Source organism: Ochotona princeps, chromosome 16 (genome assembly GCF_030435755.1).
Source record: "Ochotona princeps isolate mOchPri1 chromosome 16, mOchPri1.hap1, whole genome shotgun sequence".
NCBI classification, from domain to species: domain Eukaryota; kingdom Metazoa; phylum Chordata; class Mammalia; order Lagomorpha; family Ochotonidae; genus Ochotona; species Ochotona princeps.
In genome coordinates, this window is record NC_080847.1 from 56,331,282 (window position 1) to 56,394,502 (window position 63,221).

The 63,221-nt window shown below is 64.2% G+C and overlaps 8 protein-coding genes across 16 annotated transcripts in view; 3 read left to right on the forward strand and 5 right to left on the reverse strand.

Moving 5' to 3' along the window:
* The first annotated feature begins 973 nt into the window (after nucleotides 1-973).
* CNOT3 (CCR4-NOT transcription complex subunit 3) lies at nucleotides 974-8,388 on the forward strand. 5 transcript variants are annotated; one of them, XM_058674503.1, is made up of 18 exons: nucleotides 974-1,254; nucleotides 3,005-3,120; nucleotides 3,200-3,267; nucleotides 3,345-3,419; nucleotides 3,556-3,645; nucleotides 3,725-3,853; nucleotides 3,964-4,032; nucleotides 4,410-4,632; nucleotides 4,716-4,849; nucleotides 5,033-5,089; nucleotides 5,630-5,978; nucleotides 6,057-6,180; nucleotides 6,448-6,646; nucleotides 6,966-7,065; nucleotides 7,147-7,345; nucleotides 7,422-7,554; nucleotides 7,769-7,894; nucleotides 8,077-8,388. In XM_058674503.1, exons 2-18 carry the CDS (start codon nucleotides 3,096-3,098, stop codon nucleotides 8,173-8,175), a joined length of 2,199 nt encoding a protein of 732 aa, XP_058530486.1. In that variant the 5' UTR covers nucleotides 974-1,254; nucleotides 3,005-3,095; the 3' UTR covers nucleotides 8,176-8,388. The 5 variants fall into 5 exon arrangements, with proteins under 5 accessions (XP_058530486.1, XP_058530487.1, XP_058530485.1 ...); XM_058674504.1 differs by having other exon boundaries at nucleotides 4,413-4,632; XM_058674502.1 differs by having other exon boundaries at nucleotides 975-1,254; nucleotides 3,937-4,032.
* On the reverse strand, nucleotides 8,382-11,303 carry LENG1 (leukocyte receptor cluster member 1). The gene is made up of 4 exons (XM_004597114.2): nucleotides 10,972-11,303; nucleotides 9,794-9,952; nucleotides 8,883-9,148; nucleotides 8,382-8,638 (listed from the first exon to the last, which is right to left on the reverse strand). Exons 1-4 carry the CDS (start codon nucleotides 11,101-11,103, stop codon nucleotides 8,416-8,418), a joined length of 780 nt encoding a protein of 259 aa, XP_004597171.2. The 5' UTR covers nucleotides 11,104-11,303; the 3' UTR covers nucleotides 8,382-8,415.
* A 234-nt stretch (nucleotides 11,304-11,537) lies between these two features.
* TMC4 (transmembrane channel like 4) lies at nucleotides 11,538-16,896 on the reverse strand. The gene is made up of 15 exons (XM_004597113.2): nucleotides 16,744-16,896; nucleotides 16,305-16,509; nucleotides 15,614-15,759; nucleotides 15,281-15,513; nucleotides 15,040-15,161; nucleotides 14,135-14,282; nucleotides 13,763-13,930; nucleotides 13,515-13,678; nucleotides 13,311-13,434; nucleotides 13,005-13,102; nucleotides 12,389-12,572; nucleotides 12,173-12,303; nucleotides 11,939-12,094; nucleotides 11,755-11,833; nucleotides 11,538-11,657 (listed from the first exon to the last, which is right to left on the reverse strand). Exons 1-15 carry the CDS (start codon nucleotides 16,820-16,822, stop codon nucleotides 11,595-11,597), a joined length of 2,100 nt encoding a protein of 699 aa, XP_004597170.2. The 5' UTR covers nucleotides 16,823-16,896; the 3' UTR covers nucleotides 11,538-11,594.
* Nucleotides 16,897-17,336: 440 nt separating this feature from the next.
* On the reverse strand, nucleotides 17,337-24,385 carry MBOAT7 (membrane bound O-acyltransferase domain containing 7). 3 transcript variants are annotated; one of them, XM_058674344.1, is made up of 8 exons: nucleotides 24,163-24,385; nucleotides 23,641-23,719; nucleotides 23,409-23,538; nucleotides 22,908-23,034; nucleotides 21,726-21,885; nucleotides 20,859-21,219; nucleotides 19,454-19,630; nucleotides 17,337-17,716 (listed from the first exon to the last, which is right to left on the reverse strand). In XM_058674344.1, exons 2-8 carry the CDS (start codon nucleotides 23,714-23,716, stop codon nucleotides 17,338-17,340), a joined length of 1,410 nt encoding a protein of 469 aa, XP_058530327.1. In that variant the 5' UTR covers nucleotides 23,717-23,719; nucleotides 24,163-24,385; the 3' UTR covers nucleotide 17,337. The 3 variants fall into 3 exon arrangements, with proteins under 3 accessions (XP_058530327.1, XP_004596993.2, XP_058530328.1); XM_004596936.2 differs by lacking the exon at nucleotides 24,163-24,385 and having other exon boundaries at nucleotides 23,641-23,724; XM_058674345.1 differs by lacking the exons at nucleotides 22,908-23,034; nucleotides 23,641-23,719; nucleotides 24,163-24,385 and having other exon boundaries at nucleotides 23,409-23,522.
* Nucleotides 24,386-25,078: 693 nt separating this feature from the next.
* On the forward strand, nucleotides 25,079-29,812 carry TSEN34 (tRNA splicing endonuclease subunit 34). The gene is made up of 4 exons (XM_058674433.1): nucleotides 25,079-25,669; nucleotides 26,162-26,402; nucleotides 26,517-26,768; nucleotides 29,441-29,812. Exons 1-4 carry the CDS (start codon nucleotides 25,427-25,429, stop codon nucleotides 29,626-29,628), a joined length of 924 nt encoding a protein of 307 aa, XP_058530416.1. The 5' UTR covers nucleotides 25,079-25,426; the 3' UTR covers nucleotides 29,629-29,812.
* A 1,881-nt stretch (nucleotides 29,813-31,693) lies between these two features.
* Nucleotides 31,694-34,219, forward strand: RPS9 (ribosomal protein S9). Of its 2 annotated transcripts, XM_058674434.1 has the most exons (5): nucleotides 31,694-31,801; nucleotides 32,076-32,197; nucleotides 32,579-32,701; nucleotides 33,325-33,511; nucleotides 34,016-34,219. In XM_058674434.1, exons 2-5 carry the CDS (start codon nucleotides 32,101-32,103, stop codon nucleotides 34,191-34,193), a joined length of 585 nt encoding a protein of 194 aa, XP_058530417.1. In that variant the 5' UTR covers nucleotides 31,694-31,801; nucleotides 32,076-32,100; the 3' UTR covers nucleotides 34,194-34,219. The 2 variants fall into 2 exon arrangements, with proteins under 2 accessions (XP_058530417.1, XP_004596995.1); XM_004596938.2 differs by lacking the exon at nucleotides 31,694-31,801 and having other exon boundaries at nucleotides 32,074-32,197.
* A 916-nt stretch (nucleotides 34,220-35,135) lies between these two features.
* On the reverse strand, nucleotides 35,136-53,162 carry LOC101535408 (leukocyte immunoglobulin-like receptor subfamily B member 2). The gene is made up of 18 exons (XM_058673959.1): nucleotides 53,054-53,162; nucleotides 52,872-52,913; nucleotides 52,436-52,717; nucleotides 51,990-52,295; nucleotides 51,548-51,832; nucleotides 51,039-51,338; nucleotides 48,158-48,310; nucleotides 43,621-43,670; nucleotides 39,320-39,425; nucleotides 38,702-38,866; nucleotides 38,256-38,561; nucleotides 37,815-38,099; nucleotides 37,308-37,607; nucleotides 36,260-36,382; nucleotides 35,917-35,950; nucleotides 35,807-35,841; nucleotides 35,624-35,673; nucleotides 35,136-35,318 (listed from the first exon to the last, which is right to left on the reverse strand). Exons 1-18 carry the CDS (start codon nucleotides 53,100-53,102, stop codon nucleotides 35,136-35,138), a joined length of 3,054 nt encoding a protein of 1,017 aa, XP_058529942.1. The 5' UTR covers nucleotides 53,103-53,162.
* Nucleotides 53,163-59,576: 6,414 nt separating this feature from the next.
* The window catches only part of LOC118757685 (leukocyte immunoglobulin-like receptor subfamily A member 6), a 4,043-nt gene continuing 398 nt past the window's right edge, over nucleotides 59,577-63,221 (reverse strand). The window contains exons 1-3 of one of the 2 annotated variants that reach the window (XM_058674731.1): nucleotides 62,907-63,221; nucleotides 62,465-62,794; nucleotides 59,577-59,974 (exon numbers count right to left, since the gene is read on the reverse strand). The exon at nucleotides 62,907-63,221 is cut by the window's right edge and continues 203 nt beyond it. In XM_058674731.1, the coding sequence (XP_058530714.1) occupies nucleotides 59,853-59,974; nucleotides 62,465-62,732 (390 nt within the window). In that variant the 5' untranslated portion in view covers nucleotides 62,733-62,794; nucleotides 62,907-63,221 and the 3' untranslated portion in view covers nucleotides 59,577-59,852. The remainder of the gene's footprint in view (nucleotides 59,975-62,464; nucleotides 62,795-62,906) is intronic. The other variant, XM_036492580.2, reaches the window with a different exon arrangement.

Consider the following 63,221-nt stretch of genomic DNA (forward strand, 5'->3'; position numbering starts at 1 on the left):
TGTCTCTCCTCTCTGTAAATCTGCCTTTGCAATAAAATCTTAAAAAAAAAAAGCGGTGTCTGGGCCTCCAGAACACCTCGCCACCCTGCAGCGGGTTGGGGGCGCCCCACGAGGCTGGAGCAGCTGCGGGCATCTCAGCCCGAGCCTCCTCTGGACCAAGGCGCCCAGCTCAGCGGCAGCTGCCTGCGCTTCCCTTCCTGGCTTCCGTCGGCGGATGCGGAGCTGCACAGGTGTGCCACAAGGCCTACCTGGCCGGGACACCATGAGGGACGGGGCACCTGCCAGGACACCCTCTGTCACACGCTCCCCGAGCAGGCACCTCCTCCTCGCCGCGCTATTGGCCAGGCTGAGGTGAGTGATCACAAACAAGACCAACGGCGCAAGGAGGGAGAGGTCCCTCACCTGGTTCCGCCCCCCGGCCCAGCGGCTGTTCCGATTGGCGCTTGGCTCCGTTCGGCCCCACCCCTTGCTTTGAAGGCACCTGTCCGTCTCTCGTTAGGTACGCGGCCTTTAACGCCCCCTTCTCCATGCCTTCCTCCGGTTTCCCCGCCCACTTCCGAAGCCAGCCAATGGCTTCAGGGCAGAGAGGCCTCCCGCAGCCAATGAAAACTTGACGGACGACTTCCCGCCCCTCATCAGCCTAGCTCCACCCCCCGACCAATTGGCTTAGAAGAGGGGGGTGGGTACAGCCAATCAGCACGACCCAGGCATCCTGATGGACGCGCGGGTCCTCGCGCTGGCGTGTTGTGCCTTGAGGCGGGAGGAGGAGGCGGGGCGGCGGAGAGAACCTGAGCCAATCCTGACCGGCCGCACGGGAGGCCAATCGAACGCCGCGCCCCGGACCGGCTGCCCAATCGGCGAGAGGGGACTGGCCGCATCCCTGCCAGCAACCAATCAGGAGCGGTCTTGGGCCAAGAGCGATTTGCCGCAGGAGCAATGATGGCCCTATATTCGGGGCACGGGGGCGGGCCGGCGCCAGAGACGAGAAGAGAGGAGGGGAGGCCTCCTCCGCCGCCGCCATCTTGGACCGGGCCCGGTCAGCTTCCGCGGAGCCATCGGCCAGACGCCGCGGCCTCCCTTGAGCCCCGACCCCCGTCGTCAGAACAGCCCCGGGCCCTCTGCCCCCACGCCCCGCTCCCGCTTCGCGCCGCTAGCGCCATAGCGCCCGGGCCCGGGGCGCGAGGAAGAGGCGGCGGGCGCTCGCCTCCCCCGCCTGTCGCGATACGCTCCTCGGCGGCGGTGCCAGCTCCCGTGGTGAGCGCGTCAGGCTCGGCTGGGCCGGACCCCTTCCCTCCCCGCCCCGGGCTCCGGGCGGGCGGGGGCGGCCCCTCGCGCGTCCGGAACGCCTGGCCGGGCGCCCTCCCGGAGGGGTGCGCGGCGCCCGCCCCTCCGGCTGCAAGGATGGAGGCGCCCTGGCTCAGGTGCCCGCGCTCTCGGTGCCGGCGGAGCGGGGAGCGGGGTGGGGGGCCGGCCCTGCGGGACCCCAAGGTGTGTGCACCCGCAGCGCCCCGGGAGCAGGGTCTTGGGGTACCCCCGGTGCGTGCCCGGAGCTCCCCTGGGGCCAGTGTGCAGGCCGGGGTCGCAGGGACCCGGGGCCTTTCTTGGGGCAAACTTCCCGCGCGCTCCTCTCGCGGACACCCCGTGTTCCTCGCAGCTCGCTCCGTCCGGCTTTTGTTTTTTGAAGGAAAGGTCTGGGGACGGAGTGGCCGTGGACAGCCGCCAGGTGCGGCTCCGGGCCACGGGATCCTGGACGCCCCGGAGAGTCTTGGCATGGGGGGGTCCCTGCCTGCACCTCGGGGGTGCCCCCACCCGCAAGCTCTGCGACCGGACACCCCAGGGTGCTCGCTGTCCCCGGGGAGCAGCCTGTCCAGGGTGGGAGCTTGTGGGGAGAGGGCTGTGTACCTCTGCCCTGCACAGCTCACCCCACTGCTCCCTCCATTGAGTGCCGTACGGAGGGGGTGTGTGTGTGGGCGTGTGGCTAGGAGTGCTGGGTGACTGGTTTGGGGGTGCTCGTGGGCAGGGTCCTGTGGGCTGCTGCGGGGGGGCGTGAGGTGCAGGCAGCCCCTTGAGTGGGTGCTGCTGCAGAGACCCACCCCTGTGCCTCTGGTCGGGCACTGCTGCCCCCGGGCCATCACTGCCCCTGCCAGTGCTGGCTTTGGGCTCCTGACTGCCAGTCCTGCTGGCCCGGCATGGGGCTGCACCCCATCCTCCATGGGCCTCCCCTGCTGGTCTGTGCCCCTCCTAGCCCTGCGGGGGCACACTGGGTCTTGAAGGGCATGCACCCCTGCCCCTCCAGCCTGGGCCCCTATGGGGTAGCTGAGGACTGGCTGGGGCTGCCTGGTGTGAGTGCTGTGCGCGTCTCTGGGCAGGCCTGGTCTGGGGCTCCCTAGGCCCCTCCTGGCCCCTCCTGTTGGCGTGAGGCTGTTGGTCCTTGGGGTGCAGCCATGCCCTCCCTGAGCTGGGGTGCTGCCTGGCACTTCATGTGCTCAGTCGCTTAGTGCGTGCTGCCCGTTGCTGGGGCCGAGGTGCTTTCCGCTGTCCTGACCAGGCGAGCCTTCTCTTTGCTCCCACGCGTGTCTTGGGCCCTCCTGTCTGACCCCAGAGCAAACCATTCCACAAGTTCTCAGGGGTGTCACCTGGCTTCCAGGTGGGGGGCTGACCTGTGTCCTCAGGTCTCAAAAGGGCCCGTGGGAGAAGATGGTGAGGTCCCCGAGGTGTGTACTCTGCCCTGGATTTAGGCCTGAAGCCCACCTGGGCTTGGTGTGTGCAGGCTGCAGGCGAGGGGCCGCGTCCCTGTGTCCTCTGTCGCCTGCCTGGTCTCTGCAGGAGGTGGCCTCGGGCAGCCCCTGCGCGCGGCACTGCCTGTGCCCTGGGGAGAGGGGAGTGCCCACCTGCTGCCCCTTCCTGGCCCCCGCACTGGGCAGCAGGGGAGTTGAGGGGGGACTGGCTGTGTGTCCAGGCAGTGAGCACGTCCCCCTCTGCCCTCCTGTGCCCGCCGCAGCAGCGCCCCGCGGGGACAGTGCCGACGCCCGCCCGTCTGCCGCAGTGGCCGTCTCCGGGGGAGCATGAAGAGAGCGCGTCCGTAGGCAGGGACCATGGCGGACAAGCGCAAGCTCCAAGGTACGGGCCGACCTGGGCCGGCTGCGGCAGCTGCCCCCTGGCCCGGGCCCCGGCTCCTGACGCCTGCTTCCCCCGGCAGGTGAGATTGACCGCTGCCTCAAGAAGGTGTCCGAGGGCGTGGAGCAGTTTGAGGATATTTGGCAGAAGGTACGGCTGTGGCCCTAGAAGCCCGGCTCCCGGGGCAGTGCGGGTCCTGCCCTGACCCCACACTGTCCATCCCTCAGCTCCACAACGCGGCCAACGCGAACCAGAAAGAAAAGTATGAGGCTGACCTAAAGAAGGAGATTAAGAAGCTGCAAGTGAGGGGGCCGGGGGCCGGACTCTCGTGTCCTGCGGGGGGGGGACCGGGAGAGCGGACTGCTGGGTCCCAGGGAGCAGAGGGAGCCGGGCCCCCCCTGCCGGGCCCCGGGCCAACGCGTGCTGCTCCCCGTGCAGCGGCTGAGGGACCAGATCAAGACATGGGTTGCGTCCAACGAGATCAAGGACAAGAGGCAGCTCATAGACAACCGCAAGCTCATCGAGACGGTAGGTGCCCAGGGCGGGCAGGTGGGCAGAGGCCACGGCTGGCCCTCGGCACCCCCTCCACCAACCGCGCTCTCCACAGCAAATGGAACGGTTCAAAGTTGTGGAGCGAGAGACCAAAACCAAAGCTTACAGCAAGGAGGGCCTGGGCCTGGCCCAGAAGGTGGACCCTGCCCAGAAGGAGAAGGAGGAGGTCGGCCAGTGGCTCACGGTGAGCGGGGTGGAGGAGAGGTGAGCGCGGGGCCCGGCTCCGCCCCGCACGAGCGCTGCCTCACGGCCTTCCTCTCTCCCCAGAATACCATTGACACCCTAAACATGCAGGTGGACCAGTTTGAGAGCGAAGTGGAGTCACTGTCCGTGCAGACGCGCAAGAAGAAAGGCGACAAGGATGTGAGTGGCCCTGCGGCCCACAGGTGGCGACCGGGTGTGGGAGTACGGCTGAGGCCCCGGGCCCTGGGGAGCAGGGATGCTGCCCAGAGAATTGCAGAAAGTGACTTGGTGTGTTCTGGTGGCACAGGAGCTGCGGGGGTCGTGGGGGCGTGGGGCGGGAACCAGAGGCGGGTCACGGGTCCTTGGAGAGGGGAGTCGGGGCAGGCGAAGGAGGCAGGCACCCTACAAAAATGGGGCAGCAGCATGTGTGCACCCCACCAGGGCCAGGGCTGCTGGCAGGCTTAGAGGGCTGCAGGAGGCCCCTGTGGGCCCGGGGCGGGAGCGGGGGCGGCGCCTGGCCCTGAGCCTGGCCCTGAGCCTGGCCCTGGGCTCGTCAGCAGAAGCAGGACCGCATCGAGGGCCTAAAGCGGCACATCGAGAAGCACCGTTACCACGTGCGCATGCTCGAGACCATCCTGCGCATGCTGGACAACGACTCCATCCTCGTGGACGCCATCCGCAAGATCAAGGACGACGTGGAGTACTACGTCGACTCCTCCCAGGATCCCGACTTCGAGGAGAACGAGTTCCTCTACGACGACCTGGACCTCGAGGACATTCGTGAGGCCCCGGGGCGGACCCGTGGGCAGCAGTGGGGCCGGGGGGCGGCACGGCCGGCTGAGCCCCCTGCCCTGCTCCCACAGCACAGGCGCTGGTCGCCACCTCCCCCCCGAGCCACAGCCACATGGAGGACGAGATCTTCAATCAGTCCAGCAGCACGCCCACCTCCACCACCTCCAGCTCCCCCATCCCCCCCAGCCCGGCCAACTGCACCACGGTGAGGCCCCCGAGGGCCTGGGTCGGGTGGCTGAGGGGCCTGCTGCTGCTGGGGGTCCGTGGGAGAGGTGAGGGGCAGGTGGGGGCGCTCAGAGCAGGGCTCTCGGGGGGCTGAGGAAGGCATTTGGGTGCTGGAGCAGAGGCCCTGGAGGTCACAGCCTCCTGCCTCGCCGTGTCCTCTCAGGAGAACTCGGAAGACGATAAGAAGAGGGGGCGCTCGACGGACAGTGAGGTCAGCCAGGTGGGTCTGGGCAGGGCTGGGTTCCAGCAGGCTTCCCGAGCTGCTGAGCGGGCAGGGGGAGGCGAGGCCAGCCATGACCTCACAGCCTGGGCAGTGACGTGAGAGCCACATGGGCTGGGTTCTGCGCCCTGCAGAGGGGGTCCTTGTGCCCGCAGCACTTGGCAGGGCCGGCACCCAGGCTGGTGCAGACAGGGCAGGCAGCCCCAGAGGCTGCTGTAGGGGAGCAGCGGAGGCGGGCAAGAGCAGCAGCCAGGCTCTCATCGGAGTTTCACGTGCCATGGGGGGCACCTCCCACTACCTCTGGGCTCCTCTGGGGCTCCCCATGGCCTTGTGGAGCTCAGGCTGTGTGCCACGCCACTTGTGGGAGTTAGGCTACAGAGGTCCCTCGCTGTCCCCGTGGTGGTGACAGCTGGGTCGTTGGCATATCCCAACATGGCCCAGAGGAGATGGGTAGGCTGGGTGCCATTGTGGGTGTCTGAGGCCTGGGGCTGGCCTGGGCCCCGCTGCCTGCCGGGCCTTCACCCTGGGCTCTCCCTGCAGTCTCCAGCCAAGAATGGCTCCAAGCCTGTGCACAGCGCCCAGCAGCCGCAGCCCCCCGCCGTGCCGCCCGCCTACTCTGGCCCCCCGCCTGCTGCCCCTGGCAACAACGGGGTCCCTACGCCAGCAGCACCAGCCAGCACCCTGGGGCCCAAGGCCAGTCCCGCCCCCAGCCACAACGCCGGTACTCCTGCCCCCTATGCCCAGGCCGTGGCCCCCTCGGCGCCCAGCGGGCCCAGCTCCTCCCAGCCCCGGCCCCCCAGTGTGCAGCCGAGTGGGGGCGCTGGCGCAGGCAGCGCTGGCAGCGGTGGCAGTACAGGGGGCGGTGCTGGCAAGCAGAACGGTGCCACCAGTAAGTGCAGCCGTGGCAGGGGGGATTGGGAGAGGGTGGGCAGTGGCCCGCAGCCCCTGACTGTCCCTCTTCCCGCAGGTTACAGCTCAGTTGTGGCGGACAGCCCCGCAGAGGCAGCTCTGGGCAGCAGTGGGGGCAGCAGCGCCAGCAGCCAGGCCCTGGGGGCCCCTTCAGGCCCCCACAACCCCCCGCCCAGCGCCTCGTGAGTGTCCTGGCCAGCGCAGGGAGCAGGGCAGGGTGGAAGGCTTCAGGCACGGTGGCCCCGAGTGCAGCGGCCAGCCCTGCCCTCTGGCTGGGTGTCGGGTACCTGTGCGCCCTCAGCCGGGACATGTGGGTAGCTTGTTCTCTGGCTGAGGTGGGCCAGGCCCACAGGCCTTCCTCTCTGGCCCTGGAGGGGCAGCCCCTGCGGAGCCCCCCATGCATGTCCTGCCTCTCCAGCCTGAGCTGCTCTCCTGTCCACCTCCCCCAGGAAGGAGCCCAGTGCAGCAGCCCCAGCAGGGGCAGGGGGCGTGGCCCCAGGTTCAGGGAACACCTCAGGGGGGCCCAGCCTGCTGGTGCCACTGTCCGTGAACCCGCCCAGCTCCCCGACGCCCAGCTTCAGCGAGGCCAAGGCTCCCGGTGCTCTCCTCAACGGGCCCCCCCAGTTTACTGCCGCCCCAGAGATCAAGGTGAGTTGGCGGCCCTGCCCCTGCCAGCTCACTCTCTGGACCTGTCTGCCCACTCCTCGCCCTCAGTGGGCCCTGTGGCGCTGGGTGCCTGCTCACCTCGCCGCCAGACCTCAGTCTCGGCCCTGGTCCATTCATGAGCCACACTGCTGTCAGCTTGGTGTGAGCTGGCACCTGCCTCACTGTCCCCTTCTGGGCGGGGTGCCGACCTCCCTGCATCCCAGTGAACTCCCCAGGAGTGTGTGTGTGGCACGCACGCCCTCCCAGCGGGGCCTGTCGGGTGGCTGCATCAGTTTCAGGCCAGGCCCCTTGCCTTCCCCAGGCCCCCGAGCCACTGAGCTCCCTCAAGTCCATGGCGGAGCGAGCAGCCCTCAGCTCTGGCATCGAGGACCCTGTGCCAACGCTGCACCTCACGGAGCGAGGTGAGGGTGGGGGGTGGCGCGGGGCAGGCCCCGAGTGCAGCCGGTCCGTGCGCGGCCACTGAGGCCACCTGCCCCCCGCAGACATCCTCCTGGGCAGTACCTCTGCGCCCCCGGCCTCGGCGCAGCCGCCGCTGCAGCTCTCGGAGGTGAACATCCCGCTGTCGCTGGGCGTGTGTCCCCTGGGGCCCGTGCCCCTCAGCAAGGAGCAGCTGTACCAGCAGGCCATGGAGGAGGCCGCCTGGCACCACATGCCACACCCCTCCGACTCAGAGCGCATCCGGTGAGCGTCTGCGGGAAGACGCCCACAGTGGGGGACCGGCCTGCATGCCCCGCACTGACCCTGTGTGCTCCCACAGGCAGTACCTTCCCAGGAACCCCTGCCCCACGCCCCCCTACCACCACCAGATGCCCCCCCCGCACTCGGACACGGTGGAGTTCTACCAGCGCCTGTCCACCGAGACGTTGTTTTTCATCTTCTACTACCTGGAGGTACAGCAGGGACCCTGAGGCTGGAGGATCCGCACCCGAGGGCAGGCTGGCACCCTACTGGCTCCGCGCTGGGCAGGCCTGGAGCTTGGGGCCGCCCCCTCTGCTGGCCAGGGGCCACGTGGGGCCGCCACCTGCTCTCCCCCCACTGGCTTCTCTGTCGCCAGTTCCACTTCTGGCCTCACCAGTGGGTGTGCCTCCACCCTGTCTCCCCCAGGGCACCAAGGCACAGTACCTGGCAGCCAAGGCCCTGAAGAAGCAGTCATGGCGGTTCCACACCAAGTACATGATGTGGTTCCAGAGGCACGAGGAGCCCAAGACCATCACCGACGAGTTTGAGCAGGTGAGGCCCACGCGGCCCCTCCTCCCGTCCTCCCCCAGTGCCCGTGGGCAGCTGTGCAGGTGGTCCCCTGGGGTGAGCGCCCCTCCTTGCTGCGGGGGTGGGGGTGGTGTGAGGGTCAGCCAGCCTCCTGTGCCAGCGGCCTTTGCCAGCCTGCTCTCTGACCGCCTTCGCCCCCCTGCCAGGGCACCTACATCTACTTCGACTACGAGAAGTGGGGCCAGCGCAAGAAGGAAGGCTTCACCTTCGAGTACCGCTACCTGGAGGACCGGGACCTCCAGTGACGCGGGCCCTCCCCGCATGCTCCCGCCCGGCCCAGCGAGGGCGCCACCCTGGACTGGGGCACCCCTCCCCGGCAGCAGGAGGGGGCTGGGGACCCGCCGCCTCCGCCCCGCCCTGGGGCCCAGGGCTGCTCCCTCCCCTCCCCAGTGAGGGACATTTTTTGGTAAACCTATTTTCATTTTGGAAAATATTTATGAATAAATAGTTTTATATGACGGCTGGCCGCAGCCTCCCTGCGCCCCTCAGGAGGGGGTGGGCTGGGGGGCCTGGCCGCGGGCACGCCGCGCCAGCTGCGGATGGTACTGGGAGTTATACCGTCGCCGCCGCTCGTCGAGCTCCTCCTGGTCCTCGGCCGGCCCCTGCAGGTCCTGGCCCCGCACCCGCGCCAGCAGGGCCTCCGCCCGCGCCCGCTCCGCCGCCTCCCGCCGCAAACGCTCCGCCCGCAGCTGGGCCAGGGATGGGGGTCTGGGGAGAAGAGGACGGTCAGAAAGCGGGGGCCCCTCAGTCCTGCTGCCCCACTGCAAGCAGCCACCTGGTGTCGGGGTGCAGGGGCCCTCCCACGTCCTGGTTCAACTGCCGCAGCTGGCACCCAGCTGGCCCTCTGCTCAGCCAGCCCCTATGCCGGGCACAGCCCTGCTCTGTCAGCCAGGTGGGCCAAGCCCCCAACGCCACCACCCCCAGAGCCGCCCTGGGCTGGTGCCCTCCTTACCCAGGGGGCCGCTGGCTGCTGGGCCCCTCCTTCCTGTCCTTGGCACGGGCGGCGTCCTGGCCACCGCTGTGTCGCCGCTTCCTGCCCAGCTGCTGCTGCATCTCGCGCAGGGGGTCCAGGTGGCTCTTGACCTTCTCGTCGGGGGCCGGGCCGGCAGGGGGGGCCCTGCGCCCCGGGGGCAGCTGGTACCAGGGCGGCTGCGTCTGGGCCTCGGCCGCGCTCTGGCCCAGGTACGTCAGGATGCCCAGCGCCTTCTCCTGCCGCTCCTGCGGCCAGAACCGGGCTGAAGATCCCAGCGGGCCTCCCGACACATGCCCCTCACCTCCGGGCGGGGCCTCCCCGCGCCCACAGCTCCTCACCTCCTCCCCGCGCCCACAGCCCCTCACCTCCTCCCCGCGCCCACAACCCTCACCTCCTCCCCGCGCCCACAGCCTCTCACCCACCTCCTCCCCGCGCCCACAGCCTCTCACCCACCTCCTCCCCGCGCCCACAACCCTCACCTCCTCCCCGCGCCCACAGCCCCTCACCCACCTCCTCCCCGCGCCCACAGCCCCTCACCCACCTCCTCCCCGCGCCCACAGCCTCTCACCCACCTCCTCCCCGCGCCCACAGCCTCTCACCCACCTCCTCCCCGCGCCCACAGCCCCTCACCCACCTCCTCCCCGCGCCCACAGCCCCTCACCCACCTCCTCCCCGCGCCCACAGCCCCTCACCCACCTCCTCCCCGCGCCCACAGCCTCTCACCCACCTCCTCCCCGCGCCCACAGCCTCTCACCCACCTCCTCCCCGCGCCCACAGCCTCTCACCTCCTCCCCGCGCCCACAGCCTCTCACCTCCTCCCCGCGCCCACAGCCCCTCACCCACCTCCTCCCCGCGCCCACAACCCTCCCCTCCTCCCCGCGCCCACTCACCTTCTCCTGTCGCTGCTCCTCCTCGTGCTCCTTGTTGCCACTGCTCACCCCGCCTTTGCCCTCCAGCAGCTCCCGGAACAGGTCCACCGGCCTGGCCGCCTCGGGCTCGGGCAGCGCCTGCTGCCGCCTGGCCCTGCTGCGCAGCAGCTCGGTGCGTGCCTGGGGGACAGGGACGGTCACATGTCACCCCTGGACACGGGCAGACGCAGTGACCACATCCGGGTGGGCCACAGACCCTGGCACATTCCCACTCGCTGCTGACACCTGGGGCCTGAGCTACCACGCAGGGTCTGTTTCTGCAGCTTTCAGTCTTTTGAAGTGAGGGACCGGCGCGGTAGCCTAGTGGCTAAAGTCCTGGCCTCGCACACATCGGGATCCAATATGGGCGCCAGTTTCAATCCTGGCTGCTCCACTTCCCATCCAGCTCCCTGCTTGTGGCCTGGGGAAGGAGTCAAGGACGGCCCAAAGCCTTGGGACCCTGCACCCGCGTGGGAGACCCAGAGGCTCCTGGCTCTGGACTGCCTCAGCTCCAGCCATCAGGCCACTTGAGGAATGAATCAACGGACGGAAGATCTTTCTCTCTGTATATCTGATTTTCCAATAAAAAAATCTTTTTTAAAAATAAGAGTTCTTGGGCCGGGCGGCGTGGCCTAGCGGCTAAAGTCCTCGCCTTGAACGCCCTGGGATCCCATGTGGGCGCCAGTTCTAATCCCGGCAGCTCCACTTCCCATCCAGCTCCCTGCTTGTGGCCTGGGAAAGCAGTCGAGGACGGCCCAATGCATTGGGACCCTGCACCCGTGTGGGAGACCCGGAAGAGGTTCCAGGTTCCCGGCATCGGATCGGCGCGCCTCGGCCCGTTGCGGCTCACTTGGGGAGTGAATCATCGGACGGAGGATCTTCCTCTCTGTCTCTCCTCCTCTCTGTATATCTGGCTGTAATAAAATGAGTAAATTTTTTTTTAAAATACGAGTTCTTTTGCAAGGCACAGTTGAAAGACGGACAGACCCTGCACCGACTGCCCACAGGGCACGGGCAGTGTGGCCCAGGCACCCTGGCCGCTAGCAGGCAGCGGGTCTCGAACCTGCACCCGCACGGGGAGCTGTCAGCCTCCCGGGCCCCGAACCCGCGCCGCGCAGGGCCGCCGCTCCCTCCCGGCCCCGGTGGCGCCCGGCCCGCACCTCCGTCTCGGCCAGCAGCGCCCTCCGCTCCCGCTCCCGCTCCTCCTCCCGGGCCCGCGCCTCGTCGCGCCGCACGCGGGCCACATTGTCCTTGTTGCGGACGTGCCAACTCTTCTTCGGCAAGATGTTCATGGCGCCGCCGCCGCCGCGCACTGACGGGCGCGCCCGCTTCCCCGCGCTTCCGCTCGGCCTAGGGGCGGGCTCGCTTCCTGTTGTGCCTGCCTCGCCCGCCGATTGGTCCCCAGTGAATTAGCCCGCCCCCGTCCTGCAGCGACAGGCGATTGGCTAAGGCGTCTCCTTAGCCACGGCGACGTTGCCTAGCGACCGCGTTCCGCCTTGCGAGTCAATCACGGGCGGCCCCGCCCCCGACGCGGCGGGAACGGCCTCCGATTGGCCGGATACGTCACGCTCGCTCGCCCGCACGTGGACCGACCCGCTGGAAGGACGCGGCTTTGCATGCGAGCTGAGTGTTTTTATTGATGCGGGGAAGAGGGGCGCTGGGGGACCATGGGTGCTGGGGGATCGGTAAGCTGGGGGGCCGAGGGGTCGGGGCGCTGGGGAACCTAGGGGTCGGGAAGCTGGGGGGTCGGGGCAGGACCAAGGCACCCTCCGGCCCCCGGCGCTCACCCCTGGGCCGCGCTCAGCGCCACGGCGCGCTGCGCCAGGAAGACTTTGTTCTGCGCCTCCTGCGGGCAGAGGGCGAGGGGTGAGGCGGGCAGAGGGCGAGGGGCGAGGCGGCCGCCCGCCAGCCCCGGGCCGCCCGGGGAGCCGAGCCTCGCTCACCGTCTGGATCTGCCGTTGCAGCTCCGAGATGAGGCGCCCGTACGAGTTGGCCACGGCCACGGTGTAGGCCAGCAGGATGCTGCGGGGAAGGGCGGCCCGTGAGCGGCCGAGCAGGGGGTCCGCACCCCTCGCACCTGCACACCAGCAGCAGGGGCTCCGCACCCCGCGCCCCTCGCCCCCGCACCTGCACACCAGCAGCAGGGGGACTGCGAACGCCTGCGTGCCCAGGAAGAAGAGGAAGTCCTGGGTGGCCTGCGGGAGGCCCTCGATGGCCCGCGGGATCTGCGCCCACATGGACGGGAGGCCGCGGAAGGGCCCGCACGGCCTGGACGGCGGGATGCTGCGGGCAGAGGGGGCGTGATGCGGGAGCTGCGGGCGGCAGGGAGGCTGGCTCGCCGCGGGGCGCGCCCTCACGCACAGGAAGATGCTGTAGAGCACCGGCACCGCCGACACGGCCAGGCCCAGCAGCAGCACCAGCGGGAAGAAGAAGTTGGCGGTGGAGGCGCGGAAGGTGCGCGAGGCCGGCGAGCAGGTGGCGAAGAGCGTCACCTGCGGGCGGAAGGGGCGGGGTCTTCGGCCTGGCCCGGAAGTCGGGTTGCCCCGAGCGTTCCCGCTACGCACGGCCCGTCCGTACCTTCTTCTGGTAGAAGAGCAGTAGGAACTTGGCCGTGTTGAGCAGCGGCAGCAAAGGGCAGAAGAAAGTGCCCACCCAGACCACCGTCTGCGCGTAGATGAGCCCCAGCACCTCGTCGGGCACCTCGAACTCCAGGGTCCCCGCCAGGCGGCCCAGGGCTCCGGGGCAGTGGGCGCACAGCAGCCTGCGGGGCGGGGCCGGTGAGGGGCGGGGCCGGGCTGTCCCACCAGCCAATGGGAGAGCAGCGCGTCAGGGGCGGACAGCGTGAGGGCGCGGGCGCCGCGCCTTCTGCGTCCCGCCAGCCAATCGGAGGGGAGTGCGTCGGAGGCGGGGACAGACTGAGGGCGTGGCCGCTAGTCCTCCCCCGCCAGCCAATCGGAGAGGAGTGCGTCGGAGGCGGGACTTCAAGGTTCGAGGGGGTGTGTCGTGAGGGCGTGGCCGCCTGGCCTTCCCGCCCCCGGCATCCCACCAGCCAATCGGAGGGGAGTGCGTTGGGGGCGGGTTTGAGAGGGTGTGTTGAGGGCGGGGCCAGCATCGTTGCGGGGTGTGGCCTGTGATTCGGCCCCCACCGGGGCGGGGCCATGGCGGGGGGCGGGGCTTGTGGGGCGGGGCTCACTTGCGAGGGAACTGGACCAGCAGCGTGATGGCCAGGCCGGTCAGCAGGTCGAAGAGCAGCAGCTTGTACATCTCCTGGCCCACCCGGGTCTCCCAGCACTGCGGGAGCGAGCACGTTGGAAGGGCCTCCTCCAGGCCCACCGACCCCACACTCCCTCCCTGCCTGGACCCCCAGGCCCACCGACCCCACACTCCCACTCTCTCCTGGACCTCCAGGCCCACCGACCCCACACTCCCTCCCACGCCTGGACTCCCAGGCCCACCGACCCCACACTCGGCCCCTGCCCTGCCCGCCCGGGGTCCCCACCGGGAGCTCCTTGTTGTAGCCGCAGCCCTGGCAGCCCTCGGCCTCGGCGTTGCCGCCGCAGGTGATCTGCGCCCAGAGGGAGAAGAGCAGGACGACCAGCGAGGCGAGGCGCAGGAACACGGTCCTGGGGGAGAGGGGGCGGTGGACGGCGGCACCCCGACACCCCTGGCCCCGCTGGGCGCGCCCACCCGTCCCGGCGGGAACCTCAGCAGGATGAACACGATCTGGCGGCCCCGCGTGTAGCCCTCCAGGGGGGCGATGAGCTTGAACACGGGGGGCAGCACGAAGTTGACGGCCGAGATGAACACGGACGGCAGGTAGTTGACCAGGAGCTGCAGCAGCGGCGTCTGCTGCACCAGGGGCGTCTCCTACGGGAGCAGGGCGCGCAGGAGGACAGGCCTCGGGGTCCCTCCATACCCCGCACCGCTCCCCGGGGAACGTGCGCCCCGCACCTGCAGCTGCACGGTGTACCCCGTGGCCCAGTAGACGCCGTAGAAGGCCGCGCCCAGGAGCGCCAGCACCAGCAGGTTGAGCAGCGCGCGCACCGCCCACAGGCGCACCGTCTGGCCCAGCGTGCGCCCCGCGGCCTGGCGCCGCACCACGGCTTCCTCCAGCTCCACCTGGGCCAGGGCAGACACGCGCTTCCGTCGCCCAGTCCCGCCCAGCCCCGCCCAGAGCCCCCTCCCCCAAGGGAGCCGTCAGCGCCCATCGTGGGGCCGCGCCTGGAACCGGGGCGCCTGACTGCTCCCTGCTTGAGGCTGCGCCCTTCGACCCGGGGCGTCCCGCCGGCCTCCCCGCAGTCCCGCCCACTCGCCCCGGCGCACCTGCAGCTCGTACAGGATCTTGCGTTGGCGCAGCCGCACGTGCACGTCCCCGCGGAGGCCGAAGTCCCAGGCGGTGAACACCCGGTGGCTGTAGCTGGTCAGAGTCCCCGACTCGGCCAGCAGCATCTGCTTCATCCCGGACACGGAGCTGCAAGAGGGACACGGGCGTGCCAGGGTGGGAGCGGGGCCGGCTCGACTTGGCCCCACCCCTTGCTGGTGTGGACCCCCCCACACCGTATTGGCTGGAGCTGAGCCAATCAGGAGCCTCTCCCAGCTCTCCCACGCGGGTGCAGGGTCCCGTCCTCGACTGCTTTCCCAGGCCACAGGCAGGGAGCTGGATGGGAAGTGGGGCTGCCGGGACGTGAACTGGCACCCATGTCTGATGCCGGTGCCTCAGGCAGAGGACTAGCCTGTTGAACCACAGCGCTGGTTCCAGAGCTGTCTTCTTTAAAAGCCAGTACCAGACCAGCAAGTCTGCGGGCTCTGGAAGCTGCAGCGAGCCCAAGGCAACATCTTCACCCACCTAGCCCACCTTGCCCCCTCTGCCTGCAACACGAGGCACAAAACCCTCTCCCACTCAAAGACTTCGCTTGAACGCCCCGTGCTCGGTGGGCCTGTGGCAAACAGCCAGCCAGATGCCGCCTGGGATAGCTACGTCCTCACACCACAGGCCCTGTTTGCGTCCGGGCTCTGCTCCTGAGCCGGCAGGTGCTGGCTCAAGTGCTCGGACCCCTGGCACCCACATGGGAGGCCCACCTCTGGCCTGGCCCAGCCCTGGCCGTGGCAGGGAGTGAGCCAGCGGAGGGAAGGCCTCTCTGTCTCAACTCTGCTTTTCAAATAAATTCATCTTTAAAAAGTCTCATTTTGGCTCAAACACAAAAGGCCCCACCCTGGGGTGTGCTCACCGTTGCAAGATGAGCACCAGGCTGAGGAGGCTGATGGCAAAGGCAGAGCACAGGTAGGGCACGGCCAGGCGCGGGCGGGCCGGGAAGTAGCCGTAGAAGAGAGGGGACCATTCCAGGTAACCCTGCGGGGAGACGGGCAGGACGGGGGTACGGGGGCTGGACAGGGAGGCCTGCGGGGAGAGACAGGCAGGTCGGGGCTGCAGGAGCTGGGCAGGCAACTCCCCTGGACCCTGGCACTCACCTCTCCCGAGAGCAAGTTGAAGAGCTGGGAGAGGAAGGTGACCAGGCCTGGGGAGTGGGGGTTGTAGGTCCCACAGGGTGAGGAGGGGTCAGGGGCTGGGGACCCTGGGGGAGCCCCGTCCAGCCAGGTGGGCAGCAGCACCATGCAGACCACCAGCAGCACGGCCAGTAAGTTGAGAAAGAGCAGGAAACGCAGCAGCGAGAAGTAGGACTCGGTGCCGGCGCCGAACTGTCCTGCAGGGGGCGGCCGAGAGACGGTGGGGAGCGCCCCATTGCTGCAGAATCCACACCCACCACCCCACATCAGCGCTCGGGCCCAGGACGCGCCTCGCACCCCCGATCCTCTTCAGGGTCCATGCCCAGGGCTTCAGCCTGTGGATGCGCTTCCTCGTCCTCTCCCGGGACCCGCGGAGCAGCCTGGCCCAGCGGGTCCTGCGGGATTCCGAGCCGTAGGCTGTCCGGTCCCAGGCCTGGTTCTGCCTGAGAGGGAAATCAAGTCAGAGGCAGCCCCCAGCGGGGATCGGGCAGGGAAGGGGCAGCTGCCTATCCATGGCACCTAGCCACAAGGACACAGCTCAGCTAGGTGGCCGCCCAGGACTCCATGTCCAAGGGCAGGAGCTCCTGGAGGCTCCAGTCAGAGGTAGAGCTGCGAGGCAAAGTCCCAGGTAAGACCCAAGTGAGAGGGTCCCCTGGGGGGCCAGGGGCGTCCACTAGCCCCGGAGGCTGCACGCGGGGTTCCATGCACTTGTCTGGCCACGGTCCAGCCAGACAGGGACGCAGGGTGCACAGGAGGAGGAAAACAGAAACCCAGGAAGGATAGGGGAGGCGGGCTGGTGCAACTCTGGCACCAGGGACAGGGTGTGGCACCTGCAGTTCCGACTGAGTGGAGACAGAGAAAGGGGACCCGCAGTGATGGGGGGTGGGATATAGAAGAGGAAGGAAGAGCCGCCCTGGAGGCCAGCGCCCTGGAGGCCAGCGGGAGCAGCTGGGGAGAGGACAGGACAGGGACGGGGCTGGGCCCTCACCTGTGCGCCCGGCGGGCCGCCATGGGCCAGGGCAGCGCCCGCGGGGCCTGCGGCTCCTCCAGCTCTGGCGGGGCCTCTGCAGGGGTCTGGCTGCCGCTTCTCTCCTCCTCCCCCTCCAGGGCCCCCCAGGGCGGCACCCCGGGGCCACGGTAGCGCAGGGTGGCAGCACTGGGGAGTTCACTCAGCACAGAGGCCAGGGACTTCCCTGGGCAGGAGGGCAGGGGGCAAGTAAAGCCATGGGGGGACACAGCTGTCCCCTGCAGAGTCCAGCCCAGCCCTCCTCCCTCACACCCAGGGGTCCAGCCCAGACCCTCCTCCCTCACACCCAGGGGTCCAGCCCAGACCTTCCTCCCTCACACCCAGGGGTCCAGCCCCAGCTCTTTCCCTCCCTCTCCAACTTCCCCCTAGCCTGAAAGTTGGCTGGCTCTGAGCCGCCCACCTCCTGCGGGGCCTCGCAGGGCCGGCCATTCCCCGGAGGGGCTCCAGGCTCCGGACTCCCAGGCCAGGTTTCCTGCCATGGCCCCGGGGCTCGCTCGCCGCCGCTTCCCGGTTTCCGTCTGCTGGCCAGGGCGGCCGGGGCGGGGACTGGGCCCAGGTGAGGGCGGCGCCCGAGGCGGGCGTGCCTGCCTCCCCGCGGCCGGAGGGAGGACGGCGGCGCTCAGGTCCCAGACCCCACACGCGCACGAGGCTCCTGGCGCAAGGTTTTATTGGGAAAGATTCACGGTTCCGACAGAGGGCTGAGGGCAGTCGGTGGTCCCCTGCAGGCGTGACCCTGTGCCCGCCATGAGGCGACGGAGAGGTGGTCCCTCCACGGCCGAAACACTGATTTGAGGGCGTCAGGGGAGGTCGCCCGCTCCCGGACCCCTGCGGGCTGGGCATCCGCGGGGGCATGGGCCCGGGAAGTCCTCCACGCGGGACGGCGTGGCTCTCGGAGGGCCTGGACGGCGGCCCCCGGCTGGGCTGCGGTGGCAGGCAGGGTGGTTGGATGGGAAAGGACCTCCTCTCCAGGCTCCCGGCCAGCGAGGCCTCCCCCTCACTCCTCCCGGAGCTTCTCTGCGGCCTGGGGCTGCGCTGCCTTCCTCCGGCCGGGGCCGCCTCCGCCCAGCGCCAGGCCCAGCGCCAGGCAGGCCAGCGCCAGCAGGTGGATGCAGAAGTAGACGGAGGCCCAGTAGCGCAGCGTGTCGCCCATGGACAGCAGCACGAAGCCCATGCACATGTAGTCGTAGGCGCGCATCTTGAGGAACCAGTGCACCCAGTCCCAGGCCTGCTGGCCGCCCGGGCCCAGCCGCCTGCGCAGCGCCGACTCCAGCCGGCTCTCGGCCGCCAGGCACAGCGGCACCGTCAGGAAGCTCAGGTAGTACCCGGGGTGCAGGCCGTGCCAGTAGGCGCTCAGCAGCATGGTCCAGGCGCTCCTGCAGGGCGGGCCGGGGTGAGCTCAGCTCCGGGGGACCCAGCCTGCCCCCACTCTGATCCAGGCCCACCCGGCCTTGCTTCAAGCAACAGAGCCTGCCTGGAACCAGGTCGCCCGCTACCTCCCGTTCCCCCGACCCCAGCCCCAGGAAGCTGAACTCCCGGCCTTGGGGGTCTCTGGTGGAGATGGGTGTCAGGGGAGAGACTCGGCCAGCTGCCGCCGGAGACCTGGCCTCAGCCGGGAGTGGACAGCACCCCCAGCCCCCCTAGGTGCTGCGAGCGCCCTGCAGGGCGCCCCTGGCGGCAGCAGCAGGTTGCACCGCTGATTCTGGTCAGCTGTTCCTGCCGACACCCAGGTGTCCACACCAGCCCCGCTCCTGGCTGCCGGAGGAGTCAGGTAACCGACAGTGCGTGTCAGCCTGGCCCCCGCACTTCCCGCTGCAGGCGACCCCTTCCGTGAAGGTGCCCCCATGCGTCCTGTCCTCACTGCTCCCCCACAGGTCACCCCAAGCCCCTCGGTGCTGGGCCACAGCCCCCTTCCCAGGACGCCACTGCCGCCTGCTCCCTCCCCACCTGAGGCCCCCAGCGGCTCCCCAGGGCTCCCCGGTGCTGTGGAGGAGTGTGTAAAGCCACTGCCTGTGATGCCAGCGTCCCGCACAGGCACTGGCTCTGGCCCTGGCTGCTGTTTCTGACCCTGGTCCATCCCTGCTTACTAACTACGAGGGCAGCAGCACATGGCCCAGGTCCCTCGGTCCTGCATCCACATGACAGAGCCAGATGAAGCTCCTGGCTTCAGACCAGCCCGGCTGGGTTCCGGGGAAATGACCCAGCAGACGGAAGAATCTCTGTGTATGTGCGTAACTCTTTTTCAAATAATTCTTTTTAAATAAAGAGCCCGGTACAGTAGCCTAATGGCTAAAGTCCTCGCCTTGAATGTGCCGGGATCCCATAATGGACGCTGGTTCTAATCCCGGCAGCCCTGCTTCCCATCCAGCTCCCTGCTTGTAGCCTGGGAAAGCAGTCGAGGACGGCCCAAAGCCTTGGGACCCTGCACCTGCGTGGGAGACCCGGAAGAGGTTCCTGGCTCCTGGCTTCGGATCGGCGCAACACCGGCCGTTGTGGTCACTTGAGATTAAATCATTGGATGGAAGATCTTCCTCTCTATCTCTCCTCCTCTCTGTATATCTGACTTCCTAATAAAAATAAGTCTTTAAAAATTTTTTAAAAATCACAAGAGGGGCTGCTGCTGTGGTTAGCAAGTTAAGCCTCTAGCATCCCACTTACGCCCCGGTTCTAATCCCTGCGGCTACACTTCTGATTCCGCTGTTAAGTGCCTGGGACCCTGCACCCACGACAGAGACCTGGAGGAAGCTCCTGACCAGCCCAGCTCTGGTCACTGCAGCCATCTGAGGAGTGACCCTTCCAATCAGCAGACAGACTGATCGTATCTGATATGTGACTCACCTGCCAGGCCCCTGTTTCTATCTGACCCGAAGCCTGCACGCCGCACGAGGCCGGCAGAAGTATTATCCCCACTTAGCAGTGGAGACCAAGCCTTCTCTCCGTCAATACCCAGCTCCTGGGCCCACCTCACACAAGTAGCTACCGCGCAAGCTCAGGAAACTACAACTCCCATGAGGCCCGGGAGCACGGCTCTCCATTAGGGAGCCTGCAGGCCGCCGGGGGATGCCGGGAATTGTAGTTCTTGTCTGCTCCCCGCCAGGGCGGGGCTGACGCACCTCAGCACGTAGGAGCGGGTAGGTGCGCTCTTGTAGATGTACTGCGCCAGCCACCACTGCACCGTCATGTTCCAGTACCGCATGCCGTCCCGCACCCGCACGCAGAAGTCCGTGTTGTAGCAGTCGATGTTGCGGATGGTCTCATAGTCATACTCCAGGGAGGCCGCCTTCTCCGGACTGGGGGTGGGGTGAGGGTGGGGACAGACACGCAGCTCAGCCGGGCCCTCTGCCGCCTGCTGCTGTCCCAGCCCGGAGCTCTAAGGGGCCTGCCCGTTGCAGTCCTGGCAGGCTCTGGCCAGGGCCACGGCTCACAATCCTGGGGGCTAGCAGGGACTGGCCACGGCCCCCTGGCGATCCAGGGAGGACTCCGGGAGGGTCCTGGGTCGCCGGGGGCACGGCGGTTGCTAGGGAAGCAGCATCTGGGAACAAGGTGGCTCTTGGTTGCTAAGGAGATGGTCCAGGCCCTGGGAAGGTGGCCAGGGAGCTCTGTTGCTAAGGAAGAAGCATTCCTTAGCAACAAGGAATGGCTGGGATGCTCAGGAAAGCGTTCGGGGTCCTTGGTAAAGCCACCACCAGGAACATGGCAGTTCCCGGGGAAGTGGCACCCCAGTGCCCCTGGCTGACCTTGGGCGAGGAGCCACCCTGGGTGGGCATGGGGCAGACTGAGAGGAGACTTCAACCCCTGCCTGATTTAGGGGAGCAGGACAGACGGACAATGGCGCCCAGGGTTGTACCCTAGCCCCTGTCCCTGGGGCCAGGTGGACAGTGGAGTCCCAGGGGCAGAGATGAGGTGACATCTGGGTGCCAGGGGCCAGAGTGCCAGCCGCCAGCTCTGCAGCCTCCCCCACCCGGAAGGCACCGGGCAGGGGGCGTGGCAGCAGGGGTCAAGGTCCCCCTGGCTGGAGGGCAGCACAGCCTGGACGCCATTTGCTCAGAAGCAGCAGGCAGCTCACAAGTGCCCTTTCAGGAGCCACAAACAGTGACACTTGCAGCAAAGAAGGGAGGCAAGCCCTGTTGCTAGGGATGCCATGTCCCTAGCAACAGGGTGGCTGGGTGACAGAAGCCGCTCCAGCCACTGGGAGCCACCGGCTTTGGGGGTGACACTTCCACGGCAACAGAGGGGTGATGCTGGTTGCTAAGATTCCACCCTGGGCCTCCTGGCAGGGGCGGCTGACCAAAGGTGGGGCTGGGAGCTAGCAGCAGGGGGTGACGCCAGGTCCCAGGGGTAGCTGCCCTGCAGGGGATGGGGGGACGGGGCCAAGCCAGCCTGCCAGGAGACGCTCGCTACCGCTAAGTGTGGCTGGGGGCCCTGCCTGCTCCCCGCTCTCCTCCCTGCTAGGGGCAGAGCCAGCCCTTGCTGCCGGGGCCTGCCGGGTCGTGGGAAGCCTCCCTCCCGCCGCCTGACCTGCTGGGGGGTGGGCATTGGAGGGTGGGGCCGCCCCCGGCCCGGGCTTTGGCGGCCACGGGGTAGGCCCCGAAGCCGGCAGCAATGCAGCCGCACTCGGCGGCAATCCAGGCCACGTAGAAGCGCATGCGGAAGGCGAAGAAGACCGGGATCATGTAGAAGAGGCGGGCGGGCAGCGGGCGGGCGTAGAAGGCGTCCTCGCGCACGGCCTCCAGCGGGAAGAGGTGCGAGGACAGCAGGAAGAGCAGGCCGAAGAGCGGCGCCGGCCAGGCGCGCCGCAGCAGGGGCCGCAGGCTGGGCACGGCGCCCGGGAAGGGCTGCTCCAGCCAGTCCAGGTAGGTGCGGTAGCGGAAGAAGGGGCCTGCGGAGGGGCGGGGGCGGTCAGCCACGGGCGGGCAGGGGGGCAGGGAGGGCGAGTGCGCCCGGCCACTTGGTACCCGCAGCTCCTGGCTGGGTGACCAGCGGGCAATGGGAGACAGGAGTGAAGACAGGCAAGCCCTGGCCCTTCGGGGCGTCGGGGGTCCCCACCACGGCCACCTGTGTGTTCACACCAGACCACCAGACCGGACTCCGGTGACAGGCAGTGTCTGTCCAGGAGGGCCTGGGGGCGGGTCCCCGCGCCCTCCAGTGAACACCCCGCACAAGCATCTACACACGGGGGAGGCCTGGGATGGAGCCCTGGGCTCAGCCAGCCTGGCCTTCAGGGAGTGGACACCGTGTGCCCAGAGGCCTTGGGGGCTGAGGAGACAACAGGAGGAGATGCTGCCTCCGCCCGCTCCTGGAAGAGGCCGGCACTGCCCAGGAGGTGCAGGCCAGGGCACAGGCTGGGCAGGGCTGGCCGGGGCGCGTGGAGGGCAGCCCACTCACCAGTCATGATTCCCACGTAGCAGTAGCTGTAGCTGAAGGTCTCCATGAGGGACGGCACTTCGGGCAGCAGCCCCAGCGTGGGCCCCTTGCTGAAGCCAGAGGCCATCTCTTTCCTCTGGGCCAGGTGCAGCTCCTGGACCTCACTGGCCAGGCTCACCAGCTGCGCGAGGAGCAGGCAGAGCCCTCAGGCCTGTGCCCGCTCCCCACCCGCCCAGCAGCCGGAGGGATGCGGGGAGTCTGCAGTAGGCACTAAGCTCCCACCCTGCCATGGGCACGTGCTGGGCTGGGCTGGGCTGCGCACTTCTCACCCTGCCCTCACCTGCTCCCAGGAACCCTGCAGCAACACATGCCACCCACAGCCTGCCAATGCCAACTTGGCCTGCAGTCTGCCCTTTGCCCCAGCCCTTCCAGAGGGCCACCCACAGCTCCCCAGGCATCTCCAACCGAGAACCCCAGGGTGCACGCTCGCCCACCTGCACCCAGAGCAGAGGCGGTCCTGGCCGCTCCCTGCCATGGAGCTCATGGCACCCCTGTTCCTCAGATCCAACCCGTGCCACCCCGCAGCCTCCCATTTCCTCACTACCTCCAGGACTTGCCCACGCTAGGCCCAGTACTTCTTCCTTCCGGTTCTGTGCCGGCTGCCGCTCTCTTCCACCCGGGCAGCAAGGGGGTGCTCAGGCTTGGGGGCAGCTGCTGGCTGCCGTCCCACCATCGCCACATCCCATCCCATCCTCCCTCAGCACCACAGCAGCCACTGGCAAATGGTAAGAGTTGCCCGGCAGCAAACGAGCCAACCTCTGGCCGCAGCTCTCGGCACCCCAGGAGCTGCCTGACCTGATCCCTCTGGCCACCAGGCCTCGCTGCCGTCCCTCCTGACCTGCCTGCTCCCTGCCTTCAGCTGAGGCTGCGCCAGGGCCTGGCCCGTCCCCCCGGGAGAGGGGCAGCCAGAACCCGGCCCTTCTCCCTGCATGCTCTGGGCCAAGTCCTCTGGGCCAGGGCTGGTCTTCCTCCTCTGTAAGAACAGAGGAGCTCCGGCAGGTGCCAAAAGGGAGAGGTGAACCCTAGCCCGGGGCTGTGGGACAGGTACTGTCCTACCCGCAGGGGGTGTGGGAGATAACTGGCCTCCGCCCCATGGGACCGGAGAGGGGGAGGAGGGGCAGGGGCAGCAAGCCCCAGGCTGACCTTGAGTGTGAGCAGCAGTTGCACGGCGTTGGTGAAGGGCGTGGGCGTGGGCAGGCCCAGCAGGCTGAGGGCTCGGAAGAACAGCAGATACGAGAAGGTCCAGGCCAGGGCCAGGGCGTGACAGGAGCTGAGGCAAAGGCAGGAGGCTGGCTGGGCGGGTGCCCCCACATCCCTCACCCAACACCACAGCAGGAAGGGTGATGTTGGCACGGAGTGGACATGCGTGACACCGTGGGACGAGGGGCACAGCCACGTGGGACACAGCAGGGAAGGGTCCCGCCGCGGGGAGAGGACCTCCCCGCCCTCCATCTCAGACACCACACCCCCTGGGCCTGGCCAGGGCAGCTTCATGTGGACGGTGGCAGGGCCAGCTGACCCCTGCCCACGGTCGCGCGGATGTGGAGGACTGGGGTAGATGCGCAGAGGAGCAAGGCGGCTGAGACAGCGTGACAGAAGCACACTGGTGGCGCGGTTTCCCCTCCTTTCCCACTCCGTTCTCACCAGGGCTGCGCCTGAATGAGGGCCCAGGTCCCCAGGACGGTGACCAGCGAGTGCAGAGTGTGGGGGCCGCAGGTGAAGAGCGTGAGGCCCAGGCCCACGGCTGCTGCCCCCCATCGCTTCAGTCCAGGCCCTGTGGGGGTACGGGGAGAAGGGCCAGCGGGTGAGCCTGACCCCTGGGCGGGGCGCCCCTCCCCTGCGTTGTCCACTCACCGAGGGGGGGGACCTGACTCACCAGCTTTCTTAAAGAGGAAGCCGATGGGGATGGAGATAAGAAGAACCACCAGATAGGTCCACTCCTCGGGCGACATGGTCTGCAGAAGGGACAAGGCGGGCGTTCCGGGGTCTGCTCCCTTGCCCCCTCCTCCTTCCACGGAGCCCCTCCCCTCCCGGGAGAGCCCCGAGCCCCACCAGTACTCCCTCTCCTTGGAGAGCCAGGCCTCCTCCACTGGCCACAGGCCCCCCGGCCCGCTGCCCCACACCCCCGCAAACTCCAGCTATCCACAAGGCCCCTCCTAGACCCTTCTCTCCGACAGCCCTCCTCCCTGCTGCCCAGTCCCGGGGGAGCGGAACCTCACCCCGCGCATCTCGGGCAGCCGGAGCGCCGGCCGAGCCACAGGCGGTTACGCCACACATCGCGGTGCCGGCGCCCTCCCTGCACCCCGCGCCGCTGCACCCCACACCCCAGCGCCCCCGCACCCCGCGCCCCCGCACCCCGCGCCCCCTGCACCCCCCGCCCCCGGCTCCCTCGGCCCACCTGAGCGGCCCTCCCGGGAGGAAGCGGCCGAGCAGTCCTGGTCCGCGGCCCGCGCCGCTCGGGCCACACCTCCCACGCCGCTCTGTGGACGCAGGGCCGAGCACACCACGGGGCCGGGCTAGGCGGCCGCAGGCGGTGCAGATCGGCGGGGCGCTCGACTCTGCATCCGCCCAGCGAGGGCCCCGCGAGCCCCTAGTACGTGAGGGGCGGGGCCTGCGGCTCGGGGGCGGGGCCTGCAGCTCGGAGGGGCGGGGCCTCGCCTCCGGCCGCGGCGGAAGCAGCAGCGCCCAGGGCTCCGGGGCGGGGCCACACACTTCGGCTCGCTCCGTTGACAGCCGAGTACGCCAACCGCTGTTCGGCCGTGGGCGGGGCCACCAGTTCGGCCGGGTGTGGGCGGGGTCATAAGCTTCGGTTTATTTCGGCCACAGCCGAAGTTGGAGTGCAACGTTCGGATGGAGGCGGGGCCACGAACTTCGGCTCCCTTCGGAGATGGTCGGGTCCGAGTAGCGTCCATGCTCGGTTTGCGACCTCGAGTGGGCGGCACTCCCGAGGGCCGCGTGGACCCAGGGTTCAGGACAGGGGAATAAACTTCACTTTCCTAAATCTTACAACCGCTAAGGGAGTGCTGCGGAACCCCGACTTCCCACCGCGCAGAAGCGGCGGGATGACGCGGTTGATCCAGGGGTCGCCATGAGTGGGCCGCGAGCGGACCCCGAGAGACAGGCCCGCCTGATTTGGGGCTCGGTCGTAGGGCGGGAACCCCTAAACCGGGTAGCGCGGGCGGCGGAGTGGGCGGGGCCCGGGCTGCAGAAGAGACGGGCGTCGAGAACACCCGAACGCCGACTCGTGCGCGTTCGGCGGATCCGGGAACACCCGAACGCCGACTCGTGCGCGTTCGGGAGGGGCGGGGACTGTAAGCACCTGACTCAAAGCGCGAAACTCCAAGCGAGCCGAACGTCGGTGACTCCGAGGGGCGGCGCCCGAGCCCGGCAGGAGGCGTGGCCGGGCCGCGCTCAGGTTTCTTCCGGTCCGGGCGCGGGGCTCGCGAGCCTGCAGGGAGGCCGAGGCGGCTTCCTCGCGAGGAGGAGCCAAGATGGCCGCCCCGGAGGGGGCGTGGCGCCGCGGCCGCGAGGGCGGGTCCCGCGGGGCTGACCCTCAGTGAGGTGCCGACCACCGGGCCCGGCCCCGCAGGTGCCGAGCGAGGTCCCGCCCCGCCGAGGACCCCGGGCCGTGTGGCTTGCCCTGCCGGCTGCCCCGCAGGAGGATGCTGGTGGTGGAGGTGGCCAATGGCCGCTCCCTGGTGTGGGGGGCCGAGGCGGTGCAGGCGCTGCGGGAGCGCCTGGGAGTCGGGGGCCGCACGGTGGGCGCCCTGCCCCGCGGGCCCCGCCAGAACTCGCGCCTGGGCCTCCCGCTGCTGCTGATGCCTGAAGAGGCCCGGCTGCTGGCCGAGATCGGCGCCGTGACCCTGGTCAGCGCCCCGCGCCCGGATCCCCGCCAGCACAGCCTGGTAAGGGGGGGCCGGGAGAGGAGGGGGCGAGCAGGCGGGACCCCCGAGGGGTGCTGGGGGGCGAGCAGGCGGGATCCCCGAGGGGTGCTGGGGGGCGAGCAGGCGGGACCCCCGAGTGGTGCTGGGGGGCGAGCAGATGGGACCCCCGAGGGGTGCTGGGGGGCGAGCAGGCGGGACCCCCGAGGGGTGCTGGGGGGCGAGCAGATGGGACCCCCGAGGGGTGCTGGGGGACAAGCCAGCGGGACCCCCCGAGGGGTGCTGGGGGTGAGCAGATGGGACCCCCGAGGGGTGCTGGGGGGGCGAGCAGGCGGGACCCCCGAGGGGTGCTGGGGGGCGAGCAGGCGGGACCCCCGAGGGGTGCTGGGGGTGAGCAGATGGGACCCCCGAGGGGTGCTGGGGGACAAGCCAGCGGGACCCCCGAGGGGTGCTGGGGGGGCGAGCAGGCGGGACACCCGAGGGGTGCTGGGCTGGCAGCCGAGTTGCACTTGGCAGGCTCTAGCATCCTTCAAGCGCCAGCAGGAGCAGAGCTTCCAGGAGCAAAGCGCCCTGGCAGTGGAGGCCCGCGAGGCCCAGCGGCAGGAGCTCCGGGAGAAGATCGCCCAGGGCCAGGCCGCCAAGAAGCAGAGGCTGGAGCAGGCTGCGGGGGCCGGCGGGGCCCAGGAGGCCGCGGGCAGCCAGGCTGGCCCCGAGCAGGCCCAGGAGGGCCAGGCTGCCGGGGAGCAGGAGGAAGCACGTGAGCGTGGGCCTGGCGGGCCGGGACCTGGGAAGACGGGAGGAGCTTTGGGGGGACTCTGGGCGTGGGGTCCCCACTGTGTACCCCGAGTGAACAGGTCCTCCCGTCCCCCAGCCCCCTCCCAGCCCGGGCCTTCGGATGAGCTGGCCCCCTTGCCCAGGTCGGCGCTGCTCGTGCAGCTGGCCACTGCCAGGCCCCGGCCCGTCAAGGCTCGGCCGCTAGACTGGCGTGTGCAGTCCAAGGACTGGCCGCACGCCGGTCGGCCGGCCCACGAACTGCGCTACAGCATCTACAGGGACCTGTGGGAGCGTGGCTTCTTCCTCAGTGCGGCCGGCAAGTTCGGCGGTGACTTCCTGGTGTACCCAGGTGAGTCCAGGCTGGGACCTCCGGCCACCCCCGTCCCTGCAGTCCCAGCGCATTCTTCCTTCTTTCATTGACTTTAAGTGGGAACCCTCGGGCAGCATTGTGGCATAGAGTAAAGCCTCCTGAGGCGCTGGTTCGTGTCCCGGCTGCTCTGCCTCAGATCTGAGTGCCGGCTTGTGGCCTGGGAACACAGCGGAGGATGGCCAAGAGCTGGTCACCTGCCAGCCACAGGGGAGCCCAGAGGAAGGTCACCTGCCAGCCACAGGGGAGCCCAGAGGAAGGTCCTGACGCCTGGCCTTGGGCGGGCGTGGCCAGCTGGGGAGTGAGCCGGCAGATCCAGGACCTAGGTCTCAGCTTCTAATTCTTTCAAATAAACAAGTCCTTAAAAAAAGATAAAAATTGGAAAATACCCGAAGTGATTATATAGGTTACACAACTAACATTGCATCAGTTATGTCTTTAAAGACCTATTTACTTGGAAGGCAGAGACAGATCCTGCAATGCACTGGTTTACTCGCCAAGTGGCTGAGTGGGCAGAGCTGAGCCAAGTAGAAGCCAGGAGCCCGGAGCTCCATCCAGGCCTCCCACATGATCCCCAGGCTTTGGGCTGCCTTCTGCTTGCCCGGGCTTAGCAGAGAGCTGGATCAGACACAGAGCGGCCAGGATCCCAGCCAGCACCCCAGGAGGCAGCTCAGCTGGCTCTGCCACAGTGCCAGGCCCCAATCGGGCAGACTTTAAGGGAACTTTTGGATCATCCGATCTCTTTGCAGGAGATGGGGAGGCATGGTGTCATAGCCAGGGCTGGGCCAGGAACAGCCAGGAACCTCTTCCAGGTCTCCCGTTTGGGTCCAGGGGCCCGAGCTCCATCCTTTTGTAAAATATTTCCTTTAGTCTGCTGGAGTCACTTGTCACCAAGTATGGACATGACCTTGTCACCAGATGACTGAGGTTCTGATTCCTTAGGCCAGCCTTCTTTTTTTTTTTTAATTTATTTATTTTTATTGGAAAGTCAGATATACAGAGAGGAGGAGAGACAGAGAGGAAGATCTTCTATTCACTGATTCACTCCCCACATGACCGCAAAGGCTAGAGCTGTGTGCGATCCAAAGCCAGGAGCCTCTTCCAAGTCTCCCACACAGGTGCAGGGTCCCAGCCGTCCTCGACTGCTTTCCCAGGCCACAGGCAGGGAGCTGGATGGGAAGCGGGGCTGCCGGGATTAGAACCAGTGCCCCGGGCCCAGGCCAGCTGTCTTTCAGACAACGCTGTTATAAAGTAACTGATTTTGCACCACTTTTATTACTGTGACCATGGCAGAACAATGTCTCCTAGACTCTGACCTATAAAGTTGTCCCAATGGAGTCTGTTCATCTTAGTGCTACAGAGATCACAACAACTTACCAGTCCGAGTTCACCAGGTTGAACTCAGCATGGCTGTAGCTGATTAAGAAATTTATATAATTACTCTTTGCTCGCCTCTCTTACTAATTGAACGATTGATCAGCCAGTAAAAGGGGCCTCCCAATCAAAGTTTGAGTAGGTTTTAAGTCTCCTCTAAAAACACCAGGTAGGAAAACAGCTCCTGAAGTATCAGCACATTTAATGCCCTCACTCAAACAGCGTTCTTCACTCCCATTGGTTTTCCCAAAGTCATCTTGGTCAGGAGAACCTGGGATGTTTATTAGGAAGACACACCGTGGCTCTGCCGGGCTGCGAGGCTGGCATGGGCTGGGCTGTGCCCGCTGGCTGATGGCGGGAGGGTGCTTACGGTGGCACAGCAGCTTCCATGCTGGTGGCTGTGTCAGCGCCAGGCCTTCCCTGCAGAGGCAGCGGGGCAGCCACGCTGTATCAAAACGAGGAAACATCCAAGTTCAACAGCTGCATTTGATGGTAGGATCATTTAAGATACTCATATACCAAAACTATGAAACTGAAAGTGGTTTCTTTGGGTCATGAAGATTTCCTTTTCCCTATGGCAGTCACCTAAGGTGGTTTTAACCCTTTGCGAAAACGCGTGGAGGTGCGCAGCTGTGAGTGATGCCTTGACCACACTTCCTTTCTCCTGAGGAAAAGTGAATTTCTGAGAACTTCTGGCTGGCCCTGTAATTTAAGTTAAAATTGGCTCCCACCCCCCTTTTCACCCACTAACGGGTCTGCCCTGGTCAGCTTGTTGTGGCTCCCAACTAAAATGTCCAGGAGGAGAAGTTAGGTTCGTCTGCACCCACTCCACTGGCCTGGCATCTGCTGGCGGAGCCCCAGCACAGGGTCACCCTGAGCGCAGGAGGGGAGGGACACGGGGTGCCCCGCTCACCCACCAGGAGCTCCGACAGGCTCCCACAGAATCCCACCTCCAGGCTCTGAACGAGATCCTGCCTCCCCTCTGCCCCTCAGCGTCCACATTAACCCACACGGTTGCCCTGAGCTGGGGTTCAGGCGTCTGCGAGCTTGGGGAGCCACACCCTGTTCGCACCACACCACGTCCCTGGTTGGTGTATAGTACGCATACACTTCCTCTGGGGCGTGCGGGGGATTCAGCCGCTGCGGGATGGGCTGTTGGCATTTGTCGGCCTTCACGAGGGATGGCGGATGGCTGCCACCGCTGTCCAGGGCCGCAGGGTCCCCAGTGCCTACTGAGCCGTCCCTGTCACACTCCAGCCTCTACTTGTCTCTGTCCTCAGGTGACCCGCTGCGTTTCCACGCCCACTACATTGCCCAGTGCTGGGCCCCTGAGGACCCCATCCCACTGCAGGACCTGGTGGCTGCCGGCCGCCTGGGGACCAGTGTCCGGAAGACCCTCCTGCTGGGCTCCCCGCAGCCTGATGGCACGGTGGTCTACACATCCCTGCAGTGGGCAGGCCTGCAGTGACCGGCCCGCGCCCACCACCCAGAACTGCCACCTGCCCCTGTTGGACTCCACCCCTGGGGGCTCCCCCGCGCCCCGCTGTGGCACCCAGTGGCCATGCTGATTTTGTAGTTACTCATTGGCAAGCTGGGACCTTCTTGGATGAGGAACCACAGTGGCTTCATCTCTGTTTTCCATGGGCTTGGGACGCAGGGGATCTCAATAAACGTGTTGACCAAACCTCGGAGTCTGCGGTTTGAATCCCCGTGCCGACACTGAGAAATGGGGTGTGGGCAGCTGAAGGAACTCTCAATTCCTCCATATCACATCGTAAGGGCAGTTCAAACACTTGGTGAAGAGAAGGGAGTGAAATTGGGAGGTTTTATTTTGATGCAGAAGATGTTTGAAATCACACTGGCCCTTGCTCTACCATTTTTAAAAAATGACCGTGAGGATGTGGCATGCTGGCTCAATTGGCCAGTCCTCCCCTTGCAGGCACCAGGATCCCATATGGGCACGGGTTTGTGTCCTGGCTGCCCCTCTTCCCATCCAGCTCCCTGCCTGTGGCCTGGGAAAGCAGTCGAGGACGGCCCAATGCATTGGGACCCTGCACCCATGTGGGAAACCTGGAAGAAGCTCCTGACTTTGGCCTGGCCCAGTTCTGCTGTTGTAGCCATTTGGGGAGTGAGCCACTAGGTGGAAGAATTCTGTCTCCGCTTCTCTAAATCTGCCTTTCAGATAAAAATAAAATAATCTTTAAAAATAAAGTGACAGTCCAGGGGTTTGAGTCCCAGCTGCTCTGCTTCTGAGGCAGCCCCTTGTTAATGCACCTGGGAGGGCAGCAGAGGATGGCCCAAGTGCCTGGGCCCGGCGACCCCCGTGGGAGGCCCAGACCGAGTCTCCGGCTAATGGCTTCAGCTTGCACCAGCCCTGTCGCTGCAGCCATTTGGGGGTGACCCAGCAGATGGAAGAACTCTCTCTCGCTGTCCTCTTCACTTGATCTTAGACAAAAGGCTGAGAAGTGATGTCCCTTCAAATAAATAATTTGAAAAAAACCCTGTTTACACGGGGCTAGCATGTTGGCTCAACTGATTAATCCTCCTCCAAGTGCCAGCATCCCACATGGGCACCAATTCATGTCCCAGCTGCCCCACTTCCCATCCAGCTCCCTGCCTGTGGCCTGGGAAAGCAGAGGAGGACGGCCCAAAGCCTTGGGACCCTGCACCCGCGTGGGAGACCCGCAAGAAGCTCCTGGCTTTGGATCAGCTCAACTCCGGCCACTGCGGCCATTTGGGGAGCGAATCAACAGATGAAAGATCTTTCTGCATTTCTTCACTATATGCCTTCCCCAATAACAATAATAAAAAAAAAGGCACAAAAATTTTCTGACCACTTGGTAGAGAGGTCTGAGCACCCTGTTCTGTCTGCATATGCCATCTTCCCGGGGGCACTGTCACTGGGCTCAGCGACTTCACTGAGTGGATTTTCCGGGTCCCCTGAAATGAATCAGGGGTGCTGTTGGGGTCGTCGGGCTGCAGAAGTGGACGACGGATTCCCACGCTGCATCCCAGCGTCTGGCTGCTGACCCAGCTGCCATGCTCGTGCTGTGCCCAGGGTTCAGGTGCCCGGGGCTCTGCTGCCCTGGTGGAAGACCCACGCGGAGCTCCAGGCCCCCAGCCCTGGCTGTGGCAAGGGGGAACAGACTAAATGTCCATCGCCGCCTTTCAGGCACAATGAAATCAGTCTACGAGAATCTGGCTGGGTAGGAGGTGAGGGGGGCGGTCAGGCCCGGGCGAGAGCCTCGAGCATTCGTGAACATTCGTCCCGGTTCGCCCTCACAGCCGGATTGCGCGGACACAGTGCTGACTGATCATGCCCATTTCATTTCGCGCGGGCCTGCCGGGTCCTGGACGCAGCAGTCTATAGAGGGCCGAGATAACCCCGGACCCCGGACCCGCAGGCTCCCCCTCAGGGCCTCCCCGTTCCCCCTTCAGAGAGGTGTCCGGTTCCCCGTCAGGTCCTCCCGCCTCCGCGCGGCGCTCTAGCACAGCTCGCGTCTCCACTGCCTTTTTGCCTGATTGGCGGAGGCGAGGCGCGCGCCGTGCGTGATGACGCAACCAGTGGGCGGAGCCGCTATAAGAAGGCGGCGAGGGCGCTTCTGGGCCTCTCTTGGGCGCTGACGGCATCTTTGCTTTAGGTGGGCCCGGGTTGCGTGCTCTCCGGGCCGGGTGCGGGGGCCGGGTGCGGGGGGGACGGTCTGCGGTGTAGCCGGCCTCCGGTGTAGCCGGCCTCCGTCTCCTTCCCGCGTCCTCCAGAGGAAGGGGCGGATGGAGACGGATGGCGGGGACACGCACTTGGTTGTGGTGTGGCGCTCTGGACGGCTCGGGGCAGGATCTCACGAGAACGGCCCTGGTCGCGCGCGACGGGAGCGAGACCTCGTGACCCCCGTGACGCCCTTCCTTCCTGCGCAGGCGCGGATCGCCAGGCCGAGCCAACATGCCGGTGGCCCGGAGCTGGGTGTGTCGTAAGACGTACGTGACCCCGCGGAGACCCTTCGAGAAGTCCCGCCTCGACCAGGAGCTGAAGCTGATCGGTGAGGTGGCCTGGGGTCCCGGGGTCGGGGGGAGGCGTCCAGGGGTCACCGTCCCACGTGCTGGGGGCTCCTGGGGGTCTCGGGCAGGGGCTGTGGGGTTCCCAGGGTCATGGGAAGGTGTCCAGGGGTCATCGTCCCACGTGTTGCGGGCTCCCAGGGTCGGGGGGAGGCGTCCAGGGGTCACCGTCCCACGTGCTGTGGGTGTGGGGCTCGCGGGGTCACAGGGAGGCATCCCCAGGGTCACCGTCCCACGTGCTAGGAGCTCCCCGGGTCGTAGGGAGGCGTCCAGCGGTCATCCCTGTGCTGGGGCTCCGGGGGCGCGGTGTGCACCTCTTCCCCCCAGCACTGACCCTCACTGCCCACTCCTCCACCCCGACGCAGGTGAGTATGGGCTGCGGAACAAGCGCGAGGTCTGGAGGGTCAAGTTCACCCTGGCCAAGATCCGCAAGGCTGCGCGGGAGCTGCTGACCCTGGACGAGAAGGACCCGCGGCGGCTGTTTGAAGGTGTGTGCATGTGGGGGTGTGCGGTGGGACGCGGGTTCGAAGGCCAGCACGGGGTTGAACCAGCAGGATCCTGGGCTGGAAGCGCAGCGTGGCCTGGGTGGCCCGGGGTGGCACCCTGAGGGTCCCCGGGCTAAACGCACCGTGCTCCTTTCTGGAGCGGCGTTAGGCCTTGGGAAGGGCGTGCGTGTCCAGTGTCAGCTTCTGTGCCTGGGTCAGCCGCCTTCCTGCGCGCTCCCCACGCGGGCAGGACTTGAGGCCTTGCGGACGCCCACATTGTTTTTTGGCAGCAGCATTATCCCTCTTGGGCCTTTCTGGTGTCTGGAGAGGCGGAGGGGTTTCTGAGTTGGTTGGATAGCGGTCCCTGCACCTGTAGGACTCGAACCCAAGGACTCCAGTAAGGGGTGTGGGTGCCGCTGCAGTGATCTGGCCCGTTTACCCAAGTGTCTACCCAGTAAGACTGCTTGGTTGTGGCAGGGTACCCCATGAGGTGCTGAGCCGGGGAGAGCGCCCCCCACTGCACGGATGACGGCCACGGTGGCCTGCTATCAGGGTCACAGGAGTCGTGTTCTGGGGTGCCTGATTGCCGTGCGGGGCCGGGTTGGACGTGTCTCTGCTGTCCCCAGGCAACGCCCTGCTGCGGCGGCTGGTCCGCATCGGCGTGCTGGACGAGGGCAAGATGAAGCTGGACTACATCCTGGGCCTGAAGATCGAGGACTTCCTGGAGCGGCGGCTGCAGACCCAGGTCTTCAAGCTGGGCCTGGCCAAGTCCATCCACCACGCCCGCGTGCTGATCCGCCAGCGCCACATCAGGTAGTGCTGCGGGCACCCCTCGCGTGGCCCGGGGCCCTCGCTGGTCCCGCTGGCGGTGGCCTCACCGAGCCCGCCGTCCCTGTCTCCTGCGCAGCCCCCGGAGAGGATAGGTGTGGGCTCACCCTGAGGGTGCAGGCGCCCCTGCACACAGCCCCTGGGGAGCCGGGGGCAGCCTGGCCCCCTTAGCCCGGCGCAAGGGTCACTGCGGCGTGCGCCGTACACCTTGCGAAGGCCTCTGCCGGCACGCCGCAGCTGCACAGGTAACGCATCTCTGTCCCCGGGGATGGTGAGGGCCAGGAGCCCTGCTGTCAGGGTTGGCCTTGCAGAGTCCAGCCTGCGGCAGAGTGGGCACTGTGGAGCACCATGCAGAATGGGGCACCACTGCCTGTGTGCCCTGGCCTAGCTGCAGGGCTCGGTGCTGGGTGGGGTCAGATCCCAGCTCAGTGGGTGCCACCTGAGCCTTCCCAGCAGTTGGGGTCCCCTTCACCCACTGTTCTCCCCCAGGGTCCGCAAGCAGGTGGTGAACATCCCGTCCTTCATCGTGCGTCTCGACTCGCAGAAGCACATCGACTTCTCCCTGCGCTCCCCGTACGGCGGCGGCCGCCCGGGCCGCGTGAAGAGGAAGAATGCCAAGAAGGGCCAGGGCGGGGCCGGGGCGGGCGACGACGAGGAAGAGGATTGAACCCCGCTGGCCGCTCTGGGCTGCCAGGGTGTCTTACAGAAAATAAAGCAGATTCCACAGTGGAGTGTGGTCCCCTGATTTTGTAGTGCCCAGTGTCTGGCAGGCCCCAGTCTCTGTGGGTCCCCCCACAGGGAGAGAAACGGGCCATGGCTTGGATGGGGAGGAGTGCGTCAGCCAGTGAGAAGTGAGGTTTATTAGGCAAAGCCACCCCCCAGGGCAGGCACAGTGGCCACCTCCAGCAAGGACTGCTCCACCCCTGGTTCTGGAGCTGGCAATTCGGGTGTGATCACCTGGGTCAGGTGTCCTGCATTTGGTCCCAGGTGTCTTAGCTGGCTGCTGGTGAGGAAGTAGCCCTGCCCACCCTTGCATGCCCCTGCTCCCTGGCAGGAGGAAAGTGGGTTGGCCCACGGTGACATCCTGGCACTGTAGCCTCACTCCCCAGATGGCCGTGATGGTCAGGGCTGGGCCAGGCAGGAGCCAGGAGCTGCAGGTCTCCCTGGGCTGGCAGGGAGGGGCCTGAGCAGCTGGGTAGAGGAAGTGGAATACCCCAGCAGGAGCTGTATCTGACAGGATGTGGGCACAGGGCATGCTGGCCTGGAGTGCCCAGCTTGGGGAAGGGGTGGGTGGCCATTGGGGAAGCTGCTTTCATGCCTTCAGGGTTTGCTGGCACACTGTCAGGAGGAGAAGGCCTTCCTTACCCCTTACTGGAAGCTAGCACGGAGGGGTTAGGGTGAGCCAGGGCAGCCACTCTGGCTGTGACCCCTCTGGGTCCCTGGACCTTTGAGATGTAGTTACTTGGACCTTTGAGATGTAGTTACTTGCCCAATAGGCTGGGCATTAGTTTACTGTGAAGTGTGCAAACAGCTCGAGCTAAGGTGGCTGTTGGTTCCAGTCACCAGTCCTGGTGGGTGTGGGATTCCTGGGGCTCCTGAAGTGTCTGGGTTACCTCCCAGACTGGCCACAGGGTGGGGGACAGCCCAGTTGGCCCCCTGGGACAGTACCAGGCTGGTGGACTGCCAGGGCTGCATACGTGCTGGGCTCCTCTGGGAGGGGCGAGGTGGCTGTCTGTTGGGGTGCCTTGTGGCTGAGCTGGGCGTAGGTCACCTCCTGAAGGCCTTCAGCGACCTGCAGCACAGGAGGGTGGGTGGGGAAGGAGTATGGGTGCAAGGGGCCCAGGGCCTTGTGGAGAGGAATGGGGGGCTGTACAGCAGGAGGGCTGAGATGGCGGTATTGGGGTGTGGTCATGTGGGGCCATGGGCAGGCTTGGAAAAGGAAGTGGGCTGCTGGCAGGAGCAAACAGGAAGAGGGCAGGGTGGCCATCTTTGGTGTCAGTCATGGGACCCCGGCAAGCTGCAAACCGGAACCAGGGCCCAGTTGCACTGTTGGCTCCCTCCGCGAGGGTCAGTGGGGCGGACAGGCCACCGACTCACCTGAACGTCCAGCTTCGTCTCCCCAGCAGCTGTGGGCATCACAGCAGCATCTGGGGGGTCCAGAAGGTTGCTGGTTTGACCAAGGCCATGCAGTGGCAGGTTGGTGTGTCCATTCCTGAACCAGGACTCCACCCCACTGCCCACCCACCTCTGGCCCTGAGCCCCACCCTCCCACGCCCTTACACAAGCTTTCCTGGGCTTCAGCCGCTGGGCCGGAGCTGGGGGATCAGACAGGAGTGTGTTAGGTGGCCTTGTGAGGCTGCAGAGGGCGTCGGGGCAAGGACAGGTGTTACCTCTTGGGCAGTGCTTGGTGCCTGGGCTCTGCTCCTGCAGGAAGGTGAGCAGTCAGCCCCCGCCCCCGTGAAGACCCCTGGACCCCTCTTGCTCCACCCTCAGCATGAGGACCTAAGGCTGGGGAGGGTGTGTAAGCCAAGGAGAGCACACAATGCTCATGTGCCCCTGGGGGTGCGGCCCAGAACCTGCCCCCCTGGACCCTTCCCTCCATCCCCCTGCAGAATGAGAAGCTAAGGCTGGAAGGGTGTGAGGTATCCCTCATGTCTACCTGGGCCCTAGACGTGCACCCCTGGGGATGCGGCCCAGAGCCTCCTGAATGGCCTCCCCGTGGGCTCTGCTCACCTGACTTGCGTTGGCGCTGACGCCGCTTTCGGATGAAGATGAAGAGGAGGAGCAGGAAGAGGCAGAGCAGCAGAAACGAGGCTACAGAGACCCCGAGCAGGATCTTGAGGGGGCGGTGCAGACCTTGGGTGCGATGAGGTCACCATTAGGGAGAGCTGATGCAGCAGCTGCTGGGTGCCAGGGCTGCTGCCCTCACCATCACCCACGCAGGGCCACTCCTGCCCACTTATCGCCCAGTCTGGAACTCGAGGCCCGGGAGTCACCACCCCAGGTCAGAGCAGGAGCCATGACCCAGGGAGGGGGTGACGAGCAGAAACCTGCGTGTGCATGGTGATCCTGCACCAGGGGCAGCACCCCAGAAGTGAGTGCGCCATACCCAGTGCCCCTGGTGCCAGCATGCCGAACCCCAATTCATGGACTCCCCACTCTCCAGCCTTGGTCCATACTGTGGGTTGAGCTGCTGCCCAGGGGCCATAGGAGGCTTTCCTCGTCCTGTTTGAGCCCAATTGGATGCTTTCAACAGCAGGTGGAGAAAGGGCCCCAGGAATAGAGTACATTCCCACATCGCCATCTCCAGCACAGCGGAGCCCACACAGCCTGAGCACACTGGCAACAGTCCCTGTGGGACTGGGCACTGAACCCTCGGGGCCTCCTGGGGTGGGCAAAGGACAAGAGGGTCGGAGCAGCACCTGGCCTCACAGCAGCCAGCCAGGGACACCTCTCCCAGGCCATGCACAAGCTCCTCCCTCTGCCTCGGGCCTCTAGAAACCTGGGGTCCCCACCAGCTGCACCTATAGTGCCACAGAGGGTGAGCCTGGGCTGTGGGTCAAAGTGGCAGGAGCTGGGTGCTCTGTGGGAGGGCCAAGCCCTGTGCCCTCTGCCCTCTGGGTGAACCACAAGTTCTCTCCTGGGCTCAGGGCAGCAGCAGGGTGAGCAGCCTGGTGAAGTCCCTGTCAGGCCCAAGCACTCTGCTGACCCTCCCCAGGAACCCTCCCCAAACCAGCCCAGCACTGACCCAGAGGACAGAGCACACAGGACCGGGACTCACCTGACACCTCGAGCCTCAGGGGGTCACTGGGGTGCGACCACAGGTAGGGGTCGCTGCTGTGGGAGCCATAGCACCTGTAGGTGCCCCCGTGGGCTGAGGTGACAGGGCTCAGGGTGAAGGTGACCTGGGTAGGCGTGGCCGTGCCCTGCACACGCAGGCGCTGGGGAGGATCGTCTGAGCCCTCCCTGTGCAGGAGGAAGGTGTCCAAGCCCTCCTCAGAGCCACAGCGCAGGGCCACGGCTGTACCCCAGGAAACCGAGGGCCCCGGCTGGGCCTGCAGCCAGGGTTTCTGGAACATTCCTGGGGGAGAGGACAGTGGTAATAGGGAGCAGCCCACTCCACTTGGCCCTGATTTCAGGGACCCTCCTCCCTCAGTGCAGGGGATCTCCTGGGATTCCATCTCCCAGGACCACAGCCCCACTCGGCCTTGCTCTGGGCTTGCATCTCCCAGGGCATGGCCTGGACCAGGGTTGGTGCGATGGACAGCAATGAGCAGGGGCTCCCCACCTGCAACCAGGACGTCCAGCGGGGCGCTGGGGGCTGACCACACGGAGGAGTCATGACGACCACCATAGCACCTGTACCGGCCCCCGTGGGAGCTGTACAAGGGGCCCAGGTTGAAGTCAGGGCTGCGCTGCCCCACCAGGCGCTGTGGGGGGGCTGTGTGTCCCTTGTCCTGGGTCAGCGCGAATCTCTCACAGCTGGACTCACAGTGACACCGCAGGGTCAGGCTCTGTCCTGAGAGCAGCAGCGAGGCTGGGTGGGCCGACAGGGATGGCTCCCTCAGAGCCCCTGGGAGACAGACAGGGGTGTTAAGGGGGCATACAACTCTCGGTACCCATGTCCAGCAAGATCTGCTCCCTGTACACCTGATATATAGGTCAGAGGTCATGACCCCTCCACTCTCTGCCTCTGTGCCCTGGTGGGGAACACTGTGGGGTCACTCACCTGTGACCTGGAGCTCCAGGGGGCTGCTGGGCAGTGACCACACATGGGGGTTGGTGGAAGATGAACTGTAGCACCTGTAGACGCCCCCATGGGTGCTGTTCACAGGCCCCACACGGAAGGTGGCCTGCCATATGCCTGTCCCATGGAGGTAACTGGACTCCTGTCTGTGGGCAGGGCTGGCTCCTCCCTCCTTCAGCAAATAGGCTGGGCCTGAAACAGCACCTGAGTCACAGGAGAGGGACACGGTGCCTCCCAGGGCCACCACGGGGCTTGGCTGCGCTGACAGGGAGGGTGCTCCGTACAACCCTGGGGGTGGAGAAAGCGTGACAATGGGGCGCTGGCACCCCTGCACCCCAGCCATGGACCACAGGGTGTGGGGTCCCTGGAGCCCATGCTGGTTTCTCTGCTGTGAGGAGAAGCCTCTGTGGTTTGGGGACCCCTCTCACCTGTCACCACCAGGGTCAGGAGGTCACTGGCCTGGGAGATGCGGAATGAGACATGATAGTCGCACTGGTACCGCCCTGCGCTGTATATGTTTGCTGACCCGATGAGGAAGCCGGCCTTGTGAGTGGAGTCCTGCTGGGCCCGTGTTTCCTTGAGAAATGTACCATCTTTATACAGACGGTAGACCTCAGCCTGAGGAGTCGCCTGGCACCAGATGGCCACAGGGCTGCCCTGGGAAACCACAGGGCCTGGCTCAGCCCAGATGGAGGGTCTGGGAAGGGTTCCTGGAAGGGAGTCAGAGCTGGAGTTGCTGGTGCAGCCCCACCCCTCCCCTCATTGTCAGCTCAGCTCAGGCTGCCTGCCTGTCCCCACCAGCCCAGACCCTGTCCTGGCCTCCCCAACCCCAGCTGGCCCAGGATCAGGCCTCGGAGGACTCACCTGCCTGTGCCTGTGCCTCGTCCCAACGTCCCCAGCACAGCCCTGCAACAGAGGTCCTGTGAGAGCTTGTGCCCACTTGCTGTGACCCGGCCTTCTCTGCACCTTGTGCCTCTGAGCTGCGGGGTGGAGCTGGGGCTGTCCCTGAGCCTTTGCCTTCCTACTGTCCCATGTCCCCAACTCACCGAGGCAGAGGAGGGCGATGAGGGCTGGGGTCTTGGTGCCAACGCCCATGGTCCCGGGAGCAGAGCGGCTGTGAGGACACAGGGCCTGGAGCCCCAGCGGGGAGGGCTGAGAGGGGGTGGAGGGAGGAGCATCACAGGTTCCTCATTTTGGAGTCACACACAGGGCACAGGCCAGGGAGGCTGCCCCTTCCTCCTCAGAGTGTGGGAGAGCCTGAGGCAGGCCCTTCTCTTTGCTGGGCTGGGCCAGGCCTGGTGCCAAGGTCCGGGGACCAGAGCTGTAGGGAGGGAGTGGAATCCTCCAGGCCTCTGGGAGCTGGATGGGCAGAAGGGGCAGACACCACAGAGACGTGGTGAAGATGCTGGGGCAGGTGCATGAAGGCCTGGGAACAGGGCCAGGGTGCCCTGGGATGGTGTCCTGTTCAGGGGCGGGAGGGCATATGGAGGGCACAGGACAGGGAGAGTGTCTCACCAGCGACATCAGTCACCAGAAGAAGATGAAGGGCTGTGGGCCCTGCAGGAGGCAGCACCAGCCAGGGCGATTCCTCAGGGGTGGCAAGGGGAGGGGACCACAGAGGATTGGGCAGGGGAGCTGTGACGTGGAGGCTGAGCTGGGCCACGGGGAGGGACAGCCAGGGCAGAGCTGTGTGGATGGATGAGTGTTTGGGAGAAATATACAAGTGACAAGCACGGGCTGTGCCCTGCCTGCTCTGTTCCCTGTGGGCTCCATGGCCTCAGAGGAGAGGACCCAGGGAAGGAGGCATGGGAGGTGATTCTGTGATGGCCACCGGCTCTCAGAGGGAAGTGCAGCCTCCCAGGCCCTGGCTGTGTGGGTCTGTCACCCCAAGCCTCCTCTCTCTCACCACAGCACTCCCATGCCTCCATCACTGGCTCTTAGTCTCTGCTGCCCACTCCCTGCCTCTCCTCCTCTGCGCACAGCTCTGCCAGGCTCCCTGGGCCCCCCTGTGCAGGACACAAGCTCTCCCTGGAGGAAGGCCCTCCCCTCCTGACACAAGCTCTCTCTGTTACACACCATCCCTGTGCCCAGCAGCACACACGGGGCAGCACTGACCGAGGGCGGCCTTGAGCAGGACACTCCCTCACAATGGCACAGCGCCTGAGGTGGGCAGAGAGGCTCTCACTCTGGGGTCTTCCCTGGCCAGAACCAGAAATGGGGCGAGGTCCCTGTGCTGGGCAAGGCTGTGTGGAGGCCCAGCTCTGGGCTCCCAGCTGCCAGGGAGCCTGAGGCAGTGCCATCCTGGGAAGGGGCAAGGGAGCCAGAGCTGAAGGCACAGGGAAGACAGGGAGTCTGCGCCCTTCTCCTGGCGTTGCCTTCACTGTGTGAGACCCGCTGGGCCAGGACTGGCCACCCCGAAGGACAGCTCAGGGGCCTTCAGTCAAGTCTCGGCTTGTTCCCGCTCCACCTGAACACCAGGGTCAAGCTCATGGGGCCCGCACAGCCTGGCTCTGGGTGGGCCTCTGGCTGTGCCAGTTGTGGTGGAGAGCAGGCAGGGAGATGCTATGGGCTCATGGCCTGGTATTGGGGGCCCTGACTCCACCACAGCCCCCTCAGGGGTAACTCCACTAGGACAGCACAGAGCCATCCCTGGGAGGCCCAGGACTGAGGCACCTCCCGCATGGCTCCACCTCTGACAGCTTCCCTCCTCAACTCCCCCACACTGGGTCAAACATGCAGTTCACGATCATTCCAGAACAATCTAATATGTTCTGGATCTCTCAGTGGAACCTAGGCTGGGATAGCTCAAAGATGAGCTTTTCCAGGATTTGCTGGAATTGTCCACAGTAGCGGCACCACTATAATTTCCTCGAGGGCCGTGAAAGGCTCCCAGCCCCTCAACATGCTGGACAGCACTGGACACTTCTGGGTCTTTGTGGCTGTTTCTTGATTTTTCTGGTAGTCACGGGACAACTTAGTGGGTCTGCAGTCTCTTTTGTCTCTTTTTGCATTTATTATTCTTATTATTAATTTTAGGTGACGTTACCTAGTTGATGAGGGTTGGAAGGACCTAGGGCTAGGGAGAGTGGGTGTGGTCATTGTTTCCAAACCTTCTATTTCTTCTTCCCATTTCATGGGGAACAGGGGAGATAAGGGAAGAAGCCATACCCAGCCTCCCAACCATTCCAGTCCCTGAGGAAGGGAGCGGCCACCTGCTCTCAGCTCAGGGTCATGATGTGGCGCATGCGCTGAGGGTTCTGCCCAGTGGACGCAATCTCTCTGAAATGCTGTTGCTCTCGCCATCCTGTGGCTGAGGAGTCCCTCCCAATGCCCATTGGCTGACACGGGCGACCTTCGCACAGATATTTGCTGTCATCGTTAGGATGCGGTAGTTGTCCACACGTTTTGTTCTCTGTTCTCTGGTATGGTAGCAGATATCCTCTGCTGGCCCCAAGCGGCTATCATATCCTCTATGTGCACCGTGGTCTGCCGTCCAGGACTCCATCCTTGACACTGTGGAGGACCAGCTCTCACAGGTGGGCCCATGGACCCAGGCCAGACCACCTGGGCCTGGCTAGAACCCCCAGCCCTGGGGCTCAAGGACTGGGTACCCAAAGTGTTAGAGGAACCAAGAACCCAGGCCCGGTGGCTAAATCTCAGCTGGACACCTCACGGGAATAATGGACCCAGCACCCAACACGCAAGTGGGTTCAAGGACCCAGGCCAGGCATCGTGACCCCTGCCAGACCATTCAACACTTTGGTTAATGCATCTACCAGCCTCCATGCAGGAGAGCCCTAGGACCTGGGGCAGATGACCAAGCCCTGCTGGACTCCCTACCCTGGGGAGGAGGTGTGGAGGCAGCCTAGTGGCTAAAGAACTTGCCTTGCATGAGGCGGGATCCTATATAGGCAGCGGTTCTAAACCCTCAGCCCTGCTTCTCACCCAGCTCCCTGCTTGTGGCCTGAGAAAGCAGTCAAGGTCTAAATCCTTGGGACCCTGCACTCGTGTGGGAGACCTAGAAGAGCCTCTGGGCTCCTGGCTTCGTATAGGCACAATTCCGGCCACTGTGACCACTTGGGGAGTGAAATTTTCCGATGGAATATCTTCTTCTTTGTCTCTCCTCCTCTTGGTATACCTGATTTTAAAATTAAAACAAACAAACAAACAAACAAACAAATACCTAAATGGTATCAGGTTTGTGGTATAGGGCTAAAGCTGCCACCTCTGACACCCACAGCCCCCTGGAGTGCCAGTTCAAGTCCTGCCTGCTCCACGTCCAATGCTGCTGCCTGCTAACGGGCCACTGCACCCAGAACACTCTGTGGGCTCCTGGCTTCGACACGGCCCAGCCTCAGCCACAGCGGCCATTTGGGAGTGACCCTGCAGGTGGAACATCTCTCTTTTTCTGTTAACTCTGCCTTTCCAAGACATCAATTGAGTTTTGCCTAAAGAGGACACACAAGGAGGCGGCACCTCACTAAGGACTGTCACGGGGGGCAGGTTGGGAGTGTCCCACCTGCAGGTTCCCCAGGGTGAGGGCACAGCACCCAGGGAGGACTCAGCCTGGTCCTGCTGACGTGGGTTCTCTCAGTAAGAAAGAAGAGGGTGTGTGTGTGTGTCTGTGTTTCCGACCTGTGCAAAGAATATATCATCCCTCGGAAGCAGCACTGTTTCCTTGAGCACCTGCTGGGTGCCAGGACACCTCCTACCCTCGGCATCACCCACACTGGGCCACCCCTGCTCACCCATTGCCCAGGTCAGGAGCCACCCCTGCTCAGCTGTCACCCAGACAGACGCCAATGCCCAGAGGAGTCAGTGCCTCAGAACTGGAGCAGCAGGTATGGCCAAGGACTGGATTGATTCAGGGTGGTTGAGACCCACCCATGACTGGGTGACCCAGGGCTGTGGTGGCCTAGGGATAGGGTGACCCAGGGCTGTGGTGGCCCAGGACAGGCTGACACAGGCCTGGGGTGGCCTCAGGAGAAGGTGAACCAGCCATGGGGTGACCCAGGGCTGGTGGCAATCCAAGGCTGAATGTCTGCATGTACATGGTGACCCCCAAACCAGAGTAGGAACCCCAGAACATTCACAGAAACCAGTGTCCTCTGCCTCCAGTACCACCCACCCCAAACCAGGTAACCCCGTGGCCTCTATTGTTGCTGAGCTGCTGCCCAGGTGCCATAGGAGGACTTCCTGGGTCCTCCCTGAGCTCAACCTAGTGACTGATCCCATCTGCAGTGGAGAGAGGGACCAGGGGGCAGATGGGCACTGCCACATGAGGGAGAGGGGAGCCCAGACCAGCCTGAGAGCCCCTCCATGCCCACCCAGCAGAGCCCCCACTCACCACTCCGGGGGCTGATTCTGTGGAACTGAGCAGTGGACCTGCAGGGCTTCCTGGACGGGCACAAGACAGAAAGCTTATGGCAGTCCTGGCCTTACTCCTGCCAGGTGCTCCTCCCCCAGGCCAGGCCCCAGCACCACTCTCTGCCTTGGGCCTAACTCAAGCAGTTCAGCCTCAGGGCCTCCAGGAGGCTGGGTCCCCACCAGCTGCACCCAGTGCCACACAGGGTGAGCCTGGCCTGGGGCTCGAGGTGACTAGCAGCTCCCTGCTGTCAGGTGCTCTGTGGGAGGGCTGCAGGAGGGCCAGGCCCTGTGGCCTCAGTCCTCAGGGTCATCCCGAGTCTTCCCCTCCTGGGCTCAGGGTGGCAGCAGGAGGGGCGGCTGGGCTGGCAACCTGGTGTTGCCCCTGCCAGGCACTGGGGAAGAGTGTCTGAGCCCTCCCTGTGCAGAGGGAAGGTGTCCAAGGCCTCTTCAGAGCCACAGTGCAGGGCCACAGCTAGGCCTGAAGCCAGGGATTCCAGAACATTCCTGATGGAGAGGCCAGTGGTATAAGGAGCGGCCCGTCCCACTGGATCCTCAGTTCAGGGACCCTCCTCCCTCAGTGCAGAGAATCTCCTGTGAGTCTCTCTCCCAGGACCACGACCCCACCTGGCCTTGCTCTGGGCTTCGATTTCCTAGGGCACACCTGGACCCAGTCTGAGGGGATGGGCGTGGGATGAGCAGGGGCTCCCCACCTGCAACCAGGACGTGCAGTGGGGCGCTGGGGGCTGACCACATGGAGGAGTCTTGATGACTGTGGCACCTGAACTGCCCCCGTGGGAGCTGCTCACAGGGCTCTGGTGGCAGTCAGGGCTGTGCTGCCCCACCAGGCGCTGTGGGCATATTGTGTGCACCTTGTCCTGGGTCAGTTAGAATCTCTCACAATCGGCCACAGTGACCCTGCAGGGTCAGGCTCTGTTTCAGAGCAGCAGCAGGGTCAGTCTGAATCACAGGGAGGGCTGCCTGAGTGCCCCTGGAGAAGGGAAAGGGTGATGATGGATACACAGCCCCCGGGGCCCAGGGCAGCCTGGGCTGGGATCAGTGTGGGTCACTCACCTGTGAGCTGGACTCAAGGGAGTGCTAGGGAAGTGACCACAAACGGAGTGAGAGGAAGGTGAACTACAGCACCTGTAGATGCCCCCCTGGGTGCTGTCCATGGGCCCCACACGGAAGGTGGCCTGCCCTGCACGCATCTACTGGGAGAACCTGGGCTCCTAGCTGTGGGCGGGGCAGGTTCCTCCCTCCTTCAGCAGGTGGGCCACGCCTGACGAATAGTGTGAGAGGCAGGAGGGGACACGGAGTCCCAGGGCCACCACGGGGTTTCTCCAGGCTGACAGGTTGGGTGCTGGGAACAACCCTGAGGGGAGGGTGGAGCTGTGACAAGTGGGCACGGGCACCCCTGCACCCTAACCGAGGACTGCGTACCCTGAAGAGAGGACTTGGCTGGGGGAGTTTAGCTGTGCATAAGAGCTCACCCCATCCGGCCAGGGGCTCCCCGTCCTCCCTCCACCCCTGCTTCATTCATTCTCTCACTGTCAGGGTCACAGCAGGAGGGTGTCAGGGCCCAGAGTCCCCTCTGCCTCCCCAGCTGGAGTCTGGCAGGTTAAACAGACGTCAGATCTCTTGGGTCCCTTCCCTTTCAGCGACAGGGAAGAGGGCAGTGCTGGTGGTCAGAACACACAGCATCTCTGGGTGACCAGTGAGGGTCACAGGGGCCCTGCAGAGGCTGGCCTGGGAGCCACCATGGACTGTGGCTGGACTCCACCGGCAGAGGTCTGGAGACGCCTGACAGCACAGGGGTGACAGGAATGAATGGATGGTGGCTGTTGGTCACCCCACTCCGTGGACACTGCCCAGTCATGTCCCTGTCAACCCCCGTGGTCTCCCTCTGCCTGTCCGGGGCTCCAGCCCTCGTGGTGCTGGTGGCCACCCCACAGGCTGCTGAGGGCTGCCACACCCCAGGGCAGATGCTGGGGCCGCCCGGGCACAGCCCACACCAAGGGGCGCTGACCTCCCCGGGCCCTCAGCCCTGGCGCCCCGGCCCTGGGCAGGCACAGCCCTGCCTGCCCGTCACCTGCTGCCCGCTGCCCGCCACCCTGGCACCGTCCTCCTTCCCCTGCTCCTGCCCCTGGCCTCGGGCGCCGCCTGCTGCTCCCTCCCGCCCAGGCTGGCGCTGCCAGGCTCCCTCAGCGTCGCCTCCGGAGTGGAACCTTCCCTGCCCACGCTGCTGCCCCAAGCCAAGCCCACGCCGCTGCACAGGCACACAGCCAGGGCACCGCGGGCCGCCTCCAGGCTGTGGCCTGTCTCAGCTGGACCCCGGTGGGCGTCGGCCTCCCCCACTGCAGGGCCTTGGCTCCTCTGCTTCTGATCTGGCCTCCTGCTAATCGGTACCTTGGGAGGCAGCGTGGGATGATCCAATGGCTTCAATCCTGCCCCCACCCGTGGGAGACCCACCTGAGTTCCAGCCTCCTGGCTTTCACCTGGACTAGCCAGGGCTGTTGTAGCCCCTTGGCAGTGAATCACCACATGGAAGATCTGTGTGTGTGATTAATGTTCGGCAGAAACACCAGCAAAGCTCTTCAGGTGGGAGTTAGGACTGTGGGAAGTCCTTGATTCCTGAGTCATGCATGGTCAAGGTCACATGGCCATGTTGTGGTCAGCCACAGACCACCTGTGTGACGTGGCCCCATCACATCCCAGTCAAGCCAGAAACGCTAGTCAGAGTTCTTCGGCCCTTCTCCTGTGCGCACATGTCAAGGTGTGCAAACATGTGCCACCCCGTGTGAGCGTGAGGGATTCGGAACAGTGATGCGCTCCACAGTCTCCCAGGCTCGGGTGGGGGGCTGGCTCAGAGCCCCCAGGGAGGCCGGCGCTGTCACCCAGCTCTGTGTCAGGCCCCTCGGTGGTGTCCACGCAGCCACACCATCGCCCAGCGACACAGGAGTGCGTGTGCAGACACACAGATGGAGTCCATGCCTGACACGGTGGAGGAGTTTGTCCCTGGAGCTACAAGCTGTGGAGCCGACACGCTGTGCTGTAGGAGCTGGCTGCTGCCTGCTGCTTCCCTCTGTCTCCTGGCCTGTGGTTGGAGCAGCGATGGCCGTCAGTGCGTCCAGGCCCAGCCTGCTCGGCTCCCTCCGTTGGTGTTTCTGTCACTGTCTGCCTGTCCTGTAGGAGCCACCGCTCTCACAGTTCCTTCAGTATACCCTCGCAGGGAATAACATCACATTCATTGTAAGAATCCTTGTGATGAGTACTAGGTTCTTTGATACTTGTTACTTGTCCGTTCCCAGTCAGCCATGCCTGGCTGTCAGACACCATGTCACAGTGAACAGGTAACGCTTCCATCCTCATCACCCTCGCCCTGGCTCCCACTTCTGCTTTCTCGGCTCTCTCACTGAGCCTTGAATCATCTCTTGCTTTCTTAAAAATACAGATAAGCATTCTGGCCACACAGATATAACCGCAGGTGTCCCAAGTTCCTGCTGGTCTGTGTGTGTGGCCCTGCTGACCAGGGTGCTAGCGCAGTGTGCTCGGGGCAGCTCATGCACTCCAAGGTCCCCGCAAGGCCCTGCATGGAGGAGGACAATGGGTCCTTGCTGACCAGGGGGTGAATCTGCTGGGCTCAGCCAGGGCTCTTGGGGTGGAGGGAGCTGTTGGTTGGCTCCTGCGTGGGCGTCAGGCTGTGCTGTCGGCATAGGTCACACTTAGATAGAAACAAGCAATGACTGCCTTCACACAGTGGGGCACTGTGGACGCTGTAGGGCAGGGAGGCACAGATGGACCCTGGGTATCTCCTCCCCTGTGAAGGCAGCTCTTCCTATCTTTTCCGGGTTCTGTGTCAGACACCTCTCAGGGGCACCTGTGACTGGCTATGATGTCCGGTACCAATCAATACCTCAACTCAGACTGGGCTTGCCAACATGATGCCTTTCTTCTCAGAGAGACAAGCAAGCAGAGCCCCCGCGACCAGCCCTGCAGCCACAGGGCCCTGATCCAGGAGGATCCTGGGGACGCCACAGCGTCCACACAGAGAGAGGACGAGGGAGCCAGTGGGCATCAGCGTGCATGGGATGTATCGTTCCAGCCTGAGATTGGATTTGCTCCTTTATTCTGTTCTCTGAACTCAGATCCCCGTTCTCTGTGACAACACGGAAGCTGGTGAACACAGCCTGGGGAGTGTGGCCATTGCAGAGCAGGACTTTGTGAGCCCAGAGCCCAGCCTGGGGCAGGTGGTGTGGATCCACATGTGGCCTGCAGGGGGTGCTCTCCCACCTGAGAGGGGCAGGAAGGAAGGGCCACCCAGCTCAGGGCAGGAGAGGACACAGCTCAGTGTGGAGGTGTCCTCCCTGGCTACCCCGGGCACCTTCCCACGCCTGAGCCATGTTGCTGGGCCATAACACCCCCAGGGGACTGTTCCCAGTGTCAGCCCAGAGCCCCCCTGGGACAGCACATCATCAGATCCAGTGGAGGTTGGTGGTCACAGTCTCCCTGAGCTCAGCGCTGTCCTCTCCCGGGGTCACCTGCTGCTGTGCCCCGGGTCCTCCTCGCGCTGAGCCAAGCCTCCAGCAGCAGAAGCCCGAGCAGCAGCAGGACCAAGCCCGCCACGCCCAAGCGGATGAGATTCTCCACGGTGTGGTCCTGGGGCTGGGGGGCTGCAGGAGGAGAGAGGGGTGAGGCGGGACGGGCTTCCCCTGCAGCAGCCTGAGCCCTGAAGCTCCCCTGTGGGAGAGCCCTGCTGGGGGTGTGAGGTGCTGCTGGGCTGGGCTGCTCTGAGAAGAGGGAGGGGACAGTGAGTGGATGATCCCAAAGTCCTCCCACCATAGGAGCACTGAGGCTGACCTAGCCCCAGGAGCGGGCCCATGGCCACAGTGAGAGGTGCTGCTGAGTGGCAGGAGCACAGAGAGTTGCGCCCACACCAAGCTGGTGCAGAACTAGAGTGCCTACCAGTTCTGCTGCTACACCTCATTTTTTTTTTTCAGTGTGAATTTATGTGAATGACAGAGTTACAGTCTCAGAAACAGAGAAGATGGATTTGCATCTGCTGATTTACTCCCCAGTGACTACAACAGCCACGGCCACACCAGAACAAAAGCAGAAGCTAGGAGCTCCATCAGGGTCTCCCACATGGCTGCAGGGTCCAAGTACTGGCGCCATGCTCTGTGCTTTCCCAGGCACCTTAGCAGGGAGCTGCAGCTCAAGTGGAACCTCTGGACTGGGCCGTCGCCCACACGGCATGGCGCTGTGGCAGGCAGCAGCTTGATCCCCTACACCACAGCACCCATCTCTCCACCTCCCTTGATCTCTGAGCCACTAATTCTTCCTGTGCTTAGAGGCACCACAATGGGACACACGCGCGCACACACACACGCACACACACACACACACGGTGACCCCGTGGTGCTGCGGCCACTGTGGGGCATAAAGGGCATGTGTATTTGAGAAGACCTGGAGCACGCGGGGGGCAAAAGGAAGCACGTGGGGAAGGTCTAGTGACGTCAGCACATGTCCCCTGGTGTGTGGTGAACACAGTCACACACAGACAGCATCGGACACCGAGTGTGTAAGCAGCGGCCGACGTGTCACATCTGAAAGCGCTTGGACGTGGTGACGTGAAATCCCCCCGTCTGCCGTGGGTGTGAGTTCTGTGTTAAATCAGAGGAAACCAATGGGAGAGACACGGAAGGAGAGTCTACAGTAGCTTCCCGTGCAGTGAACGTGGTGCCCCAAGCCAGGCTCTGTTCTGGTGCTAACTGCTCCTCAGTGGGCTAAATGGGTCGGGGTTGTGGCATAGTGGGTGGGGCTGCCACCTCTGACACCCACAGCCCCCTGGAGTGCCAGTTCAAGTCCTGCCTGCTCCATGTCCAATGCTGCTCCCTGCTAACGGGCCACTGCACCCAGAACACTCTGTGGGCTCCTGGCTTCGACACGGCCCAGCCTCAGCCACAGCGGCCATTTGGGAGTGACCCTGCAGATGAAACATCTCTCTTTTTCTGTTAACTTTGCCTTTCTAAGAAATCAATCACCCTGAGTGATTTTTTAGAGTTTTGCCTAAAGAGGACATACAGGGATCCAGGACCTCACTAAGGACTGTCACAGGGGGGCAGGTTGGGAGTGTCCCACCTGCAGGTTCCCCGGGGTGAGGGCACAGCACCCAGGGAGGACTCAGCCTGGTCCTGCTGACGTGGGTTCTCTCAGTAAGACAGGAGAGGGTGTGTGTGTGTCTGTGTTTCCGACCTGTGCAAAGAATATATCATCCTTCAGAAGTAGCACTCTTTCCTTGAGCACCTGCTGGGCACAGGTGACCCTCACAGTCACCCACACTGGGCCACTGCTGCTCACCCAGCGTCTAGGCCAGGAGCCACCCTGCACAGCCGTCACCCAGGTAAGGCGTATTGGCCCACAGGAGTCAGCACCGTCCTACTAGAGCAGGATGTTTGGCCAAGGGCTGGGGTGACCATGTACTGGGGTGACCAAGTGCTGGGTGACCAGGACAGGGTGACCAAGTGTTGGGGTGACCAAGAAGGATGACACAGCCCAGGGGTGGCCTAGGGAGAAGGTGACCCAGGGCTGGGGGCGACCCAAGCCTTGATGTCTGCGTGTACATGGTTACTCCACACCCAGGGAAGGAACCCCAGAACAATCATAAAACCAGTGTCCTCTGCCTCCAGCACCACCCACCCCAACCCAGGTAACCCCCTAGCTGCCATTGTGTGCTGAGCTTCTGCCCAGGTGCCATAGGAGGACTCCTCCCTGAGTTAAACCTAGTGACTGATCCCATCTGCAGTGGAGAGAGGGGCCGGGGGCAGATGGGCACTGCCACATGAGGGAGAGGGGAGCGCAGACCAGCCTGAGAGCCCCTCCATGCCCACCCAGCAGAGCCCCCACTCACCACTCTGGGGGCTGATTCTGTGGAACTGAGCAGTGGGCCCTCAGGGACTCGTGAATGGGCACAAGACAGGAGGCTTGAAGTGGTCCTGGCCCTACTCCTGCCTGGGGCTCCTCCCCCAGGCCAGGCCCCAGCACCACTCTCTGCCTTGGGCCTAACTCAAGCAGTTCAGCCTCAGGGCCTCCAGGAGGCTGGGTCCCCACCAGCTGCACCCCAGTGCCACACAGGGTGAGCCTGGCCTGGGGCTCAAGGTGACAGCAGCTCCCTGCTCTTGGGTGCTCTGTGGGAGGGCTGCAGGAGGGCCAGGCCCTGTGGCCTCAGCCCTCAGGGTAGCCCCGAGTTTAACCTTCGTGGGCTCAGGATGGTGGCAGCAGGCTGGCAGCCTGGTGCTGTCATTGAGGGACATGTGACCTCTGCTGACCCCACAGGTGAACCTCTCCCCCAGCTACCAAAATACTGACCCAGAGGACAGAGCACACTGGGCTGGGACTCACCTAACACCTCGAGCTGCAGGGGGTCACTGGGGTGCGACCACAGGTAGAGGTCGCTGCTGTGGGAGCCATAGCACCTGTAGGTGCCCCCGTGGGCTGAGGTGACAGGGCTCAGGGTGAAGGTGACCTGGGCAGGCGTGGCCGTGCCCTGCACACGCAGGCGCTGGGGAGGATCGTCTGAGCCCTCCCTGTGCAGGAGGAAGGTGTCCAAGCCCTCCTCAGAGCCACAGCGCAGGGCCACGGCTGCACCCCAAGGCACCGAGGGCCCCGGCTGGGCCTGCAGCCAGGGTTTCTGGAACATTCCTGGAGGAGAGAGGACAGTGGTAGCAGGGAGCCCTCCATCTTTCTGGGCCCTGAACTACAGAACCCTCCACCCTCAGTGCAGGGGTTGTCCTGGGACTCCATCTCCCAGGAACACAGCCCCACTCGGCCTTGCTCTGGGCTTGCATCTCCCAGGGCATGGCCTGGACCAGGGTTGGTGCGATGGACAGCAATGAGCAGGGGCTCCCCACCTGCAACCAGGACGTCCAGCGGGGCGCTGGGGGCTGACCACACAGAGGAGTCCTGACGACCACCATAGCACCTGTACCGGCCACGGTGGAATATGTACAAGGGGCCCAGGTGGAAGTCAGGGCTGCGCTGCCCCACCAGGCGCTGTGGGGGGGCTGTGTGCCCCTTGTCCTGGGTCAGCGCGAATCTCTCACAGCTGGACTCACAGTGACACCGCAGGGTCAGGTTTTTCCCTGAGAGCAGCAGCGAGGCTGGGTGGGCCGACAGGGACGGCTCCCTCAGAGCCCCTGGGAGACAGACAGGGGTGTTTGAGGGGATACACAGCACCCAGTGCCCAGGGCCTGCAGGGTCTGCTGCCTGTGCAACTGACCCACAGGTCAGAGGTCATGACCCCTCCACTCTCTGCCTCTGTGCCCTGGTGGGGAACACTGTGGGATCACTCACCTGTGACCTGGAGCTCCAGGGGGCTGCTGGGCAGTGACCACACATGGGGGTTGATGGAAGACGAACTGTAGCACCTGTAGATGCCCCCGTGGGTGCTGTTCACAGGCCCCACACGGAAGGTGGCCTGCCATGTGCGTGTCCTATTGAGGTAACTGGACACCTGTCTGTGGGCAGGGCCGGCTCCTCCCTCCTTCAGCAAATAGGCTGGGCCTGAAACAGCACCTGAGTTGCAGGTGAGGGACACGGTGCCTCCCAGGGCCACCACGGGGCTTGGCTGCGCTGACAGGGAGGGTGCTGGGAACAAACCTAGGCGTGGAGAAAGCCGTGACAATGGGGCGCTGGCACCCTGCACCCCAGCCATGGACCACCGGGTGTGGGGTCCCTGGAGCCCATGCTGGTTTCCCTGCTGTGAGGAGAAGCCTCTGTGGTTTGGGGACCCCTCTCACCTGTCACCACCAGGGTCAGGGGGTCACTGGCCTGGGAGATGCGGAATGAGACATAGTAGGCACAGTGGTACCGCCCTGCATTAATTGAATTTGCTGACCCGATGAGGAAGCCGGCCTTGTGAGTGGAGTCCTGCTGGGCCCGTGTATCCTTGAGAAATGTACCATCTTTATACAGACGGTAGACCTCAGCCTGAGGAGTCGCCTGGCACCAGATGGTCACAAGGCTGCCCTGGGAAACCACAGGGCCTGGCTCAGCCCAGATGGAGGGTCTGGGGAGGGTCCCTGGAAGGGAGTCAGAGCTGGAGTTGCTGGTGCAGCCCCACCCCTCCCCTCATTGCCAGCTCAGCTCAGGCTGCCTGCCTGTCCCCACCAGCCCAGACCCTGTCCTGGCCTCCCCAACCCCAGCTGGCCCAGGATCAGGCCTCAGAGGACTCACCTGCCTGTGCCTGTGCCTCGTCCCAACGTCCCCAGCACAGCCCTGCAACAGAGGTCCTGTGAGAGCTTGTGCCCACTTGCTGTGACCCGGCCTTCTCTGCACCTTGTGCCTCTGAGCTGCGGGGTGGAGCTGGGGCTGTCCCTGAGCCTTTGCCTTCCTACTGTCCCATGTCCCCAACTCACCGAGGCAGAGGAGGGCGATGAGGGCTGGGGTCTTGGTGCCAACGCCCATGGTCCCGGGAGCAGAGTGGCTGTGAGGACATAGGGCCTGGAGCCCCAGCGGGGAGGGCTGAGAGGGGGTGGAGGGAGGCGCAACACAGGTTCCTCATTTGGGAGTCACACACAGGGCACAAGCCAGGGAGGTTGCCCCTTCCTCCTCAGAGTGTGGGAGAGCCTGAGGCAGGCCCTTCTCTTTGCTGGGCTGGGCCAGGCCTGGTACCAAGGTCCGGGGACCAGAGCTGTGGGGAGGGAGTGGAATCCTCCAGGCCTCTGGGAGCTGGATGGGCAGAAGGGGCAGACACCGCAGAGATGTGGTGAAGAGGTTGGGGCAGGTGCATGAAGGCCTGGGACAGGGCCAGGGTGCCCTGGGATGGTGTCCTGTTCAGGGGCTGGAGGGCAGGGGCAGGGGCAGGGCACAGTTGCAGGGCAAGCAGGTGTGAGGAGGGGAGGGCCCCAGGCAGTGAGCTGAGCATGGACCTTCCCAGGCTCTGGCCAGCCAGGGGTTCTCAGCCCCAGGGCGGAGCATTCCTGAACAGAAGGTGGGAGCAGGTGTGGCTTGGGGTCAGCACCTACTGTGGGTGGGGGGACACTCGGATACCATCAGGCCTGGAAGAGGAAGGTGCTGGCGTCTAGAGTGCTGGCTGCTCCTCACCAGCGACATCAGTCGCCCCAGGAAGAGGAAGGGCTGTGGGCCCTGCAGGAGGCAGCACCAGCCAGGGCGATTCCTCAGGGGTGACAAGAGGAGGGGACCACAGAGAATAGGGCAGGGGAGCTGTGACGTGGAGGCTGAGCTGGGCCACAGGGAGGGACAGCCAGGGCAGAGCTGTGTGGATGGACAGGTCCCTGGAAGACATATACAGTGAGGAGCCCAGGAGCCCCTGTGCAGGACACAAGCTCTCCCTGGAGGAAGGCCCTCCCCTCCTGACACAAGCTCTCTCTGTTACACACCATCCCTGTGCCCAGCAGCACACACGGGGCAGCACTGACCGAGGGCGGCCTTGAGCAGGACACTCCCTCACAATGGCACAGTGCCTGAGGTGGGGAGGGTCTCACTCTGGGGTCTTCCCTGGCCAGAACCAGAAATGGGTGAGGTCCCTGTGCTGGGCAGGGCTGTGTGGAGGCCCAGCTCTGGGCTCCCAGCTGCCAGGGAGCCTGAGGCAGTGCCATCTTGGGATGGGCAAGGGAGCCAGAGCTGAAGGCACAGGGAAGCACGGGGAGTCTGCACCCTTCTCCTGGCGTTGCCTTCACTGTGTGAGACCCGCTGGGCCAGGACTGGCCACCCCGAAGGACAGCTCAGGGGCCTTCAGTCAAGTCTCGGCTTGTTCCCGCTCCACCTGAACACCAGGGTCAAGCTCATGGGGCCCGCAGGAGCCTGGCTCTGGGTGGGCCTCTGGCTGTGTCACTTGCGGTGTCTTTTGGATAGTGAGCTGCTCAAGGCGGCAGGGCCTGGGTAGCTGAGGCCTGACTTCACCACAGCCGTCTCAGGGACCATCCTTCCTTTGACCAGCATTGTTTCTCCCCTGAGAGGCCTCAGGAATGAGTTACCTCCCGCATGGTCCCACACCTTGCAACTTCTCTGTGTTCCATTCTCCCATACTGGAGCCATTTATACAGCTGAAGAACATTCCAGAATAATCTAGCATGTTCAGTATCTCCTGTGGGATTCTAGGCCAGGGATAGGTTAATGATGAGTTTCTCAAGGATTTCCTGCAGTTTTCCACAGTAGCTGCACCATTGTGTTTCCCTGCAGCATCGTGGAAGGCTCCTGTCCCCTGCACGTGCTGGAATGGCGTGGGTACTTCTGGGCGCTTGTTTTTCTCGTAGTCATGGCCAACCTAGTGTGTCTGTAGTGCGGTCTCACTGTGGTTTTTGTTGTTGTTTGTTATTTCTCTAATAAATCGTGGTGTAGGGTGTTGGTGCCTCTGGTCTCTCCGCAACTTCCGAGCAGCCATGTCTACTGTCACCCATGCACCGATGGGCCATGGGCGTGGTCTCCTCGCTGTGCAGCAAAGCCTTACGTCACACTCTGGGCACGGGGCTCCTCCCAGACACAGCAGCAAACAGCTCTCTCTCCCGTCCTCCGGGTCCCTGGTTGATCCTCCCTGGGCAGGCGAACCCTGAACTCCCCCAGTCCCGAGGATCGCCCCTTGAGGTGGAGCTTTGGTGGCAGATCTAAGAGACCAGGGCCCGGTCCACGGCCAGGAAGGGTTAGTCATGTGTCTGTTGTGTGAGAGACATCACTCCAGACAAGTGTAGGATGTATTAACGAGTCTTTACCAACCTCATCTGGCAATAGCAGTGCCCAGTTCTAATTAGCAGATGAAAAATCACCGTGGCAATCTCCTGCTGCTCCCTCTGGGGGGCCAGGACTCGAGGCGGGACACAGGGGGTGCACAGGCGAGATACACCAATGCACACTTTATTGAATTTTTCTGGGCTTCTTATACAAACTTTTTTGCAGGACAAGTAGGTTGGTAAAAGTTACAAGTTAACTGAACACTGGTATGCAAACTACTCCAACAGTAGATCACAGGGGATTGAGGTAAACAGAGTTACAGGAATCAACACCTGTACACAAGCAGATCTACCTAGAAAAGGAACCCAACAGGACTTCGTACTTAGATATGTCCAGGCCACAGTCACTAAAGGAAAAGGGAGGCGATGAAGCCTGCACGCACCTCCCAGACACGGTAGCCGCCAAGGCTTATCTGCGATCCCAGAGAGGCGTTTGCTTCCTGCAGCATTCTCGGGCTGCTGAGAACAGTTGAGGTTCTGAGTCCTCGGGCATCGTGACCTGGTTTTTGGGGGGCAGATCTCCATAATTAATGAATCTCCACAACAATCCAGTCTGAATCCAAGCCCTGAGAGGCACAAATGGCCATTTCTGGGAAATCGTCTGTGTCACTGAACCTGTGTTCCAGCTTCCCCAGAAATACAAATTATGCGAAGAGTCATTCAACAAACAACCTGGACACACTAACAGAGCTGCAAACATCCTCTCTCCACATTTCATGACTGCGAGGACTTCTCTGGAACTCTTGAAATTGCACAAATTAGAAATAGAAAGCATCTTAGCATTTCCACCTTCACTGAGCCACCCGAGCCACGAGCAGAGGGTGAGGAACACAGACACGCAGGGGCTCCCTGTCCTCAGAGTCTGTCCGCGGGCAGCCGAGAGTTGGAGTGGGAGAATGACAGAAACACGTGGCCACGAGAGAGCCCCTCCCTGTCACCGGCCTCTATGGGGGCCTGCGAGGGCAGCTTTTACACAACAACACGATACCGCCCCCTCTCAGGTTCCAGGCGAGGATAGGCGAGGGTCACAGGCTGGCAGCAAGGACACCTGGGTGGGAGAGGAGCGGCGTGCGAGCCCGTGACCCTGAACTAGCTGTCTAGGACCACAACATCACCACCTTTTTAAGGATTTATATATTTCCATTGGAAAGTCAAATTTATAGAGAGAAGGAGAGACAGAGAGAAAGATCTTCCATTGCTGGTTCATTCCCAAGTGGCTGCTATGTACGGGTGCAGAGCTGATCTGAAGCCAGGAACTAGGAACTTCGTTTGGGTCTCCCATGTGGGTGCAGGGTTCCAAGGCTTTGGGACGTGATCACCTGCTTACCCACACCACAGGCAGGGAGTTGGAAGAGAAGTTGATCAGCTGGTATACAAAGTGGTGCCCATATGGGATCCTGGCGCATCCAAGGTGAGGACTTTAACCACTAGGCTACTGTGCTGGGCCCACAACATCATCTTCTAAGAGCATCCTAATGCTGGATGTGACAATGAGCCAGGCAAACAAAACGGAAGTTACACTCAAGAACAGAACAAGGACAAGTATGTGTGGGGGAAGGAGGAGGAGGAGGGAGGGAGAGGAAGGGGAGAGACACAGCGGAAAGGAGAAGGGCTTGGGCTGTCACTCTGTGTGAGCAGCAGGGCCCTGTGCGGCCAGTCCCCAGGATCCCAAGGAGCCCACCTGCCACCTCTGTCCCAGGTTCCCCAACCCCAGCTGTTCCAGACCCTGAGACTGGGAGGACTCACCTGCCTGCGTACCATCCCGGGACCCCCAGAAAAAGCCTACAAGAGAAGTCCCTGTAAGAGCGTCCACCACGCCTCTCCTGCCCTGTGCCTCTGAGCCATGCGGTAGAGCTGGGACCACCCTGAGCCCCTGCCTTCCTGGGATTCAGGCACTGAGGCCCAGTGGGTTGTCCTGCTGTCCTGTGTCCCCAGCTCACTAAGACAGAGGAGGGCAGTGAGTGCTCTGGGTCGTGCTCCTGCCCACGGTGCCAGGAGCAGAGCGGCTGTGTGCGGCTTAGAGTCTGGCGGGGAGGGAGGAGAGGGTGCTTGCAGAGTTGTGGGTTCCTTATCTGAGCCCTTACGCAAAGGGGAGCCAGCCCCCTGACCTCTGTGGGTTGCAACCGCAGGACGGACCAGGACAGACCACAGCGGGCTCTGGGACACTCAGGACCAGGCCTGGGCCTCAGCTGTCCTCTGCACCTGCCCTGCCGTTCTCCCCAACCCTGCCTGCTCTGGCCCAGAGATGCCCATGAGAGAAGCCGAGGTTGGGGGCCAGGAAGCTGCCCACTGATGCTTCTCAGACGCCTGAGGCAGGCACTTCCCTTTCCTGGGCTGCATGACCGGAGGTCAGGCCCAGGGCAGGGCCCAGCCTGAGGGAGGGGCCGGAATCCATGTGACCCCAGGGAGTGTGGATGTGGTGGGGGAGGTCGCCTGTGCCACTGCCCACCCAGCTCCCTGCCCAGGCCCTGGGAAAGCTGTCCCTGCGGGAGATGGTCCAGGGGCTTGAGTCCTGACTCTGAGCCCCACCTGAGTTCCAGCCTCCTGGCTTTCACCTGGACTAACCTTGGTTTGCTTAGGACAGGGAGAGCAGGTGTAAGGATGGGAAGGTTCTAGACTGATCTGAGAGCATGGGTTGCCCTGGACCTAGGCCAGCCAGGTAGCTCTCAGTACCCTGGGTGGGTGGGAGCAGGTGAGACCGTGGGGCAGAGGACACGTGGACACCGTCAACCCTGAACAAGGAGGGGTGCTGGCTGCTGGCGTGCTGGCTGGAACTCAGCCAGGGACATCAGCCATCCCAGAAGAGGAAGGCCTGTGGGCCGTAGAGGAGGCAGCAGCAGCCAGGCCGGGGCCTCGGGAGTGGCAAGGGGAGACACCCACGGCAGACAGAACCACGAGGGAAGGGAACCACGTGGCAGAGCCTCCAGTGGTTCAGCGGCCCGCCGACGCTTCTCATTTTTAGTAAGTTGTTCTCTGCCTCATTGTCTCCCTGGCTTCCTGCTCCAGGTCACAGTCCTTCATGTTTCACTCAGCAATATTTGGGTGATGTTTTTTTAATTGTATGGTAGTCACTTGGGGAGTGAACCAGAAAAGGAGAGTATTCTTTCTCAAATGTTTTGAAAGGGAATCATGACCAAATGTTACTCTAGAGAGACAGTTGAACAGTGCAATCCATGAAGCCTGGAGAATTCCAGGTGGACTGAATATGAGATTGTAGTCCACTCTGACCAAACTCTAAAAAGGCAAGGCTTTCAAAAGAGACACAGACATGAGACTTTTTTCCAAACAGAAGTGTGAGAGCTTGTCATCCTGTACTAGCCTTGCAAGAAAAGTTAGAATTGTTCAAGTTGAAGCAAGAGCCTGCCCCCAGGGTCCCGCGTGGTGGCGCTGCGGGTGAACCCGCTGCCTCCAGGGCTGGCGTCAGAGTGCGGGTCTGAGTCCTGGCGTAGCTGTCTTTTTTCCCCCATTCTAGAAGCAGACTGGAGCCTGTGGGTCACTGCAGACTCTGTTCCTGCAGCTGACCCAGGCTGGCGGCTGACTCCCCGAGTCTGACCTCAGCCCGTGATGACCTGCAGCCACGTGGCCCTCGAGGGAATCCAGCCAACTGGCAAGCTCCCCAGCCGCTACCGGCACCAACCTGCCACCACCAGCGCTGGACGGCAGGTCTACCAAGACGCCCATCTGTAGATCGGTCTTTCCAATAAAAATAAATGTGTAGCAGATACAGAAAACGTAAAGAAATCAAAATTTATCATTACCAGCAAAACAGTCATCAGATCATAATAAGACAGCAAGAAAAGCCTGGAATGAAGGAACCATGACATTTTAATAACCATGTTAAACTGTGAGGGATCAACTTCTCCATCTACAGAACAGCTGAATGAGCTCAAGCAACAAGGGGGCACAACCTCCCGGCATCTTCAGGACACTTGGCTTGGCGTTAAGGACACAAGTCTAAAGGGAAAGCAGAGAGAGCAGGGAAGATGCTGCTCGTATCAGACAAAACAGAAAAACCTGCCTTCAGCGACAGACGCGGTTCTGAGGCGACCCCGCGCTGCGCCTGACAAGGCCCGTTCTGGCAGCCGCTGTCAAGGTCTGGGGCCTGGCGGGAGGAGCATGAGCAGGGGAGCAGAGAGAGGCCGGAGCAGAAAGACGCCCGTGGGGAGGGCAGGAAGACGCCCATGGGGAGGGATGGGGTGAGAGACCATCTCCAGCAAGGCGTGGGCAAGGGGCTGTGGCAAGGGGTAGAGGACGCCCAGCACACCTTGGAGTGCTCAGCAGAAGCCCAGTGTGCCCACGGAGGGCAGGCTGGGGTGTGGGCTGCTGTGTTCCGTCTGGACTCGGCAGGTACCTCCTCTCCTGGCACCCTTGGCAATGCTGCATTGCCAGCAGCCCCCCTCTTTGGGCTCCAGTGCTGCGGGGTCTAAACCCCCCGGAGGGTGCCCTCCAATGTCCACTCTGGACACCTCTACTGGGACTTGCGCTCGCTGTACCAAGCTTCTGCCAGAATGGCTGCCAGGATCAGCAGGACCACCCCGGCCAGGCCCAGGCGGATGCCGTTGGATACCGTGTGCTTCCAGAAGGTAGGCACTGGAAAAAGAGCAGGTCACATGGGACAGTCACCAAGCGGTGGACAGGACGCAGCCCAGCCCAGAGCAGGGCAGGAGCTTGGCCAGAGTCCGACCCCCCAGGCACACCCCGACAGAGTTCCCGGGTGGCTTACCTGCCTGGGGCTGCCTCCACAGCAAGCTCCTGGAGGTCAGGGCAGGGCCGGGCTGGGCAGCAGCTCCTCCCTCCAGGGCCTCCCCAGCCCCGCATGTGACTGTCCCTTCATCGGGAGTCCCTGCCCCCACGCCCACCCCGACCGAGCCCCAGGGCGGGGAAACACACAGCTGCCTTGGATCAGACTCAGACGGATTGTTCAGGAGTAAAGGGGGGTGACGGGAGGCTGGGGGACAAAGGACCCAGAGGTTTCACAGCTGGGTGGTGTCCACCCCCGACTGCAGGAAGCACCGTCCCTGCTCCCCTCAGTGAGGTCTTGGGGCTCCGCCACAGCCCGTCGTGTGGCTGGCCTGGCTCTGGGGTGAAGGCTGCCCCTTCCTCTCCAGGTTCACTTCACCTGCCACCCACACCCCACCCCAGCCTCATCTGGGATGGTGGGGGAGCGGCGGGGGTGGGTGAAGCCTGGACTTGTGCTCAGTGACCCTCCTCTGGCTGTTGGGGGATCTAGGGCTGCGGTGGGACGAGGTTCCTGCGCAGGACTCCTGGCCCCAGAGCTGTCCCAGGAAGCCCACCCCATATGTGGGGTGGAGATTGTTAGAAAGGGTCCCAGAGGCCCCCAACTACACGGGACGGGGTTTGGAGGGATGGGAAGGGTCCTAGTGGCCTCCAAGCCCCCTCCTCCCTGAAGCAAGTTCTATTCAAATAGCAAAGCAGGGGTGAGACTGGGCCCTCCCAGCTGGCCGGCCCAGCAGGTGCAGGTAGGTGGGTGCTCACCCCTGAAAGCTGAGTGGGAGGCAGAGGAGGGGTGGGGGCACCTGGCAATCCTCACCCCCTGAGCACTGAGAGGGAGGCAGAGGAGGGGTGGGGGCACCTGGCCAAGCCTCACCCCCTAAACACTGAGAGGGAGGCAGAGGAGGGGTGGGGGCACCTGGCCAAGCCTCACCCCCTAAACACTGAGAGGGAGGCAGAGGAGGGGTGGGGGCACCTGGCCAAGCCTCAACCCCTGAACACTGACAGGGAGGCAGAGGAGGTGTGGGCAGCCCCTGGCAATCCTCACCCCCTAAACACTGAGAGGGAGGCAGAGGAGGGGTGGGGGCATCTGGCCAAGCCTCACCCCCTAAACACTGAGAAGGAGGCAGAGGAGGTGTGGGGGGCACCTGGCCAAGCCTCACCCCTCTCACCTATCAGGGGCCCTTGCCTGTGCTGAGGAAACACCCTAGAAGTTCAGGGTCTCCCCCCAGTGTGTGTGGAGAGGTCTGTTTCCAGCATGGCCATCTCTGTGGGGTTAATCACAGCTCAACATCGTGTGTGTGTGTGTGTGTGTGTGTGTGTGTGTGTGTGTGTATGCCAGATAGACACGCCGACAGACACGGATATATGAATAGGCAGACACACACTCACAGATTGCACACATGGACACTGCGCACAGACAGGTAGGCACACAGGCACTTGCCCACAGATGGCACTCTCAAGCTGACGCCTCTGCCTGTTGAGCTGGGCGTGGGCTCAGAGCTGAGCTCCCGCTGTCTGTCCTGCATTGCTCCCCCAGCACCCCCAGGCCCCTGGGGCCTTGCTCTGCACCTGTGTTACAGGCGAAGGCACAGGGAGGCACACAGGCAGGACGGAATCGCCCTGGCTCCCACAGGCTCAGCTCGGTGCTCCCCAAGAACGACCATGCCCATGGCATAGACCTGCTGGGCTCTGGCCTGGGCTAACACCGTGGGGCCACAGGGTTAGGATCCTGGAAGCCCGCCCCACCCAGGGCCATGGTACCCGGGTGAGTACCCAGGTTACTGGGGTCCCAGACTGTGGGTAAATGCAGTTGGCACAGCCAGATCTGACCCCGGGCAGCCCAAGTCACAGCAGAGAAGGGACGAGGAGAGACCTCAGCTTCTGGGAAGAACTCCTCCCCACCCCTCCCTTCCTCCCACCCCTTCCCTCCTCCCACACCTCCTCTCCCCTCACTCCTGTCCCCTCACATGGTTAGCTCCATCTCACACCTCACAAAGCAACACACAGCCGTGGGGAAGGGTCTTCCCTTGACCACGCAGCCTGCCCATTGGAGGTGCAGCAGAGCAGGGGACAGAGTGCTGGGCCCCAAGGCTCGGCTCGGTCGGAAGGTCACCCTGAGCTAAAACACGTGCTTCCTGGCAGCGGGTGGGCCCCACCCAGCCAACAGGGCCAGTGTCATGCTGTGTGCAGGTCCCAGGGGAGACCAGGGCTCTAAAGACCCACAGGTGCGAGGCAGAGGGAATGCGTGTATGTCGAGGGAGTAAGGCCGGGCTGTGGGCCAGGCGGGAGAGGCGAGGCTGGGGACAGAGGCCAGCTGCTAGGATGGGCCCAGGGCCTGACACAGACCTGAGGGCAGAGCCGGATCAGGGACGGAGGCCTGGGTGACCTCCTCCGGGGCTACCACCAGCTCCAGCGCTTCACTGTGGTCAGACCAGCCATGTGAAGTAAGGTAGACACAGTGGTACCGCCCGGCCATGCTGGCCTCCACTGGGCCCATGGGGAACCGCGTCTCGGTCTGGTCGGGTGAAGTGCTCCTCTCATCCTTTACCCTGATTCCCTCTTTCACCAGGCGGAAGAGTCTGAACGTTTCAGGGCTCCGGCACACGAAGGTCATGTTCTGCCCCAGGGGGATGGTCAGCCCCGGCTCGGCGGAGATGGACGGCTTGGGCCAGGCCCCTGGAGGAAGCAGACGGGAGCTCAGTGCCCACTTGCAGGAAGCCACCCGTCCCTGCTGTGGGGGCAGATGGGAAGTCACACAGACGTGACCCTGCTGCCTCCACAGCCATACCCACTTCCTCCTTGGAATTGGAGTGTGCTTTTCCAGGTGCAGTTGGGAAGCCCTGGATCACCCTTGTACAGCTGCAAGTCCGTGTGCAGGCCAGCAGGACACAGCTTTGCTGCGGACAGTCCCAGGATGGGAACTTGAAAGGGCAGCAGCTTCGCCTGGAGGGTCTGCCTTTCCTTGTCTTCCAGCCTGGACACAGAGGTGGCAGCCGGAGCAACAGCAGCCACTTTGTATCACCTCAATACTGGCAGCCAGGAGATTCTGCACCTGCTGGAGTGGCTGTGTGGCCTCAGTGGAGTCTGATCAGGGAGGGGGGTG

Coding starts and splice junctions, on each gene's coding strand:
- LENG1 (XM_004597114.2), bottom strand. CDS start 11,103: ATGAACATCTTGCCGAAGAAGAGTTGGCACGTCCGCAACAAGGACAAT. Junction 9,953..10,971: donor CGCTGCTGGCCGAGACGGAG/GTGCGGGCCGGG, acceptor CCTGTCCCCCAG/GCACGCACCGAGCTGCTGCG. Junction 8,639..8,882: donor AGCAGCCAGCGGCCCCCTGG/GTAAGGAGGGCA, acceptor TCTTCTCCCCAG/ACCCCCATCCCTGGCCCAGC.
- TSEN34 (XM_058674433.1), top strand. CDS start 25,427: ATGCTGGTGGTGGAGGTGGCCAATGGCCGCTCCCTGGTGTGGGGGGCC. Junction 25,670..26,161: donor ATCCCCGCCAGCACAGCCTG/GTAAGGGGGGGC, acceptor TGCACTTGGCAG/GCTCTAGCATCCTTCAAGCG. Junction 26,403..26,516: donor CGGGGAGCAGGAGGAAGCAC/GTGAGCGTGGGC, acceptor CCCGTCCCCCAG/CCCCCTCCCAGCCCGGGCCT.
- LOC101535408 (XM_058673959.1), bottom strand. CDS start 53,102: ATGGGCGTTGGCACCAAGACCCCAGCCCTCATCGCCCTCCTCTGCCTC. Junction 43,671..48,157: donor TGACCCCGGGAGAGGACAGC/GCTGAGCTCAGG, acceptor GTGCCCGTCCAG/GAAGCCCTGCAGGTCCACTG. Junction 39,426..43,620: donor CAGAATCAGCCCCCGGAGTG/GTGAGTGGGGGC, acceptor ACCCCCTCTCAG/CCCTCCCCGCTGGGGCTCCA.
- TMC4 (XM_004597113.2), bottom strand. CDS start 16,822: ATGGCAGGAAACCTGGCCTGGGAGTCCGGAGCCTGGAGCCCCTCCGGG. Junction 13,679..13,762: donor GGTACACCGTGCAGCTGCAG/GTGCGGGGCGCA, acceptor CTGCTCCCGTAG/GAGACGCCCCTGGTGCAGCA. Junction 12,304..12,388: donor TGCTCTTCTACCAGAAGAAG/GTACGGACGGGC, acceptor TTCCGCCCGCAG/GTGACGCTCTTCGCCACCTG.
- CNOT3 (XM_058674502.1), top strand. CDS start 3,096: ATGGCGGACAAGCGCAAGCTCCAAG. Junction 4,633..4,715: donor CCTGGACCTCGAGGACATTC/GTGAGGCCCCGG, acceptor CTGCTCCCACAG/CACAGGCGCTGGTCGCCACC. Junction 4,850..5,032: donor GCCCGGCCAACTGCACCACG/GTGAGGCCCCCG, acceptor GTGTCCTCTCAG/GAGAACTCGGAAGACGATAA.
- MBOAT7 (XM_058674344.1), bottom strand. CDS start 23,716: ATGTCGCCCGAGGAGTGGACCTATCTGGTGGTTCTTCTTATCTCCATC. Junction 21,886..22,907: donor AACTGCTGCTCACACTCAAG/GTCAGCCTGGGG, acceptor CTCCTCGCGCAG/CTGGTGAGCCTGGCCAGTGA. Junction 19,631..20,858: donor CAATGCCCACCCCCCAGCAG/GTCAGGCGGCGG, acceptor CCCCACCCCCAG/TCCGGAGAAGGCGGCCTCCC.
- RPS9 (XM_058674434.1), top strand. CDS start 32,101: ATGCCGGTGGCCCGGAGCTGGGTGTGTCGTAAGACGTACGTGACCCCG. Junction 32,198..32,578: donor CCAGGAGCTGAAGCTGATCG/GTGAGGTGGCCT, acceptor ACCCCGACGCAG/GTGAGTATGGGCTGCGGAAC. Junction 33,512..34,015: donor ATCCGCCAGCGCCACATCAG/GTAGTGCTGCGG, acceptor GTTCTCCCCCAG/GGTCCGCAAGCAGGTGGTGA.